At 43.0% G+C, this 57638-nt stretch overlaps 3 protein-coding genes across 6 annotated transcripts; 1 reads left to right on the top strand and 2 right to left on the bottom strand.

The window, feature by feature from the left end:
- Nucleotides 1-13556: 13556 nt before the first annotated feature.
- Nucleotides 13557-17467, top strand: LOC129505022 (membrane-spanning 4-domains subfamily A member 4A-like). Of its 3 annotated transcripts, none has more exons than XM_055317951.1 (7): nt 13557-13705; nt 14178-14337; nt 14780-14908; nt 15126-15182; nt 15553-15684; nt 16459-16557; nt 17240-17467. In XM_055317951.1, the coding sequence occupies exons 1-7, from the start codon at nt 13698-13700 to the stop codon at nt 17321-17323; spliced, it is 669 nt and encodes a 222-aa protein (XP_055173926.1). In that variant the 5' UTR covers nt 13557-13697; the 3' UTR covers nt 17324-17467. The 3 variants fall into 3 exon arrangements, with proteins under 3 accessions (XP_055173926.1, XP_055173925.1, XP_055173924.1); XM_055317950.1 differs by having other exon boundaries at nt 14175-14337; XM_055317949.1 differs by having other exon boundaries at nt 14078-14337.
- An 8517-nt stretch (nt 17468-25984) lies between these two features.
- Nucleotides 25985-33685, bottom strand: LOC129505033 (high affinity immunoglobulin epsilon receptor subunit beta-like). Of its 2 annotated transcripts, none has more exons than XM_055317961.1 (7): nt 33569-33685; nt 30983-31139; nt 30430-30561; nt 29758-29814; nt 28951-29094; nt 27956-28057; nt 25985-26308 (listed from the first exon to the last, which is right to left on the bottom strand). In XM_055317961.1, the coding sequence occupies exons 2-7, from the start codon at nt 31136-31138 to the stop codon at nt 26183-26185; spliced, it is 717 nt and encodes a 238-aa protein (XP_055173936.1). In that variant the 5' UTR covers nt 31139; nt 33569-33685; the 3' UTR covers nt 25985-26182. The 2 variants fall into 2 exon arrangements, with proteins under 2 accessions (XP_055173936.1, XP_055173937.1); XM_055317962.1 differs by lacking the exon at nt 25985-26308 and adding an exon at nt 27512-27647.
- Nucleotides 33686-39307: 5622 nt separating this feature from the next.
- LOC129504963 (membrane-spanning 4-domains subfamily A member 6D-like) lies at nt 39308-49700 on the bottom strand. The gene is made up of 7 exons (XM_055317869.1): nt 49609-49700; nt 47962-48121; nt 46523-46657; nt 45128-45184; nt 42563-42775; nt 40558-40659; nt 39308-39734 (listed from the first exon to the last, which is right to left on the bottom strand). Exons 1-7 carry the CDS (start codon nt 49683-49685, stop codon nt 39639-39641), a joined length of 840 nt encoding a protein of 279 aa, XP_055173844.1. The 5' UTR covers nt 49686-49700; the 3' UTR covers nt 39308-39638.
- Nucleotides 49701-57638: the final 7938 nt, after the last annotated feature.

The raw sequence follows: 57638 nt of genomic DNA, 5'->3' as shown, positions 1-57638 counted from the left end.
TTTTGATGGTTTTGAAGATTATACTAGCTGTTTTATAGAATGTTTCTCAATGTGGAGTTGTGTGAAGTCTCATCATGATAGAATGAGGGTATGATTGGGACAGGGATAGGGGAGAAGAAGGATGAGGTTTTTCTATTGTGTCTTTTGGGTGGTGCATGATTTTGATTCATTACTGATGATGTTCTGAAATTTCCTTTATTTATTTATTTATTTACTTACTTATTTATTTATTTTTAAAGATTTTATTTATTTATTCATGAGAGACACACACTCATAGAAAGAGAGAGGCAGAGACACAGGCAGAGGGAGAAGCAGGCTCCATGCAGGGAGCCCAATGTGGGACTCGATCCCAGGTCTCCAGGATCATGCTCTGGCTCAAAGGCAGGCACCAAACTGATGAACCATCCAGGTGTCCCTGAAATTTCCTTTAATGTTAATTTTAATATTTGATTTGATGATATTTATCAAAGAACAGGAAATTTAAAACATGGTGTGTAACCTTTTATGCATGGATGCTTTCAAATGTTATGACAACAAATCTGTTGCAGGGATTTAGATATGAAAACAGGTGGGTTTGGCAGAACTCCCTAAAAACAGAAAATGTTCATACTCAAATGGAATATTCCTTCCAAAGCAATAGTAATTTCCCTCATCTAGAAATATTGTTGGTTTCTATTCACACGTCACCAGAAAAAAAAAAAAGCTGAATTAGAGTGGGTTCTTGATCAGAAACAACCATTAAAATATTTATAAAAAACATTTGTGAAGGCATTCCTGTGTCCTCCTGATCCACCTGTTCAGATAATACTAGAGGTATATCTGCAACCAGAACACAGACCAAGACCTTGAGAAAAAAATCAGGTCTACACAGAGAAGAGTCCCCAAGTTTGAAAAACTGTCTGAGACAATTTCTCTTTAGAATCTAATTGAGAGACAACTGGCTTGTTACTGAGTTGATTACAACTGCTTCCACAAAGAAAGAGTAGAAATATTTGATTTCAGACAATTGAACAGAGAGGAAGCAGCACAAAAAAGCTCATTCACATTCCCACCAACAGTGCGAGAGTGAATGGAGCTGGAGGGTATGATGGTGAGTGAACTAAGTCAATCAGAGAAGGGCAAACATTATATGGTCTCATTCATTTGGGAAATATAAAAGTAGTGAAAGTGAATAAAGGAGAAAGGAGAGGAAATGTGTGGGAAATATCAGTGAGGGAGACAGAACAGGAGAGACTCCTGACTCTGGGAAATGAACAAGGGGTAGTTGAAGGGGAAGTCGGCGTGGGTTGGGGTGACTGGGTGACGGGCACTGAGGGGGTACTTGATGGGATGAGCACTGGGTGTTCTGCTATATGTTGGCAAATTGAACTCCAATTTAAAAAAATAATTAAAAAAAATAAAAATTAAAAAAAGAAAAGCTCATTCATAATATGAAGTGGTATATTCAAGAGCACACTGTGATCAGGTTGTTTCCTAACACTGGCAAGGGAGGAGTCCCTGAGAGCCTCCGTGGACACCGCAGAGGTAGTCTGAGTCCTAAGATTCGTATTAATGGCAAAGCAGGTCACGTAGTTTATTGATGGGAATTCCTGGATTAATGACTACGCTGCTGTCTGGAAGACAATAAAATCTGCATGGAATTAGAGTATTTCAGAGGTGATAGTAACAAACTTAGAAGTGGAACAAGAGTCTGGCTCATGCCTCAGAGTGTAATATTAACACACATGTGTGTTGGTGGAGAGGATGTTAGCAGGCAGGCTTTTTAGATGATCAGCAATATTGGCCCTAGATGGTCAATGAAAATCATCCCATTTGATGAACTCATTTGATGATGAACTCAATTATAGAAATTTGTAGAAATTTGTACGAAGAATTAATTTGGTTCATATAGGTGCCTTCCCACAAAGAAAATATAACAAAACAACAAAAGCAGCTTCTGGCTCAGAAGATTAGAATATAAGGCTTGATGCCTTAGTTCAATACGAAATTCATTAAAATGAGAGGGCTATGGGTGCTCGGTCAAGCGCCAATAGCCAGAGAGATGATACGTTCCCCTCCAGTGTAACAGAAGGCAAGTGCACTGTGTTGGACCCCTCCTGGTAGTCCAGGAGAGCTAAGAATGGCTGATTACCAGGACTAACGTCTATTCTACCCTTGACTCTCCATCTTATAAAAGGAGCACCTTGATAACATAGAATTAATGAGTGGGAACAATGAATTCTTGATCAGTTTCAATACACTATACTGACGCGGGTTGGGTGTATATTATAATGTTACCTATGGAAAAGAATTGGGAAGGCAGTTTAGTGTTATAGTGACCAAGGATACCTCTCATCAACCTCAGAGCAACGCTCTCCTCTGAAATTTGAATGAACAGCTGGAAACATCTGTTACGCAAAATGTTTTTCTTCTTACTTTTGCAGAGAGATTTTCATGGTTGGGAGAGGATCTTGTTTTCAACTCCAGGAGGAGTAAAATATAACATGGCCTCCCTAGAACATCAGGAAAGATAAGACCGGAGACAAATGACAGGTCATTGCCAGCCATGATTTCCTCTCTCAGGTTCATTGAGCATTCTTTACCTATAGATTCTTCTCCAGAAGAATAATTGGGGACTTTGAGAAGATTGTAAAGGATTATGGTGTTGATGAGGCCAAAATGGAGTTCTAAAGGATCAACAGAGTATTCCTAAGACAATGTAACTTTCATAAGGAAAATTCCCTATATTATTTTCACATCATGATTCTTTTGTGGACAAGTTGGTTTCTGATTCTCAAAATGTGAATTTTTCTATTACTGATATTTTCCCTCACATAACCCATTACTGACTCCTTGGACAACTGGTAGACAAAGGGAAGAAAATATGTGTCAGGCTTTGGGGAATCAAGATTTGTAGGTTGTGATAAAGGTCTGAATGTTTCAAAATAAAAGATAAAAGGCTATCTCAGAGAGAGTCCACATCTTAACCCATCTTAACACCTTATCTGGAGGAAGTAGAGACTAGAGGGTGCCTGTGAGTGTGTTGAATAATTATTTCTTTACACAACAGAGAAACACAGTTTTGAAGAAAAAAATCTAGCACAAACGGGAAAAATATCCAGCTACCTCAATGTATAGTACCCCAAAGAGCCCAGTGTACTGCTTGCAGGGAAAGCTCTGTGATGGAACCTAACACTGATGCCTTACAGAGCTACCGTCCTATGGCCCTGGTGAAATGGAGTGATGTTTATGGGTCAAGGCATGAATCCCTCTCCTGCTGTCCTACACATAGGGCAAATCTTCTCCATGTGCTTGTGTTAGAAAATAAGTTTGGTCCCGGGTCAATTTCCAGGGCTTATCCAAATTCTCTCTTTTGAGCTGCGGTTTTGAAATTTGTACAATATGGGATACATTTTAGGAAGAGATTATTTATTTGATTGAGGATTAAGAAAGCTAACCCCTTTCTGAAACATTTCCAATTTTGTAGAGAACACTAATGTTACTATCTTGCTGCAGATTTAATATTGCAAGTTTAAAGCTGCAAAGAATTCTTCTAGACTGTGTTTTTAAAAAGATCTCAGTTATTTATTTCCTATTACCATTAAGCCTTTTCCATAAAAATAATAGAAAACTGGCCAAGATACTTGCCTCATAGTTGTTTAGGTAGCCAATATAAGCATTGCAGGGATCATCATCCTGAGACAAGTATGAATCTCAGGGGTGCTTGCGTTGGTTAGCTAATGTGCAGCTTTCCCTTTACAGTCTTCCAAATTACAAAAATGGTTAGTTTGGAATTCTTATGCTGATTTAAGATATTTCATCTAAGATGGAGGCCAAATTCAAGAATTAGTTTCTCTCTATTTTCAATACTCTTGTTGTAGAAGAAGATTGTTCTAATAATTGTGTTTGGCAATTGTGGAATTACCGCAAGAGAATGAAAAGAATATGAACTTTACATTTAGAAAACTCTGGTCAAGTTCTACAAAAGGGAACAGTGAAATCTTATCTTACACGTCTTACACGCTTCAATCTTTAATTGTGAGGAGTTCTAAATACTAAAATCAAGGCAATTTGAAGGCTGCAAATAGGGGTGTTTTCAGGAGAGAATGATGATGACCTGGTACAGAAAAGTACATTTTCTTCAATTTTTTTTGAGAATACAAACATAAAGGAAGAATTAAAAAAAAAAAAACCACTGAGCACACATTTGGACGTGTAGCAGCTTACCAGCAAGGGTAGGAGGAAAGGCAGAATATAGGATACAACTGGTCTCACCTTCCAGGACAGCAACCTGCCAGATATCCTGAGGAAACAGCAGGTAACAAAGAGGATTAACTTCAAACGGAATGTATAGGCTTACAGTTTTATCAGTCTAAGGAAGGAAAAATTCTTCCTCTACACTTTGGGTTCTTCCAGCTAGACTAAGAATGCCCATGAGACAGATCAACAGGAGGGAAAAGGTCCAGAGTTTTACCGCATGTACATGGAGGCCCGATAATAAAATTGAGTCTCAAAGAAATGACCAAGGCAGGCAGTTTTTACACTTTTTAGACCAACAGACAATAAATCTGTGAGGAATTGACAGGACAAAGAAAACTTAACTTTGTGAGCTTCAATTAGTAAGGAATTCTAAACAGAATTTGGACTGGGGTAGTAAATTAGTAAAAAGTAACAAGTTTTGTTTATACCACCCTCTTGGCTCCAAATTGTCTATCTCTGGTGATAAAGACATCTCATCCTTCCTGGTATGAGAGGGTACCTTTCACATGGGAGATTTATTTCCTGCTTTCAGGCACAACAGAGAGGTGTCTGGTGAGGTGCCCTCCTTGAACACACTCTTAAGTAACTTTTGTTTAAAATAATATGTTGGGGCACTTGGGTGGCACAGTTGGCTAAAGCATCCAAATCTTGATTTCAGCTCAGGTCATAATCTCAGGGTCATGAGATTGAGCCCCCTGCTGGGCTCTGTGCTGAGCATGGGGCCTACATGTGATTCTCTCTCTATTTCTCCCCTCCCCTTACCGTTGTGCCTCTCTAAATAAGTAAATAAATAAATACATAAATAAAACAATATGTCAAAGTGCTGTATTGGGGGCAGCCTACTCTTGGTCCCTATACTAGCTGCGAGGTGGTGCACTGTAGATAAACTCACTGACGAGTGGTATACTCTAGGTGAAGATGCTTATCATGGTGGTAAGGACATTGGCAGAACAGTTATTTTTGCCTTAACTGGCAAGCAACAGCCTTAAGAACTGACAGTCTTTGTTTATCAATCAGATTAATGGGAACTGTAGGGGTTCAGAACTAGTCCCCTCAAGACGTCCGCTCTGGCATGCAGACTCTTTGAAGCTGAAAACAAGTAAGGCTCAAACCACTAAGGAAGTAACTTTGACTTATTCTTAACTGCCTACAAATATTTAGCTAGAGAGCTGCTCCAGGAAGAGAGCTCCCAGCGCAGACAGCTGCAGTGTAAGTGTGCCATGGGCAGGGCTGGAAGGCACAGAGAAATTTAGCAGCCTGTTTGTTGAAATCCCTCTATGTCTCATTGCTTCAGTGTGGCCCAGCAAACTTTTTTTTTTTAACCAAGCATTTACTCCTCATCCTCCTGTGAATTCCTTTCCTTACCTTTGGAGCTGAGACTCCATACCCCTCTCCTAAAGTTTAGAATGGTATATGTACTTCATTCTGCCCGACTGCCTTTGGAGTTTCCATGTGTCTGTGGATTTCCTGTACATATGTAATTACATTTGATTTTCTCCTATTAATCTGTTTCACATCAATTTAATTTGTAGACCAGCGAGAAGAATCTTGGAGGGTAGAGAAAAGTTTTCCTCCCATCAGGGCTTTGTAGTTGCATGATTTGTTTCCTTCCTTTCAACATGAATGGAGAACTTTTCCTATCACATTTGGGAAAAACTGCCACTTATCTAGTTGACAAAGGAGCTACATTATTTACTTCTTAATCCTGCCATTTTTTTCACTAGATCCTTGGAATACAGAGATTTATTTAGCACAGTTCCCTAAAACCCATAGACTTTGCTGCTTTCCTAAACAACTTCTGCCATTTAGGCCCCTGAACAACCTTAACAACTCTATCCTTGTTAGGTCTTATTAGGCCAAGATATTCTTTGTAACTGGAATATCACCATTTTCCATGGTTCAGATGTATGTCTTCCTTCTGACATTGGATCTCCCAGCTCTAGAGTCTATATTGCTTATATCAGTTTTGTCTGATCTACCAGAAAAGTCCTTATTATATTATGCCTTGCAAGAAATACTGATGCAGACTATTGAAGCCTTAAGTTACCATGATCCTAAAAACCAGCCCACCACCAACAAAATCTGATTCCTTCAGTAACCCCAAACAAGAAGCCACATCTGGTTTGTAATGAATTGTACAGGATCTGAAACAAAGAAGATTGAATGCATGTCAGATAAGCCTGTTTAATAGCCCTGACCACTGGCAAAGACACTTCATGGATAAAACAGCTCTTGTTCAGGATCTTATAGCTGCTCTGAATAAGATTATCTCTTGGATTTTGATAAATGATTTCCAGCCAGAAAATTATTCTTGCTTCCTATTTCTTCAGATTCTATTTATTTCATAGTGGTAGAGCTTTCTCTACTTCCATTGCCAGTCCTGTATGTGAAAAGTTTGCTTTCACTTGGGAAAAGCAAAACTCCATGTAGGCAGCCATACCTCAGGGCATCTGCACATACTTCTCAGGTTATAAATCAAGAACTATAATTCAAGGTAAATTCTACTCTTTTTCAATGTATGGATTATTTAATCCTTTGCTCATCCCCTAGAAAATTGTCACTAGAAGATTCTCTTCATCAAAAACTTACTCTGATTCCAAATAGACGCCTTTTCTAATATTAGACTTATTTGGGACATGACATCTTTAAGACAATCAGATATCAACAGACCATTTTCTCAACAAATTCCAGGAAAGCGGATACAGTTTTAGGATGGTGGCAGGATATTGTCATCTGTAAGTTCCACATTTCTCTGAAATAGCCTCGAGTATTCCCTGAGCAAAATTGAGGTACTCGAACTTTTACCCTAAGACTCCCCTCCTGATGCTACTTCTCTGCCTAAAGGAATAGACTTCCCTTGCTAAGCCACCACTCTGTGGCTTCAGGACTATTTTAATGGTGAATAAAATACTTAGAATTTTCCTTGTTGCTAAATGGAAATAGACTTCTCTCTTCCCCACTCCCACCTCTTTTTATTTTTTTTAATTTTTTTAATAAATTAATTTTTATTGGTGTTCAATTTACCAACATACAGAATAACACCCAGTGCTCATCCTGTCAAGTGTTCCCCTCAGTGCCCGTCACCCATTCACTCCCACCCCCCACCCTCCTCCCCTTCCACCACCCCTAGTTCGTTTCCCAGAGTTAGGAGTCTTTATGTTCTGTGTCCCTTTCTGATATTTCCCACACATTTCTTCGCCCTTCCTTTATATTCCCTTTCACTATTTTTTTTAAAAGCGTGCCCTTGAGAAACCTAGTGTTTGTGAATCCTTCCCATATTCCTTTGATATGTATGTAAAAGGTTTTTGGCTAAGTAGATCTCTTGCCAGCATTACAACTCAGGAATATTTTTTTAAGAGCTCAGAGCTGTCTCTTTGAAATGTAAACAATAAGAAAGCATCCATCTTCCCTTGTCACTGTGGAAGTTTGGCTTAGTACCTTGCTCCAAACTGTAACCATCTGCTTATCATAGAGATCCCAGATGTTTTATTATTCCCTCACACAAAGACAGCTAGCACAGATGGCTATTCCCATGGCTAGATAAATTTAGGCTGAAATATAAAAGGACGTATGTGCTATCAAGTGGTCTGCCTTGAGGTCAATTGCCATTATACTTGGGAACATGTATCTAAAGGATTTTATCTGTTTAGCTGTCTAAAAATCTCTTTTCTGGATTAGCTATGACTTGTTGGGGAAATACAATTGAAAACATAGTCAATCGGAGAAGGACCAACATTATATGGTCTCATTCATTTGGGGAATATAAAAAATAGTGACAGGGAATAAAGGGGAAAGGAGAGAAAATGTGTGGGAAATATCAGAAAGGGAGACAGAACATGAGAGACTCCTAACCCTGGGAAATGAACTAGGGGTGGTAGAAGGGGAGGTGGGCGGGGGTGGGGGTGACTGGGTGACGGGCACTGAGGGGGGCACTTGACCGGATGAGCACTGGGTGTTATTCTATATGTTGGCAAATTGAACACCAATAAAAAATAAATTTACAAAAAAAGAAAAAAAAAGAAAGAAAACATAATCTGCTCCCAACCCAGAAAATCTCTCCACAAAGGAAAAAAGAGAAACAAACCATTCCATCATTGAATAACCATTAAATCAGAAGGTGATGTGATTAATAAATTTCCCCTGAATTCCTGTCAATCTCATAAGTCATGTCACATTTGCATGACAGTGTAGGCCCTACAACAATGTTTACATCTTCCCAAATAATGTTTCTCAGATGCAAGATACAAAGACAGACACAGTCATCATCTTGTCCATTAGGAGGCAGTTTTGCAACCTAGCGAGAGCTGCCTAGTGGAGCTGGATCTTACCACCACAGAAATTGGGAGATAGGGGCACTGTCTTGATGACTCTATCTCAAAGAAAGGATCCCAGGCCCTTGAGAAGGGCGTTCCTGAGTCTTAAAATTGTCAAGAGACATATTAAGCTCTCCTCTCTTTATTTTTTTAAGATTTTATTTATTTATTTGAGGGGGGGGGGAAGGAGAGGGAGAGGTAGCATGAAGGGGTGAGGGTAGGGGCAGAGGGACAGGGAGAAGTAGACTCCCCACTACAGGGATGGGTGGCTGGACCTCAAGACCCCAGGATCATGACCTGAGCCAAAGGCAGAGTCTTAACTGTCTGAGCCGCCCAGGTGCCCCTGGGTTAAGCTTTCCAAGATGATGCTAGAAGATTGGGTACAGTGACGCAGAGGAGATCCTGCAAGACCAGCCAAGAAGGTCCTTGGTTTCTTGAAGGATCAAAATCAAATGTGAGCCAGCAGGAAGTGAGAGCAGAGTTTACGGAGAACGTAGAGAGAGCAGATATAGACGGAGTGTCTGGGAGACTTGGAAGGAAAAGGAGAACGAGGTTCAGGGTCTGAGGGTTTTACTGAGGATGAAGGTCTGGTGTATGTGTCCTCTCAGGCATCCAGGAACTGGTTAGAACAAAGGCAAGGGGACAGGTCATCCCACAGAGCCAGGGGGTCTTGGCATCGAGATGTCTGGTGCCAGTGGTCTAGGACTCGTATGACGGCTTTGTCCGATCATTCTCACTTGATCTTTCCTTAGATGATCCAATCTAGGGAAATCATCAGCTCCTTGTCCCTTACAAGAAGGAACCCACGTTAGTTACATTGTGAGGCACGTATAGAGTGGGCTGGAGGTGCAGGTCCTGGCAGGAATAGAAGCAGGAAAAGGAGCAAAAAGCAGATTTTTATGGAGTCCTTTAGTTTTCCTGTCTCAGAAAGACGTACCTACCTTTCAGTGAGGTGGAGGAAGAACTTACTAGTTTTCTAAAGTAAATATTCCAAGAAAGGGAGGGCGAGGGAAGTCTTTTCTCTCATTTTCAATGGGGCGAATTAATCCTTCTATTTTTAGCTTGTATTTGCTTTAACAGATGTGCTTGGCATCCTGGCTTATGCTTATTCAAAGTAACATTGAAACACGTGTGAAGGGGAGTGGGAGGCACGGGCTTCCAGTTCTGGCCGAGACACGGGAGTGGAAGGCACAGCGTCTGGAGTATGGTCAATGGGGTGTGAGGAGCACGTATAGGGACAGGCTAGCTACGCTCGGGCAGGCCACTCCCAACGTGAGCCACAGTGGCACACTGATTATTTTGAATCAAAACAACCTGGTAAACAGTTTTCGCCAAGACACTGAGACCCTCCTCGCCCTCTGGAAGCAGGAAACAAATCTCCCATATGGAAAAATACCCACCCTGTCCTAAGAAGTGAAGAGACACCCTTATCACCTGAGAAAGGGCCTTCTTTAAAGGTGAGAAAACTGTAGTAATAAACCCTGTTACATTTTACTAATCTACTATCTCAGCCCATATTCTGCTTAGAATTCCTTACTCATTAAAGCTCCTAAATACTTTTCTTTCTCCTGTAAATTCCTCCCAAATGGATAACATCCTGGTCTAAATATATAAAAACTGCCTGCCTTGGTCATTGCTTTGGGCCTCAATTTCGTTGTTGGACCTCTTGCACCCATGATGAAACTGGTTTTTTTCCCCCTCCTGTTCATCTATGTCATGTAATTTGAATTCCTAGCCCAGCTTTGAAGGTCAGAGGAAGAATTCTCCTTCCTCTGCAACAGGCAGATGTGTTTCATCACTACGCTCTGCTCCTGAAGGTAATACAACATTGTGTGCCAACTTTACATCGACTTTTTAAAAAGGGCAAAATTCGGGGCTATTGTAGATTTGGCAATACAACTGTAAAGAAATTTGGTAGCATGAAAAAAGAAGTAGAACTGTTTTCTATCTTTTCCACATTTTGCGAAAAGGTTCCTGACTTGACCAGATTCAAAATGTTCTTCATTATCAAAAATCTTCTCTTGAATCAGATACTTGTCTCAGAAAACACATGTTCAGCTTTATTAGAAACCACTAATCAGTTTTTAAGAGAAGTGGTACAGTTTTGTGATAAAAAGGCAAGAACAGAGAAAGAGTGAGCAGACATGATGGGAACGGGATGGTGGTTCTGATGTGGGTCTGATGTGGAGTCACTGAGCACAATGGTTAAGAAAGGATTCTTGAGACATTTTTGGTGCAAAAAGATGCCTAATAATTATATATAATTATTATAATAATTATATCACAAGGACAGGACCCGTGGGCAGAAAGAGGGGCGCTGGAATTGTGAGGTGTAACTGATTATATATTATATATATATTTATATAAATATTATATATATTTTTATGCTGGGAGGGAGTAAAGATAACAGAAGTCTCTAAAGGAATTTCCCGGTGTTAAAGAAGACTTACAGGACCCTGGAGGTCTGGCTGTTGTCAAGATAAGGTTTTGTGGTTTTGTTTGTTAGGTCTCTAGCAGAGCATTAACATTAGGGCCGCTGTGAGTTCCTTGAGGAATGGTCACAGTCCGTGTGTCTCAGGTATTTATCAGTGGGCCACAAGTTGTAAGGAAATTTAATTTTACCTGCATTTCTCTTGTCTTGGTTCTCCTCATCGGGATGACTCCCCACCCACCTTGATCTGAGTGGGACTTGGGAAAGACAGACCAAAGCTGCCTGACAGGGAGCACAAGGTATAAGAAATTAGTTGAGGATCCCATTACCCGGTTATTGTTAGTGATCCGGCTTCAGGATTCACCTCTAAAAAAAGAGGAGGTGATAGGTTTGGCTTTTTCTGGGTAGCCTTCTGCCGCCGTGACCTCCCGAGAAGATTTTTATTTACTCAAAATCAAAATCACCTACTACTGAAGACCTGTATGTGTAAGGGATCCTTGGGTGGCTCAGCGGTTGAGCGTCTGCCTTGGGACCAGGCCGTGACCCCAGCGTCCTGGGATCGAGTCCCTCATTGGGCTCCCTGCATGGAGCCTGCTTCTCCCTCTGCCTGTCTCTCTCTCTCTCTCTCTCTCTCTCTCTCTCTCTCTCAAATCAATCAATCAATCAATCAATCAATAATTTTTTTAAAGGAGCTGTCTGTGTAGCAAAGAACTGTGACCAAGGGGATAGGAAGTCCCAAGAGAACAGTGTGTAAGAATTAAGATACTTTCTAGAAATAACAGGGGAAGCCTGGCAGATCATTACTCACATCGCTTCTTTATATGACAATAAGGGGACATATTACTAATTCTAAATACTACCGAGTAGAAAGGAATGTTTCGGCACATGACTGACCCCTAAGTGGAAGCAAATTTTTGAGCTTCAGACTTTGTGACTTAGCCTGTCACTGTGGGTAAAGGCATGGAGCCTCCAGAGTTGCCCTCAGAGGACAGTTCTTATGCACTGGTGTAGTGTCAGCCCTGACAGTTCTTTGTTTTTGTAACGCAAGTGTCTGACACCTTAAGTTTTGATTTTGAGAGACATTCATTTCAAGGAGGCAACCACCTCCAAGAGAGCCATCTAGAATAAACACACTGCCAGCCACGTGGTGAAGAGTCAGACCATCTCTGCCACCGACTCCTTAGGAGTAGAGCCCTGTCTTGGTTTCCCTCATTGATCATTTGGGCCACTTGTTTTTTTCTCTTCCTAGTATTCTAAATTCCTGCTCTTTTAAATTCACCAGTAAAGAGTCCCCCAAACCCTAGGTCCTCACCCTCGTTCCCAATAAAAACAGACCCCTAGGCCCCTGCTCTCTCCTTCTCTCCCACCCTTGACCTTGCTGCGTGACCCCAGTGTGCTGTGTAATTCCCAGGTCTTTCCTAATGATTGCTGCTGCAGGGCATATCGCAGTCCTGATAACCACAAGGGTTGGTCCAGCCCTAACACTGGTTTGGAAAGGGAAGATATCTGTGGGAGGTTCACTGGGCCCAGGTGAGTGTCCCCAGGGATTTGTAGGTGATTGCCCTAGTAGTTGGGCTGAGATTGCACAAAACCCTAGAACTGCATAGTGATAACAAGATTCACACTGAGGTGGAGGCATTTGTCAATACTAGACTCAGAACAACACACCTTGCCTGAGAAAGTTGGGTTCTTATGGGATTGCTGTGTGGGTTATAGCCTAGAAACAAAACTGTCCTCCATGGCACCTTATCATATTGGAAAGGACTTGCTAGCCCACATGAGGACAGTAGAAAGAGCACTTCCTCAGGGGAGGAGATACCACTGGAAATCAGCCTACATGGACCACGTGGCTTTAGGAGAATCGACCAAATATTTAATCCAACACATAGCTATCATCCTCCTTGGACTTTTACTCTTATAGAGGAGATACTGCTGGATATTGTTGTAAAGTTGATGTATTTGAGAATCAGTGTGCCAGCCTGTAAGAGGACCAACTAAGGGGCAGAAGGGATGAATTTGTGAGAGATTCAACCTGCGTAAATGACCACTCTTCTTCACAGGCACGTATGCCATGGATAACTAGGAAATATTCCTTTGTGGGCATCTGGCTAGAAGTGGACAGAACTGGGCAGAAGGACACCACCACTCTTATTTAGTGAGGTGTAAGTGTACCATGGGCTACGAGTCCAGGAAAGTCACATAGATTATGCTAAAAATTTCCTCTACAACTAGAAAGTTTAATATGGAAAGTGTATCGCATAGTTTAACATGGTATGTCATCAAGTCAACTTCATTGATCATATAAGATAACATAAAATAGCATTAATTTAAAAAAGGGCCTCAGCGAAGCTTTGATTTATGAAAATTCATAAAATCAGGATACTGTGGGCCCAGAAAGGTGAGGGTCTGGTACTCACAGACTGTGGGGAGGAGCCAGTGTTGAGAACACGCACAGCGCTTTGGTACAGTCTATAGTGTGTGAGAAGTGGAGTTAGGTTATTATCTTCAGGATACGTTACCAAGATTAAGACATCACAGATACTCATTTGGCAAGTAGAATGAGATAAGTCACAGGAAACAAATGGCCAAACCAGGACGCTGGAGAATGTTTTCTTCACACACTGTACATCAGAGCAGACCATCGTCTTTGAATATCGTAAATTAGAGACCACACACCAGAAGGGAAAATAACCCACTTGTGGTGTTCTGAGGAGATGCAAAGGTAGGAAGAAACCTTTTCTCATCTTAGCCCCATGCTTTGACTCTGAGAAAGAATCTAGGTGGGAGGCATACAAGTGCCCAGACTATGGGGCTCTCTGTAGGTTGAGTTAGAGGAAATTTGTGAATGGAAAAATCTTGCTTGAAATTTTGCTATAAATGGGAATTGCTTTTGCTTGGGGAAGATGAGGGACAAAGGTAAATATTGGGTTTCAATCTGACAGGGCTAGACTCTCTAAGATCAATAACTGTGTACACATTGCTGAGGACAGGCAGCTTTAATTCAGTCTAGATTTATCTGCTTGGCTAGGTATGGGAAAAATCTGGATTATGCCCTAATCGAAACATGGAAGTAAAATATGATACATTTCCCAAGGATACAAAATTTGCTGCACTGGATTTTGCTATTGAACAAGGTAGACATTTCGATGTGGATCTATGCTGACAAGTGTTTTCTTTCCTGGTGTCAACAGCAGCAAAGGAACATTTGAGGCAGAGACAGCCCGGGACTACACAATAAATCTTCCTGAGAGTGAGCATATACCCCAACTGCGTGAACCAAGTACCTGGGTCTTGCCCTCCCAGCAGCAGAAGAGTCTGTTGCTCTTCCTGAAGGGTCAGCCCCAGGTCCTAGGGGTGAGTGGGCCCAAGATCAGAGCACAGTCTGTGGGGAGAGGAACCATTCCTGAGATGAGACTGGGATTTCCTCATGACACCCCAATGACACCCCAATTCTCTAGATCATTGACTATGGTTGTGGACTAAATGGAGCCATCCCGAACTAAACTAACCTTACAGATTCAGGAAATGCAAAGACATGTTGTGAAGCTGTCCACCACTGGAATAAAAAGGAATTATCTCTACTTAGGTAGAAATTACGTGAAAAAAAAATGTTTTAGACGAATGTCAATGTCCTGCATTGGACAAGGAAAAAGACGTAATCAGTAGACTGTTATTTTCCTGGGAGATCTTCTCAAGCTTGGGGTCTCGGAGGTGGGAAAGAAGTCAATGTGCCCTGGTCTATGAGAGAACCTTCCTCCTGAGAAGCTGCCCCACAATGATGTCTTTCACCCTCCAGGTGGCTGAGATCCTGATTGGGCTGGTAATGCTGTGCCTGGGCGTGACAATCAGTCCTTTTCCACGTGACTATGAAGGTGGACACTCCATGACCACTAAAATGGGCTATCACCTGTGGGGATCCCTCTCTGTGAGTATTCGTGGTTGTTTCAGTGTTGGCAGTTTTTCAGGTGTCTGTGATACTTCATCCTTCTCTCTCGAAAAGCCATGAACTGCTGTTTAGGTCCTAAGCTCGGGTGGACGGTGTAGACCATTTTGGCAGGGGAGTGGGGGAAGCCAGGAGGATGTTGGAAGGATGGAAGTGCAGGTGCAAGCCCTGAGTGGGCCGTCTCTCTCTCCTTGATCAGTTCTTCATATCTGGAGTGGTGTCCATCGCCGCTGGAAGAAAGGTAACCAAGTGTCTGGTAAGTGTGTCGTTCTGGAGGCTCAGATAGGTCTAGTGGAACAGGGAGTTACTCAGCTACGAGGCTGAGGCGCATAGGACCTGCCGGTTGTCTAAGGAAGGGCCTGTTGGAGGGCGTCCTTAGAAGCACGGCGCTTGGGAAGGGTGCAGGGCTTAGCCCTGTGTCTGCGTGTTGCATGTGCAGCGAGCTCCCTGTGCTACAGCCAAAGCCTCAACTACGCCAGGTCCCCCCCTTCTTTGTCAGACTGGGGAAGACCCCGAGTAAATTCCCAAATTCAACTCGGAGGACCTGAATGTGCCCCTCACTGGTGAGGCTCACCCGGGAGGAAGACAAGAAGAGTCTACAACAACTTCCCTCCCTCCCTCTTCAGATCCAAGGCAGCCTGGGGATGAACACGCTCAGTGCTACCGTAGCAGGCATTGGCACAAGTATGATAATTGCTGAAGAAATATACATGTATGAAAGCGCCATGTGGAGGTCTCCCTATGAAACTGTATTTACGGTGAGTACGGCCTGGTCCCGTAGCGGAAACCCTTACACTGGTTTTGTCTGAACTTTCCTCTGTAAACTCTCAGCGTGGACCTGAGCACACCCGTGGGTCATGTAGATGCTGGACACCGTCCTGAAATGAAGGGCTCTAGGCCTTTGCGTCTTGCCAGGAGCCCTGAGGAAAAAGTTAGCTTTTTGATACGATTCACGTCTGAAGGCCCCGATGGGTGGTAGGTGAGCGGGAAATTCCGTAAGAGCTCAGTTCTCTGAGGGGCACTTGTCTCATGATTTTAAAAACTACCTGAGAAGAAACAGGTGGGCCTGGCCCTCCGGGGGCCCAGGGTGAGGGACTCTGGACGCCAGCTGGAGAGACCGGGCGCGGGCGTGTGCTTGGGAGGCCCGACCACTGGGGAGAGGTCAGGGGGTCAGGGGGCTAACCCCCAAGGGAGATGGGCCAAGCCGGGGGGCCGCACAGTCCTGGCAGGTGGGGAGCAGCTGGGCAAACAAGCAACAAAGGTCAGCGTGGCCGCACCTGGCTCACCTGACACTCGGGGCCTGTGTGTAGACGGGGAGAATTCTAGTAACCCACTTTCCAGCTGTTTATTTGGTATATTCATATTGGGAGAAAATTCAGGACTCCCTGCGAGGTGGAGAGGGGCTCGTGTTGGTGACTAGATGAACTGGCACCAGGTGTGAGCTTGGCCACAGCCTCCACCCCGTGGTTTGCTCTGACAGCACCTGCGTGGCTGTCCTCCACGACGTGTGGCCATCTACATCTGATTCGCAGGGGCTGCTGACGGGGATGCTGCTCCTCTCCCTGGGGGGAGGCTGCACCGCCTTGGCCCTTGCTGTCTCTGCCTGTAGGGCCGCCTGCTCCGTCAGCAAGGTGAGCGCACTGGCTCCCTAGGTTGTTGTTCTTGTTTGGTTTCTCCCTCTCCCTCTCTCTCTGACTGTGTGTGTCTTTGTGTGTGTGTGTGTGTGTGTGTGTGTGTGTGTGTGTCCTCTATTCTTTTTTGGGACAGATTAGGAAGAGAAAGGGCAAAATGCTGTTTCATATATAAATCTTCTTTTTAAAGATTATCTATCTATCTATCTTTATTTATTCATTCATTCATTCATAAGAGACACAGAGAGAGGCAGAGGCAGAAGGAGGGAGGCAAAGGGAGAAGCAGGCTCCCTGCGGAGCCGATGGGGGACTCGATCCCGGGACCCTGGAGTCATGCCTTGAGAAGCGGGCTCCACTGCTGAGCCACCAGGCGCCCCTCACATATGAATCTTCATCATCTTTGAAGGAGGTGGCCCAGGTGGAGAGGGAGGGAAATGGCCAACCACACTTGGCCAAAGAACTGTCCCTAGACGCTGCAGAGTCCCTTTGTCTGGTAGAAAGGTCATTTCTGTCACTGATGAAGAGGTGTGAGGAAAAGAGAGTTAAAGCAAGACCCACCAGGTACCAGGTATCAGGCCTCAGAAAGAAGCCACTGAGAGAAATCTCACTCCTCAGAGTGTGGGATGGGACCCCCGCGCCCCACCACGGACTACAAGAATCTAATGCTCTGGTCTCTCCACAGGTGGTGGTTTTCTTACCAAACGATGACGGCAGCCCCTCAGAAGTGTCTCTGGAACACGTGTACGATGAGGTCACGTTCCAGTAGACCCCGGTGGTTGGGTATTTCCAGTCGGTTTGACCTGTGTGTTCTCCCTCGTTGGGCTGTTGACCACACACGGCTAACCCTGCGCGGGCACGCCCGTCTGACTGTCCTTAGGTTCCTATACTTGTGGTTCATATGTGACAAAACACAGGATATTAAACACTTCTTTGATTTGCTGATGAGATTATTGGTTTGATTCCCCATCATACCATTTATCGACTTTTCAAGGAGTCATGAAATCGTCATTTAAGGTCCCCAAGTGTGCGTAAATAGGAATAGGTTGTTCGGTTCGGATTTTCTTGGTCAGTCTGTGTTGTGCCCAAACTTTCACAGGAGAGAAAGAAATCCACGCCAGTTAGTTCTCATTCCTCATTTTTTGGTTCTTCCTCTCTGGCTGAAGATACAGGACGTTTCTACTACAATGAATTCTTTAGTCGGTGTCAAGCAAGGCATCACCTGTATTTTCTTCCTGGTTTCCTCGATGACACTCACACAGGCATTTTGGTATTCAGAATAACAGCCCCACAAAGCCATTTAGACCCCGATTCCTAGAGCCACTGAACATATTACATGGCAAATGGGAGTCAGACATTGCAAAAAGAATGAAGACGGCTAATCCTGGGTTGTCTCTCAGGCCCAATATAATCATATGGGTTCTTAAAAGTAGAGAACTTTTCCTGGCTGTGGTCATGAAGGTGATGTGACCATGAAAGAAGCATCGGAGATGAGATGTGAAAGACGCCTGATCCACCATTGCTGACTTCAAAGGGGCTGGAGCCAGGGAATGTGATTATATTGGGCTCAAGACAATTCAAGAGAATCTTCCTATTTTATTTTATTTATTTTATTTTATTTATTTTATTTTATATTTATTATTTTTTTTAGAGAAGGTGGGAGGTGAGGGGGGGTGGAGCAAAGAGAGAGAGAATTATAAGCAGGCTCCATGCCCAGCTTGTAGCCCAGCATGGGGCTCGACCTCACGACCCTGAGATCATAACCTACACCAAAATCTAGAATCAGATGCTTAACTGACTGAGCCACCCCGGTGTGCCTTCCCTATTTTAGAGTCAGATGTAAACAATCCTTTAAGAAGCAATCGTCACTTGTCCTGTTTGAGGAGCCACTGGCTTTTCTTCCAGTTAATAAATGATAGATGATACAGATGTAGACCCGGGGGGAAACCATAATCCTTTAAATCAACGATGCCAGACCAATAATCTTAAGTGATCTTAAAGGGGAGAAAAGGTAAAATTGGACTCATAATTCACATCATAATAAAGGCAATTCTACAAGAATAATGGATTAATTTAGAAAAGAAAGTCATTACAAGTCTAGAAGGCAGTGTAGAACGACCTATTACTACCTTGAGGCATAGAAAATTTTCTCAAACAAGATGCATAAAACTTGCCTGAAAGTATGCTTTTTACAGTTGGTACAAAATTAATTTCTCAGTTAAGAAGAAATATAAAGACAGCAAAAAATCAAGAAGTAACTTTCTAAGTTATAATTGCAATACACAAAACATCAACAGGATTAATGTATGGAAACTTTCTTTTTTAAGATTTTATTATTTATTTGAGAGAGAGAAAGCGAGAGCATGGGCAGGGGTGGGCAGGGATGGGCAGAGGGAGAGGGAGAAGCAGAGTCCCTGCTGAGCAGGGAGCCTGATTCAGGGCTAGATCCCAGGACCCTGGGACCATGACCTGAGCCGAAGACATATGCTAAACTGACTGGGCCACCCAGGTGCCCTGAATGTGCAGAGTCTTTACAGACTACAATGAGTCAATTTTTAAAAAAAGACATAGAAAAGGGCAAAAAATATTAACAGGGACTTCACAGAGGAGGACACGCAGATAACCAGAAAGCACAAGAAAACCCACCTTATCAGTTTTCAGGGAAACGTAAATTAGGTCCAGAGCGGGGTATAACTTCCTGCCGACTATAGAACCTAATAACACCAGCTGTTGGCTAAGATGTACATCAATGTGAACATTTACTCTCATTTTGAAGGAGGCATGTGATTTAAAAGAACACTTTGGAAAACAATTTCAAGCTCTCTCATAAGTTACATACCATATTTTCCTAAGAACCAGTTCTTGTGCTCTTAGGTATAGACCTACTATGCCCAATAGACTACAGGTGCACTAGGACTCAGGCACCAAAACGTTTGGTGGGGTTTTAAAAAATATTTTATTTATTTATTTGAGAGAGAGTGAGAGAGAACAAGCTGGAGGGAGAGCGAGAGAGAACGTGAAGCACACTCCACACTGAGCACAGAGTCCGATGCTGGACTTAATCTCACGGAAACAAGATCATGACCCGAGCTAAAACTAGCTTAATTGAGCCACACAGGCGCTCCACAGAAAGGTATCTTAAAGCAAGGAAAGGGACACCTGAGTGGCTCAGTCGTTGAGCATCTACCTTAGGCTCAGGGTGTGGTCCCAGGATCGAGTCTCACATTGGTCTCCCTGCAGGGAGCCTGCTTCTCCCTCTGCCTGTGTCTCTGCCTCTCCCTCTGTGTCTCTCATAAATAAATAAATAAATAAATAAATAAATAAATAAATAAATAAATAAAATCTTTAAAAGTAATAAAGCAAGGATAATGATAGCAAGCAATTGAAACAATGCACACACCCATCTATCATCTATAGCATGGTGGGTAAAATACACACACGCATTTTCAGAGACAGAGAAGAGTATGTATATCCTTAGGAACATTATTAAGCAACAACTCCATGTGACAACCTCGATGAGTCCATTATGACATGAGGAAGGGCCCGAAGTGGACCAAGGAGGGACATGTCAGTCAGAGGAAGAGGAACAGGGGTATGGCCTATCACCATTGGGAGATGCTCAGACCAAGGAGAGAGGGGACTCTGATTATTTTTGAAAATGAATAATTAGGCCTAAAAGATAATTAACATTTGAGATTTCTTCATTATTTTTCTTTTTGGTTTTGTTTCCATTTTCTTCACGTGGTCCAGTTATAAGAATCTTTAAAAAAAAATCCACCCGCCCATGATCTTTATGAGAATGAATGTGGGTATTTGCAAGTATCACCTCCTTAAATGTTTCAGTTCACATTTCATTGACATAAAGGGAATTCTCTATTTCCTGGGATAAGCTGGTGTTATTTTGTGAAGAATAGTCCATGGACAGATACCCCCACAATAGAGTCAGGCTTGAATGACTACATAAGAGTGGCCTACAACAGATCTTATCTTTGCTAAGCCCGAATTCCCCATCTATAGAACAGGGGTAACTATTAGTGTGTGTGGTGTGCCTGGGGGGTTTCTTTCTCCTCTTAGGATGTTTCCTTCCATGGGGAGGGAGCTCCACCAGAGCAACACTTCTGGCCTCTTTCTTGTCCATCACTTCCTACTTCCGCAGAAAGGAAGAAATGGTGTGGTGGTAATTTGGGCGGAGGAACCAGGCACAATGTAGAGTGTCATTGCTCCCTCTGGAAGAGTGGACTGGCTGCAGAGCTTAGAAATGTAGTACATGGGCCCAGCCTTGCCATGACTGCATGACTGTGTTGTTCTGAGACACACTCCTGGAAAATCTAGAAGCCGCCAATTATAAGCCACTTCTGCCAATATCAGATTTACTGATCTCCTGTTTTACTTTATCATTTTCTAAGAGGTTAGAAACATGATGAAGACAGATAAATAATATTTCCTGGGTGTCCCTCAAATCTCAAAACTTGGCACTTAAGTCAGGACCCCTAAAAAGAGAATAAAATTAATACTTTGGTCACAGAATAATGCACACAGATAAAGGGGCATGGAGGATGGACTTACCCTTTTGCTGCTCTATAGAGGGGTTTTACAGGGTTTCTACCTTTCTGTTTAGCTTGTAATAGCATGGTCCTGGGGTGAATAGTTGTACCCATAAAGTATAAAAGAACCAATAGGAGATTTTTGTGACTATTTCTGTATATATCTTATTTTTTTAGAAGATTTTATCCATTTATTCATGAGAGACACAGAGAGAAAGAGAGAGGGAGAGAGAGAGAGACAGGGGGATAAGCAAGCTCCATGCAGGGAGCTCGATGTGGGACTCAGTCCCAGGACCCTGGGGTCACGTCCTGGGCCAAAGGCAGATGCTCAACCACTGACCCACCCAGGTGCCCCTGTATCTATATATCTAACAAGAGAGGAGAGAGATTTATTTTAAAGAATTGGCTCACATAATTATGGAGGACAGCAAGTCCAAAATCTGCAGGGTAGGCCCACAGCTTGGTGACCCAGCCCAGGAAAGAGATGATGTTGCATTTTGAGTCCACAGGCAGTCTGCTTGCAGAATTCCCTCTTTCTCTTGGGAAGTCAGTCTTTTTTCTATTAAGGCTTTCAACTCCTTGGACTAGGCCCACCCACATTATGGAGGATAACTGGCTTAACTCAAGTCCCCCAATATTAATGTTAATCTCATCTAAAAAATACCTTCACAGGGAATCCAAAGATTCTAAAAGAATGGTTTGAACAAATATTTGGGTACTGTGGCCCAGCCAAGTTGACACAACATTAACCATCACAGTAACTATCACATGTGGAAGGAATTTCTTAGTAAAGAAACGAGTGGGGTAAGCATCCAACCCTTGGTTTCAGCTCAGCTCACTACCTCAGGGTCATGAGATGGAGCCCAAGTTCAGCTCTTCACTCAGTGTAGAGTCTTCCTAAGATTTTTCTCTCCCTCTGCCTCTGCCCCTCCTGCTCATGCTCTCTCTCTCTATCTCCCAAATAAATAAATGAAAAGAAGAAGAAGAAGAAGAAGAAGAAGAAGAAGAAGAAGAAGAAGAAGAAGAAGAAGGACAGCAACAGCAACTAGCCAGACAGGAATCCAAAGCCCTAAGAATGACAGCTGATGCAAATTGGAGGTTTGAGATAGAAAGGAAGAGGTTGAAATGGTAAAACCAAGGAATTTATACTAGGAGGAATGAGAGGGACAGATCTGAGCAATGCCTGGTGCACTTTTATGCTGGTTTGGTGCAGTGATGTCAGAGTCTTACTTCTGTGTGTGAGAGAGTGGACATGACTTCAGATGCTTGGACTCTCCCAGAAGGAGGAAGGGCTATTACAGGTGTTTCCCACCCTTGAATATACATGAATTAGAGTAGGAGGTGATGGCAAATACACCTTTTTGTTGTTGTTCCTGCTGCTGTTAAGCTCAGAGCTCTCCGACAGCGAGGAACCCCAGCTGGAACAGATGAAGTAGATCATCTGAGAACCCTGAGAGAGCCTAGTGTTTAAGACAGGTACATTGACAGGATAGAGCTGTGTCCTTTGATGACAGGAGTGAGTTTGTGTTGAGAGTGGGAGGGAAGGGTGCCAGTGGGTAATTTTGCAACCAGAATTACAGGTGGCAGAGGGAACCAGCTCTTGCCCGGAGTCTGTTTGGTTTTCCATTCTGGACACAGAGTTTGACTACACTTTAGCATCTGCTGCAGGTGGTTCTCTGCTGTGACCACATTTGTAACATTACTGACAATGAGGCATGCCAGGTCTGGCACAAGGACTCTCCTGGTGGCCTCCATATAGTTTACTACACGTGTGGATAGGGTTTTGAGGGATGACAGAGACAGACTGAAGAAGTCAGGGTCACCAGATCACACCAGTGGGGAGAGCTGCTCTGGCCAGGGGCCCCCAGTGTGAATAGTTACATACCTGAGAAATGAATTTCCATTACACGTGAGGTGTTAGACTTCCATGCATCTGTTTCAGGGCCTATCCTCATCACATCAGTTTCTGCTTCCTGAAGACTTTGTGCGAGGCACTTAACATCTCTGGGTTTCATGTGCCCAATTGGTAAAAGCATTGTTTATAGGCACTGTCCTCAAATAAGAGGTGTAAGGATTAAATAATTTAATAATTTACAGTGCTTTGGAAGAATCTTGGCCTGTACTAATATTATTGATAATATTAATTATCATCTCTTAAGGAATACTCACTTGATCTCCAGAATGCTAGAAATGGCCCTTTGTTTTTTTGGTTTGTTTGTTTTTGTTTTCTCTAGTAATTTTTATTTTGAAACATTTTCTTATTTTAGAAAATTAATTTTTAAAATGAACTGTAACTCACTGGAGCCTCTGATTAATGGTGTGTGTTACTTTTAATTGAGTTGCCACTCTATCTTTTAAACTCTATAAAAGATCAGATTTCTTGAGGACCAAGGCTGAAAATCGGTCCTAGTTTGAAGAACACTCAAAGATAGAAGATATCTAAGATTAGTACGGCCTGTTCACTTGATTGTGAAATGGCCCGTAGCTGAAGGATGGCATGAGAGATGGCTCGTGAGAGTTAAACAATCTTATGTATCCATCTGATACTCCTAATCAGATTAGGCCCTAAAGGGGAACCTTCCAGGATACTTCATCTTCACTAAAAAACACGGAAGATTTGAAAACAGTGTGTGTCATCTATCCATTGCAGGGCTGGAGAGACAATCAAGCTAAATTCCACTTCTCACTCTCTTGGAGAGTCAGTAATGTGCTTAGCAGAGACCCACACAGTGAATAGTCTTGGGGCAGAGATAGTTCCTCTCTGCTGTATGGAAATTTGTAGAATAGCTGTTCTTCCTCTAACATGAAATGAACCTGGGGAACTAAAGCTAGGTATGATAAGACTTCACCCTCTAGATCAGGGACTGGGTGGCTTACAACCTGATATAACCTCTACCCTGGAAAGCTAGAAACATTAAGACTGAGCAATCTGGGTCTAGTAGTAGGAAGACCTGGAGCCTGAAACCATACTTTTTGAGATTTTCCAAGCAGATTAGAATACTGTTTCACATGCCAGGAAAGAGCATGTTCTTAGTTTTACAAGTGACAAGGGGTGAGTCACGAATTTGTGTAAAGAAAGCATGGATTCTCGTGAGAGTAACGGTGGCTAGGAAAATTGTCTGAAGACCTGGGTCTTCCTCATCTAGCCATCTAGCCATCTTCTGGCCTCTGCCTTCTGAAGGAGTTGTCTTCAGTCCTGTTCATAATGTCTTTAAAAAAATGAAACTCTTAAAAAAAATGAAACTCTTTATTGAGGTATAACTGGCATATAAAACACTGTAGTTCTTTTGAAATTACAATTTGAAAAGTTTTGACTTAAGGGGCACCTGGGTGGCTCAGTCAGGTCATGATTCTAGGTCCTAGGATCAAGTCCCACACCTGGCTCTCTGATCAGCAGGGAGTCTGATTTTGCCTCTCCCTCTGCCTCTCCCCTCCACTCATGCTCTCTTTCTCTCTCAAATAAATAAAAATCTTAACAAAAAGAAAAGTTTTTTCAGATATATAATAATGAGCCACCATCACATTCAAGAAAATGAACATAAATGTCACTCCCCAAAAGTTCCCTGACCCTCCTTGCCTTCATCCCCATTCCCATACACCATTGACCTGCTTTTTATTGCTCTAAATTAGTTTGCCATTTGGAACTTCATAAAAATGGAATCATGTGGCCTGTACTTTTTCTGTCTTCTCCTTTCACTTGGCATACTACACTGGAGTCATCCATGTCACATTGTCTATGGACAGTTCCTTCCTTTTTATTGCTTGGTGGTAGTATTCCACTGTCTGGGTATGTCCAATCTGTTTATTCATTTACTTGTTAACAGACACTGGAAGTGTTTCCACGTGAGGACTATCACAAATTCAGCCGCTATTAACATTTGTGTACAAGCCCTTGTATTAACAGATACCTTGGTTTCTCCTGGGTATTTACCCAAGAGAGGACCATTGGCTGATCAGTATGTGTTTGAATTTTTAAGGAACTTCCACAGTGTTTTCCAGCGTGATTGGATCATTTCACATCCCCACCAGCTGTGTGGGGGGGTTTCTATTCTCCATGTTCTTGCTAATACTGGTTTTGATCAACCTTTTTCACTTTAGCCATTCTAATAGGAGTGTATAGAGAAATCCCAGTATGGTTTTAATGTGAATTTCCTAACAAATAATGATATTGAGTGTCTGGTCATGGACTTATTTGTAATCTCTGTGTCTTCTCTGCTCAATTATTTTGCACATGTATTACTTGGATTGTTTGCTATTTTGCTACTGAGTTTTTAGAGTTCTTTACATATTCTGGCTATATGACTATTGCCAAATATATGCTTTATAAATATTTTCTCCCAGTCAGTGGCTTCTATTTTTTTTAATATACACTGAAATCCTAATATCCAAACCTACCATTGAGAAACCAAACCCTAGATAGTGACTTATTAAAAAAAATTAAAAACACTGTGACACATCATCACCAAGAAGAAAGCAACATTACTTTTTAAAAAATCATTGAGTGGTAGGGTGACTAACTTGGCATTCAGATAATAATGAAGTTGCATTTGATTTTTATCATGTTATACATTAGAGTGTGGTAATACGCACTTTGTAACCTTCTATATTTTCCCAAGTTCACCTTGACATGAGAAGGAGGAGCTGGTACATTCAACAGTCAAAGGAACTTAGATTGGCCCCAATGCCAGATGGTATGCCACTACTTATCCAAACTATTTGTACAAAATTTTTTTACTTGTATAAACTGTCAACCAAGAAGGAAGTACAGTTTCTAGGAAGAAGCAAGTGGGTAATAACAAATTCCTCTGTGAGACCTAAGAACTAAAATTTGCTGAAAAGTGGTAATAGGTCATCCAAATGAAGAGAGATCTATTAATCTACGGAGTGTTAATACTAGGATTTATTGGTCAACTATAAAGTAAAGCACACATATCTGCTAATTGTGTGTGTGTGTGTGTGAAATTGCATAATGAAAACATAGGGAGGACGGTATTTGTAGGAGATTCCTATAAAAAAAATCTGTCTTTGATTGATATCATGGATCCAAGATGCATTCATGTGGTAAAGAATGTTATGACGGTGTCTCATGGATCAGAGTGAACAGGATCTATATCTTGCAGCACTAAGTCTTCATAAGTTTGAGGTTGAGTCAATAAGTCTTGATAAGGATCTTCAGAATGTGTTCTGATCAAGCAACTCAGTGCAGAAACCTAGAAATATGACATCATAGCATCTACAATTATTTCAACTAAATTTTCAATGATTTTTGTCTGATCATGTCAGCTTCTCTCTGCAATGCTCTATGTAGCCCCCTGATTCTCAGCTAGTGGTGCTCTTACATGCACCCCCTCCCCCCACCATGCACCTCTGGGGAGATTTAGCAATGTCTGAAGACATTTTGGTTGTCAGAATGAGGGGTGGGGGAAATCGTTGATATCTAGTGGATAGTTGCTAATAAACATCCTACCAGGCACAGATCATACCCTGCACAACAATTAATTATTCAAATTACTCATTACAAAATGTCATTATGTAAATAGTGTCGAAGCTGAGACACCCTGGCCAGCAAATGTTTTCATGACAGCCTAGGGAGAGAGAAGGCAATTCCAGCCATGTCTGGAACCACTCTAAAAAACTTCTTTCAGTGATCTTTTTAGACATTTATGTACCAACAATCCATGCCAGCATCACCAGGCATTTGAGGAGTAAGAAAAGGGTCATTCCGTAAAGAATAAAATGTTATCCATGAACACCTGGGTGGCTCAGTCAGTTAAGTGTCTGCCTTTGGCTCAGGTCATGGTCCCGGGGCCCTGGGATGGAGCCCCACCTCAGGCTCCCTGCTCAGTGGGGAGTCTCCCTCTGCTGCTCTCCCACTCATGCTCTCCCTCAAATAAGTAAATAAAATCTTTAAAAAAATGCTATCCATGAACACAGTGAGGTATGTCCCTCTCCTTTGTCCTACGGACATGCAAACAGAAATATCAGTATGATAAATTTGGGGTGTAGTGAGGCCAACCATTTATGAGGGCTTCACAGAATCTACATGGCATGTGGCTCTGTGGGAGACTACATAAACACACGAGTATGCATGTGTGCATGAGCACGTGAACATGTCAGGGTGTATATGATTGATGGGATGACATGGACAATTATGAGGTGCAGAAGTAATATTGAAATTACAGTTATGTGTTCCTAAAACTATTGTATTTCTTATTTGATTGCTACTTTTCTCATTAAGTGTTTACTTTATCCATCAGACTTTCACTAGTTGAAGACATGGCTAAGGACACTGTTTCCTTACCTCACAACACATTAAATACAATACATGTTCAGTATATTTTATTTTATTTTTTTAAAGATTTTATTTATTTATTCATGAGAGACACAGAGAGAGAGAGAGAGAGTGGCAGAGACGCAGGCAGAGGGAGAAGCAGGCTCCATGCAGGGAGCCCAATGCAGAACTCGATCCCGGGACCCCAGGGTCACGTCCTGGGCCCAAGGCAGGTGCTAAACTGCTGAGCCCCCCAGGGATCCTGTGTTCAGTATATTCTAGATGAATGGATAAGAAATTGAATGTGTAATGGAATTAGGGAAACTGACTGTGTAACTCACTAGGAATGAAATGTATCTACAAGGGAATAGGTGGAGACAGAATGGCTGGTGAGTGTAACACAGGGCCCCTGTCCTCTAAACCCACCCGCTCCCACACCTTCCCATTAAGAGAGTTTGGGGCTGTTTTGTTGTGGTGGTTTTGCCAACTCTGTATTCAACCAGAGATTGGAATGGACAATTAGCCTAGGATTCTCTGAGGTGCTTCAAATGCTTCCCCACCTTCCCAGTAAAACAAGGCTACTCACCAGGCTGATCTCACTGCCATTCGTGGTGTAAGTGAGCCCACAGAGTGAGAAGGAAATGAAGATCTGCGCACAAGTCGCTATCATTTGAAGGATCACAATACTCTATGGAAGAGAAGAAGAGCAAGAATTTAGATTTCACCAACCAGCTTCAGCCTGTGAGTGACATTCCCATCCTGGCTGCCCAGGGACGAGGGTTGGCGGATATTTTGCAGAACGATGCACTTCCTACCCAAGGTCTGCACATTCTGTTCAGACAGAAGATTGCATCTGACCCAAGCCCTGCTTCCCTGAGCTCCCATATGTAAACTCCTACAGAAACAAATATGAATTATGGGAATTCTAAGTGGTGAGGCTCTGCAGAAGAACTCCCTTCACATGCTAGAACTAGTTACTCCTGCTACCATTTTGCCACATGTCGTAGACAAACACTAACTGTGAACACACCAGAGTCTCTCTCTCTCTCTCTCTCTCTCTCTCTCACTCACTCTCACACACACACACACACACGTACACATAATCACACATCAAGTGATTCAACTTTACTCACAGAAAGGATGGGTTTACCAAAATTATTGATCTTTTAAATTAACATTAAAAGGACACAGACCAGCTCCCAAATTTTGTATGATTTTAATTATAATTTACATTTTTAATTTAACTCATTTGAACCCACAAGCTGATTCTCAACTCATGTTCCAGATCAAGTTTCTATTCTTTGGGCAGACTGTTCATAGATCAGTGTACCCAGAAAAGAGAGAGAATTTGAAATGATAAGAGTATGTGTTTTTCGAACAACATGCACACCTAATTCTGCAGTTCTAAAACCAGGGGTTTGTTTTGTTTTGTTTTTAACAAAATTCATGATGACATTTGTTTGTTTCTCTTTTCCCCTATTTTCAACACTTAGAAACTTCATGGTAGACTTCAGGCCCTGGAAACTAATGTAACTGAAAACAAGCATCGCATGTGAAAATACCCAACAAAATAGTACTTACGGTTATATAAGATTTAACCAATGAACACTCACGTAACTCTGAGCATTCAAATAAGAATACATCAATTAAATTCACGAAGAGAAGAATTAGCCCAGTGCTTGAAAGTAGCGTGCTGATAATGTGAGCTCCCATACTGACTCCAATCTGCAAGAGAATAGTGCATGTAATAGAAATACTCAGGGCCATTGGTATTTGCACCTACATCTTCTGTAAGGTGCTTGAGGCACACCTTGGCTCCCTGGGCTAGTGCAGGCCATCCTTCACAGGCAATTCCATTTCCTTCGTCACCAAAGCCATTTGCTGGCAATCCGCCCCACCTCATGGGAGAGAAGAAAATAACTGGTCCCCCCGAAATGAAAGTCCATGGACGGAGCCAACACGATGGGGATTATATTTGTTCCAATATCGCTTGCAGGGGGGATCTTTACTATGTCCACCCTGAATTAGCAGCTCCCTGATACACACCCACAACATGTACCATCCCTCCCTTTCAGCCTTGCAAAACGTATCTCTTCAACCACTGCAACAGGATCTATATGTAAAGACTTCCTTACTTTGATTCTTACCAGGAGATTTTTTTTAAAAATGTTTGTGAACATTCAGACAGTTGGATTTTTCCTCTTCAAAAAGCTAAGCACATACTTCATGTTCTAAAGAAGTAATAGATCGTTGAAAAATAAGTTGCAAGATAGTCAACGAAATAGACTGAAATATCTAAATTCTGTGTTGCTTTGGCTTTGTGCACAGAGTCAGAGTCGACTGTTCTTATTAACTTGTTAATTGAGCAAAACGGAAAAGGATACTCACCAGAAATTTTGTTTGTTTTTTCGTACATGAGATGGTCAAAGATCCAGATACAATGAACTGTTCATAAGATAGGGAAGACGTTAATGGGGAGCTGTTTCCCATCCGCATCAGCCACCTCCACCCTGGATGATCTAACCTGGACCCTCACCTTTCCCAGTCGATACACATATTCTGACAGAGTATTCCTAAAGAACAAACAATTGAATCGAAACCAGTTGAATCTGAGTCTATTTTGGGAAAATGGGAATATTGATGTGGAAAGAAGGGGAGGCAAGAGCTCGAGATGACATTAATTGTGACAAAGCTGGATGGGAAGAATGACCCTTCCCTACACACCCCCATCCTAATCTGTCCAAACATCCTAAAGATTCATTTGCTTTCTAAAGCATCCCTGGACCATCTCAGTGAAGAATGATTCCTCCCTTCAGAGAAGGGAGCATGGGACTCAAGAGCATTTTTAAGTTTTGACAAGTACTTGTGATTGGTCCTGAGGCTATTTTTGTCACCTTCTCTCCTACAAATTCCCTACCTACTTGGCACAGCGCCTCTACTAAAGAGTCTCAGCTATTATCTATAAAAAGAGAGGATAAACTAATTAAAGGTATTTTCCGTTATTTATAATTTCTAAATAACTTCTTTGATATCCAAAGTAGTTCCAACAGATATACTCACAGATGCTGCACCCCAGAATGGGTAGCCAATATAAAAGCAGAATAAGAGACCTCTGTGATTAGAGTGCCAGTAAAAAAAAATCTCAATGATTCCAAACAAGAAGCATTTCAGGCCAATCATGATCTGAGCTACCTGGAGGAAGAAAACATAGAAGATTGGGGTGAAGTAGAAACTCTACATTAGAGTCTTCTTTCCCTCAATTGCAAGATGACATATGAATCACACTTGATCTTTCCCATCTTGATTGGCTCTTAAAAATAATCCCTGGAGGAGTGAAATCCAAAGAAATTCTGTCGGTTTGCCAAGCTCTGTGAATGGACATTACCTCACGGGGATATTATTTTTGGGAAAAACATTCCATTTGATGTCTGGGAGCCCGGAACACCTTCACACCAAAACATCTGACCTAAAGGTACTCCCAGATATATTTTCCTCTCTCATTTATCCCCTAATCTTATGAACTGGCATAAAATAATTCATCCCAAATAAAATTATAGACCACTTACTTTTCCATACTCACCCCCAAATATCTACAGGACTAAAGATAACTTACACCCAGGGAATGCAGATTCTTTTTAAGGAAATCGTGCAGCTTGCTGGGTCGATGCCGAACAGAATCAGATGCATCTGCTTGTCCCACCTGCGTGCTTTGAATTTCATTTGTTGAAATGCCCTCCACAAACTCATCCATACCAACAACACTGCTCATTCTGCAAAAGACCACATGCAGTCAGAAGTCTTCGGTAAGCCCCATGACTCTCAGCGCGCAAAATACTGCAAACGTTTCTGGGAGGCATTTCAAAGAAGGCAGCCTCGTGCTTCCTGGTCCTGAGAGGGTTTTATTTCAGAGGAATACAAGACACTGGCAGATTGTGTGCACCTGTAAAGCGTGTTACTCTGGCTCTCAAAAAAATCTATCTGAAGGGAGATGATAGGCAACCCTTAAGTGAGGCCTGGGAGGGTGGGTTCTGAGGTCCCGCAGGATGGAAGAGTGGAATGTGGGGTTCTGGAGCAGAGTAGTGGGAGACAGGCAGGGACAGGTAAGTGGGTGCCCCTGGGGTGGGAAGTTTCGTTATCGCTTCCAGGAATCAAAGGAAGGGAGAGCATGTGTGCCAGTGGTGAGGGGGCGGGGAGGAGGGAGGGACAGGATCTTAAGCAGGCTCCTCGCCCAGCACAGAGCGGCCAGAGGGCGGTGGTCCCTCTCAGCACCCTGAGATCATGACCTGAGCCAAAATCAAGTCAGATGCTTCACTGGCTGAGATACCCAGGCACCCCCAAACTAGACCATTTTTATGTACTTAACATAATAAATCCATTATAAGATTTTGAAAAATAGAGAAAAATTCACATGGTTATACTAGCCGCACACAGCTAGCAACATTTGTCTTCATTCCATCCCAGTATTTCTTGATATATATAAATGGTTTTGAGAGCTTAATTATGGTTTAGGCACATGTTTATCTCTAATCTTTTTCACTTAGGATTATATCTTTTTTTAAAAGATTTAGTTAGTTAGTTAGTTAGTTAGTTAGTTAGTTAGTTAGTTAGCTATGAGAGACACAGAGAGAGGCAGAGACCCTGGCAGAGGGGAAGCAGGCTCCATGCAGGGAACCTGACGTGGGACTCGATCCCGGGTCTCTAGGATCATGCCCTGGGCCGAAAGCAGCACTAAACTGCTGAGCCCACACTTAGGATTATATCTTAAAAATCTCTCCAAGGGATCCCTGTGTGGCTTAGCGGTTGGGCGCCTGCCTCCAGCTCAGGTCGTGATCCCAGGACCCAGGATTGCAGTCCCACATCGGGCTCCCTGCATGGAGCCTGCTTCTCCCGCTGCCTGTGTCTCTGTCTCTCTCTCTTTCAGTCTGTCTCTCATGAATAAATAAATAAATCTTTTAAAAAAATCTCTCCAAGTGTCTTCTAATCATCACTCGTATATTTGCACAATATCTGATAAAAAGGCTAATGGTATAATTTATCAAGCACTCCCAAGATGCCATATATTTAAGTGACATTTTTGTTATTGTAAATAAATATCCATTTAATGTTTACATTTATAAAATTTCCTTTTGTGGGATTAGTGTATCAAAACTTAAGGATTATATAATATGTGTTACACACCCCAAAATTCATGCCAAAAAGGCTTTCTCTGTTTTCATTGTCACTAGAAATACTTGGATTATTAGGTTACAACACCCTCACTGAAACACTTCTGTTCTAAAGATTAAATCAAATAGTTACAAAATATTTGAAGCTAAATATGAAAAGTAGTAGCAAATCTTTTTCTGACGCTGACATCCTGGTAATATAAGATTTTCTTTATCTTTTTCTTTGTTTCTTTAGCATCCAGTTCATTGCTTGGCATGTAATGAGAGAATAACCTTTACTTTTTAAATGAACGAATGATAAACAATTAAAGGAAGATTAGAATTGATTGCTGAAATTCTAAAACAAAAACAGGTAATATTTTTATGGGTAAAATATGAATTTTGTTGCAAAGGATGTCTAGGGTGACACATTACTCTAGAAACTTTCTAAATTACTCTTGACTCCATAGCGTACATTTGCCTCTGTGAAAACCTTTCTCTCAGTTTATTTCAGAGTTTAAGAAAAGGGCATATTTAGCTTCCAGGGAAGAAGATAATCTTACTTTTCAACACTCCAATTTTAAAACAGGACACTGCCCTAACCTGTGTTTGAGTGCATATGCATGTGGTAAAATTTTTACATGGAAAAGAAGGGAAAAATAAAGATGATCTCTGAGCGCGGGAGGGAAGAAAGGGGGCCAGCAGCTCAGGGCTGGGACTTCAGCTCTGTCTACAAAGATTTATTTATTTGTGTCTTGTAACATGAACCAAATGAGGCAGAAATCTGCCTGTTGACTCTGGGCAGGAGGTGAGGTGTTCGTAACAGCATTGCTCTTACCAAACAAATAATAATAAGAAAATACCGACACAGAACACCTGCCTCATCGGCAGAGAAGGAATTTTCTGCTCCCTGCTCGCCTCCCCAGATCCTCACTCTCTCAGCTTGGATCTGCTCCCAATCCAAGGATTATTGTACATGCCGGACCCAGACTCAAGCACAGAATCATTGCCAATTTCCACCGGAGTGTATAAACCCGAAAATGCGCTGTGCCTACCTTGGGGTCTATCGTGGGCCGCTGGGGGTTCAGGTAGCACGCTATCCTGGTTTGCAACCTCGTGTTTCATCTCTTCCACACTCGCCCCCTGCCCTCGGCTGGGGAGGACGATGGTTACCGTAGAACTGCTACTCTAGGCGTCTTTAATTCCACTTCAGCTTACGTAGAAGGCCAGTAGAGATAAGCTGGCCCTAATATTATTGGAAGATGATCAAAATCTACCACACTCAGAAACAGAGATATTTTAACAGCTTCCTGACCTCTTCTGATGGTACATATTCCATCATATTTGTCTTCACCTGATTCTTTTATTTAGACTCAAACTCCCTGAAGTCTGTTTGTATTAATACTTCTATTCTGGTTCTAGTGATGTTCTCAAGGTGTCCCCATCAAAGGAGATCACTTCAAACCCTGGCCTCTTTCCTGTACCACATGCTTTTCTCTCCTTGCTGAGACTACACGTTTGAAGGATGAAAATGATTCCTTTCCTTTATCTCAGACATCAGAGAGAGGTAGAGTGAATGGCACTCAGAATTTCTTTTTCCAGTCCTTACATGACACAAAGATCTACTTATTATCTGTATTTTAGAATTAAAAAAAAAAAAAGGAAAGCTGAGCATTGATCCAAGACCACACGAGCAGTAATTAGTCCAATGAAGTCTGTCGAAATGCCTGGTTGTGTTGTCAGGTTTAATTTCAAGAAGCCTGAACAGCCTGGGCTGCTCCACAGGAGTCCCTGCAAGGACTGACCCTTAGTCCAGGCGTGAACACATGGATTCCACGCATTGTAACTGCGGATCTGAGGAGTTTCTGGGTGGTTTGTGCCAGCTTGTCAGCATTCTTTATTGGTAACAGCGTGACTAGTGATTTGCCTGTGGCTTCAGGGACATCACGGAATGTGTGCTTCTGGGGCTAGGTACATAGCAGGCCCGCACGACAAGCCGCCCATGAGAAGTCCAGCCACCGCCACAACCTGGGGCTTCCTGGCCCTGAGGTATTTTGTTGGGATTTCCTATCAAAAACAGGTCAGGCTCCCTGTGGGGAGCCCGGTGTGGAACTCGATCCTAAGACTCAGGATCATGCCTTGAGGTAAAGGTAGATGCTCAACCACTGAGCCACTCAGGTGCCCCCATGACTGATTTTCATAATGTGTATCTTCTCTCTCATTTTATTTCAATTTTGCTGGTATTTTAAAAGAATCAACTTTTAGTTTCATTGAGCTTTCTTTATTATTTTTCTGTTCCTTGATTTTTTCTTCTTTATTTATTTATTTTCATTTAATTAATTATTTATTTATTATTAATTGATTTATTTATTGTTCCTTGATTTTTTCACTCTAGCCTTAATTATTTCCTTATTTCTGCTTACTTTGGATTTTTTTCCTCTTCTTTTTTTTCTAGTTTCATAGGAGGGGGCTTTGATTTGAGACATTTTTGTTTCTGATATAAGCACTTAAAGCTATACATTTTCCTCTAGATCTGGTATTAGCCGTCTCTCATATATTTTGATGCATTTTGTGTTTTATTCAACTTAAATTTTTTTCCCAATTTCCTTTTTTTTATTTCTTCAACCCATTGTCAATTGAGAAGTGAGTGATTTAAATTTACAGTTATGTAGGGGATTCTATAATATTGTTCTCCTATTGATTTCTCATTTAATTCCACTTTGTTCAGGGAAATTGTTTTATTTCAATCTTTTAAAACTTATGGTCTGCTTTTCAGTACTAGCATATGATTGGCATTTGTTTCCTATCACTCCAGAACACATACATTATTACCAATTTCCTGTTTTAACACAATCCAAATGGATTATCTCATAGTTTCCTTGGGTCCAGAGTTGAGCATGGTGGGATTGGGTGCCCCACCCAGGGTCTCATGTGCCTGACATCAGGTATGGGCCAGGGCTGCTAATCATCTTGGACATGGGGTTATCTTCTAAGCTCATTCAGGGTGTTGAGAGAGTTTAGTTCCTAATGATGTTGGGAATGAGGTGCCATGTTCTGGCTGGCTGTCAACTGGAAGCCTCTAGGAGGCCATCCACCACCATCCATGGCCACGTGGCCCTCTCTACAACATGGCAGCTTTGACTTCTAGACCTAGATATAAGGGGCTTGTGTGATTAGGTCACGGCTGTTGGGATAGTCTCCCCTTGATTAACCCCAAATCAACTCCTAGTAATATTACTTATATCCTCAAAAGTCCTTTTGCCATAAACCATAATTTTGGGAGTGATATTTCATGATACTCACTAGTTTCACTCAAAACCTGTTCCCAAGGCAGCCCCAGTGGCCCAGCAGTTTAGTGTTACCTTCGGCCTGGAGATGTAGCGTCACATCTCCAGGTGTGATCCTGGAGACCTGGGATCGAGTCCCAGGTCGGGCTCCCTGCATGGAGCCTGCTTCTCCCTCTGCCTGTGTCTCTGCCCTGCCCCCCTCTCTCTGTGTCTGTCATGAATAAATAAATAAAATCTTAAAAAAAAAACCTATTCCCAAAATGGGAGGAGAGTTTTATACTGTAATATAATATGACACAATATATATAATTACATATTATATTAATATTATAATTTATTAATTTGTATTATATTGCATTATTATGTTAAGATTATATATATAGGGGATCCCTGGGTGGCGCAGTGGTTTGGCGCCTGCCTTTGGCCCAGGGCGCGATCCTGGAGACCCGGGATCGAATCCCACATCGGGCTTCCGGTGCATGGAGCCTGCTTCTCCCTCTGCCTGTGTCTCTGCCTCTCTCTCTCTCTGTGACTATCATAAATAAATAAAAATTTTAAAAAAAGATTATATATATATGTATATAAATGCATCAGGATAAGTAGGTTAATAGTGTTCAAATCTTTTATTTTCTTCTTGATTTTCTGTCTAGTTTTTCTTCCAGTGCTTGAGGATAAAATATGGAAACCCAATTTTGCTGAATTCTTTCAATCCTAGCAGTTTTTGCTTCCTATGATTGAAAGGGTCTGCTGTTAAGTACACATTTATTTACAATTGTTTCTGCCTGTCTGTTGACATTTTTATCATTATGACACATCCCTCTTTCTCTGTAATAATGTCTCATATTAAATATATTTTATTTCATATGAATACAGCCACTCCAGCTCCCTACGGTTATGGTTTGTGTCTTTTTGAAGATGCAAACGATAATAATTTCTGAAAGATGCATTGTACTCCTGACTGCTGACATATGCAGACAAAGTTTTCAGATGTGATTCTGTAGTGTCCAGTTAGCAACCCTCAGGGAGATTCTCCAGGGAAACTGACTTCTTATCCCCACCTGCCTTTTGATTTGGGGCGGGGGGGGGGTTGAGAAGGGGGGAAGTGTTTCTCTTTATCACCACTATATGTCAGTAGAGTCTCCTGTGCAGAAGCTCTGAAAAAGGCCCTTTCTTCTAAAATCTTCCTTTGTAGCAAAGGGGAGAGAAAATAACTGTGGTGGAAGATTCTTGTTTGGAGCACTATACAGATTCACTTGAGGAAAGGAAGGATTTTATGAGATGAAGCAGTTTTGAAATCCCAGGGGTGGATTGAGATTAAAATTGATTAGAGGATCAAGTTGGTGTAGGGGAGAAGGGGAGGTGGAAGAAAATAGAAATAAAACTCAAGGTAACTGAGCATCTTCAATGTGCCAGATATAATGGTGAGCTTTACACACGCATTTTCAATGTAGCATCGCATCTCCAGGTGGACGCCAGTCTCATTGCCCTCACGCTAGAGGGGTACTGCTACTTAAAGGACATGGATGCAGCTTGGTGGTTATGTTGAACAGAGGATGAGAACTGACCTTGAGTGTTGTTGCCTAAAGGGCTGGCCGCCTTTTCTGAGAAAGGAGTCAAAGCTAAGAGAGGCCCTGGAGGAGCTCCAGGTACTAGAGATTTATTATATTGGTTGCTCATGATGGAAGTGGTGGTGTGGTGTGGTGAAGATATGGGGGAGCACACCTACTGTGAGTGGAAGGAGGGTGGCCTATGGGGTTGACAGCCCCACTGGTAGCATGTCCACTGAGGAGGTGGCACCCTCAAAGGAGGGAATTTCTCTTTCCTACTCACACACTCACCTATATCCTCTACATTCTTACAGGCAGAGAAGGGCGTTCTTCCTTTGGTGCTCAGATAGCACTTAGTGCCTTGTATGGTGCTTCTCTATCTCTATTGTCATCTGTTTTCCTCCTTTGATTATGAATTCCCTGAAGCCAAGGAGTATTTCTTACTCACTTCTGTAATCCTGGCATCCAACCTGGTGTCTGGTACCCCCAAAGTGCTCGTAAATGTAGAACAACCATAATAAGCCAATAAATAAGAGGAATGGTGTCCATATGTGTGTGTAAGGAGGGAGAGCAGAAGAACGAGAGAAGACAATGAGGAGAGAGTTTGAAGAAAAAGCTAAAAGCAAAAACCAACATTCTACTCTCAGAATGAAGAATAGACTAGGGAAACTGAGCGCCAGATACGACACAGTGGGTCAAGGCAGGGAAAATATGAGAAAAATCTTCCAAAGAAACGGGGCTCATATAAAATTAGGAGGAGTCTTTCTAAACCAGCCTGTGTGTGTGTGTGTGTGTGTGTGTGTGTGTGTGTGTGTGTTGAGGCTTAACATTTACCCAGGAACAATTGTTCTTTCTTTCTTTGAAATCAGGAAAAAATATGAACTGGCTGTCTCTTGATAAGTATTCCAGTTAGCCTTTGTTTGCTTATTTGTTTTGTTTGAATGCTTGCTGAGGGAGAAGGGAGTTCAAATCTAGTTTTATATCTATCATTGCTGACTTACTCTCTACTTAAAAGGACAAGTAAAAAAAAGAGTTTCTAAAAACATGTAATGATGATTTTGTGATATTTGTAATAAGTATATACTTAGTCTTCCTTCTAATTCCTGGCACAGATCTGCGGAATCTCCTGATAGAGCTGTAAAGATGCAAATTTTTGTGTTAATGAATTGACTTTCAGAAAGCCCTCGGGGAACCTAAGATTGGGGTTAGGGAATGTTCCCAGGCAGAGAAACCAACCTTGTGATTAGAGGATGGGGACTTTCAGTACCCCTCCCCATGCCAACCTCTGGAAAGGAGACAGGGGCTAAAAATTGGGTGTAATTACCAATGGCCAAAGATTTAATCAATCCTGGGCATGTAGCAAAGCCTCCCTAAAATGCCAAAAGGGCAGTATTGGGATAGCTTCCTGGTAAACGCTGGGAGATTCGGGGAGAGAGGTGCTCCACACCCCTTCCCATTTCTTGCCCTCTGTTTCTCTTCCACATGGCGATTCTAGAGTTATATCCTTTTATAATTAACTGGTATTCTAGGAAGTGAAACATTTCTCTGAGTTCTGTGAGCCACTCTAGGAAATTCATTGAACCAAGGAGGGGGTCTTGGGAACCTCCATCTATAGCCAGTGGGTCAGGAGCTCAGGTGATAACCTGGACCTGCTACTGGCATCTGAAGTGGGAAGAGAGTGGTAGGGATGGTCTAGTAGAACTGAGCCCTTGACCTGTGGGGTTTGATGCTATCCTCAGGTGGAGAGATGGTATCAGCATTGAGTTAATTAATAGCTTGGTGGTGTTGAGAAACTACACATCATAGTAATCCAATAAAGATTTTATCTTGAAGCCAGTTCCTAAGGCAGCTCCTGGGACTTAATTGTAGGGGGCTTGTCTGCATGCCACAATGAGTAAAATCATGTGATACACTAGTGTCTACCACAAAAGAGTCTGAACACCACCTTTAATTGGTTAAGTCCGTTTTTCACTTAAGGGGGACATGAAAGAGTTTTCTCCTTGACTTCCCCAGGACCCCTGAATCACACCATTGTGTCTAGTTTCTTGGGAAATGTCCATTTGTCAGTCTAGTCCATGGTAATTCACGCATCTGTGCTTTGCCTCATGGCAAATCAAGAGACCGTCCTTGAACACACAATTCAGTAACATCAGAACAAATATATATTTTTTTGATATTCATTACATAAAAGCCTACATTTCAGAGAATTCAGGCTTTGCTTTCTTGAGTTGGGTTTCTTTGGTTGGTTTTGATATTTTATCATAAATACAAACTTCTGATGAATATTTCCCCTAAGAAGTCAATAGTTTTTCATATCCAGGGTCAGAAAATGCCTTGATGGGTATGCCGGATTCATTCTTGTTACCCTGAGGCAGGAAAAGCACACTCTAAAAGAAACAAAAGATATTAGTTCTTTATATCCATGTTCTTCATATGTTTGTTCTTCAGACTTCGCTCAGGTTTAGCTTCATATATATACATTTTATCTCAATGCCATTTCCTCCATCTTTGCATATGTACATATATGTAGCACACAAGAGGAGGATAGCATGTCGCTAAATTCTTTAAAGAAGTGCTGCTCATCAGCTCAGTATTTATCGTGCTTTCTGTACCAAAATGCTAGATAAACCAAGGCTTTTTAATTTAGTGAAATAAAGCCATGGGTCCATGGTGGTGGTAGGGTGCTGTGCCATGGAATTTGAAACAACAGTTTTTTTAAAAAGTATCTTTCAGGTGAAAAAAGAATTTTAAGATCACAGGAAGGTGAAACCAGAGCATAGGACATTTACAGAGTCCAGTCATGTGTGCAAATGCCCTTGACCAAGTCAAGGTTGTTAGACAGCCTAGGGCTGTGGTAGGAAGTGTTCTTGTCTGGAAAACACACAAACCGGGTCCTAGGGATCTGATCACAAACTCATCCTCAATGGCAGGCAAGCCATTCAACTTCCAGGTTTCTTCACTTACAAAATAGAAAGATTGAACCCGTCCACTTGTCAGGTTCAACCAGCCCATTTGCTTAGGCCTCAGCCGGTCAAACTGCCAACTGCTTTCCTCATCTGTCTTCCATCCCCACCCAGCCGCCTGCCATGTGTATCTCATGACTCACAACCCCCACCCTCTGCCACCCTTTCAGATGCTCAACACAGCCCAGAACCGGAGATCCCCCTGGCAGGACTCGGGGGGGGTGGGGGGGGTGGCCAGCACACTCACCCCAGTGAAGTCTGAGCGAGCCTGTTTCCACCAAACCACGGCAGCGAGCCAGGCCAGGCACAACTCCAGCACCGTGCAAATCAGCATCACAGACAGAGTTCCCTGAAATTCAGGACATACAAGGTGGGCGGTGCTTGAGTCAGCCCAAGCCATCATGCCTCGCTCAGTGGTGCCTGCAGAGGTGAAGACCACCTGCACCATCAGGGGATGATGAAGGAAGAAGAGTGAGACAGCGCTGCTCCTTCCCAGCCTAGCAGTTGGCTTCACTGGATCCCTCTGCTTATCTGTCCCCTCGAGAGGGAGGCTGAGCAAGAAGTACGGCAGCTACGCATAATCCATTTTGTACATTGTTTCTTATCCCACAGAGACACGGTGACGTCCGATGCCACTGTTCCCTCAGTGGGTGGTGCAATAACGTCCAGGACTGACAAGACAGCTTCCACCCCAGCCTCTCCTCTACCACTTAGTAGCTGTGTGAGCTGGAAATCTCCACATTTATCAGATGCGCACAATGATAATTGCTCTGAGGTAGTTGAGAGTCAATCAGGTTTTGACACGATGGGTGCAAGCCTTTTGAAAAATTCAATATTAGCACCCCCTTTGGATGGGCTTTCTTACCCTTTCTTGATGTCCGTGAGAGTTAGCAAGAACAATCGAGGCAATAAACAAAGCACACACAAAGGTGCCGCCATTGCTGACAACCCAAACAACCCAACAAAGATCCTGCACCTAGAGACCAGGCCCTACCACTTCGGTCCCAAGGCATCCTTCACGCAGACCTGGCAGCCTGATAGAACAGGAGAGAACACGTGATCGCACAAACCTCTAAGTCTCTCTACCTACAGTCCCGGAGGAAATACAGCTCGTTCACATTATCTGGAGATCATCCCGCAAGCACGTCCAGGATCATCCCTTTGTGTATAAAGCAAAGTCATTCCTCATGAATTCGTACTTTATCCATTACACAAAACCCTCCCGGGCCTCTCTCCAGGATTTTCCCAAGGTGCAGCTGCCTCCCCTCCCACGTGTTGGTTTATGCTAATTACTATCAACCTCATTTGCATGCACCGTTCCTCACTTTAATATGGTGAGCCTGGAGAAAAGCCCCTGGGCCCAGCTCCAAAAGGAATGGTGAGCAAGTGGGTCTTGACCAGCTCTGTCTGCATCTGGCCACCCTCCCCCTGTGGCCTTGACATAACTCACTTTGTGGTTGCGAGAGAAGAGACATTCTGTAACCTCTTTATTCTTATGTTGCTTGGGTCCCTCCCCATGTTTTCTGACCATATGCAAACCCTTAATGCTCCAACTTAAGGCATTAATATCTGTGAGCCAAACCTCATTGCTTTCTTTTCGTCAATGATGGCGATTGTAATCAGTTCCCATTCTCCATATTCCTACACTTCTCATCTCCCAGTTTAATAAATCCCACCTCTAAGTATCACAACCAACAATGATGTTGCCTTCTCACCCGATGAGAAGAAGAAGCGTCCTTTTCATCACTGGGGTCACTGGAAGGAGGAGAAGCCCTCACCTGTGAGGCCCTATTTCTTCCTCCCCTCTTCTTAGTGCTGGGCCCGATGTCTGCTGACACTGAGTTAACACCTCAGCACACATACTGTCCGTGTTTCCTGACCATTTGGGTCTTCCTGCTATGATCGTCTTTCTTAATTTACCTTCCTTCCGTATGCCAAGATTTTTGGTGGAACAAACATACTTTATGCCTCTAACAACAGAATTACTTTGATTATTAAGAAACTCTATCAGCAGTAAGTTTTAGTTTTTCATTATCAACTTGATTTGACATTTACTCTACCATTTCATCTCACCAGTGATGTAACCCCAGAGTCTAGCCCTTGTTTCTGTCATGCCTATTGTTCGTATAGCCCTGGCCTTCCCCCTGATGCCTGAAACAAAGAATTCAACAGATTTTCAAAAGAAGGGAGAAAAATGGTCGAGGATTTCAGAAACCTCAGAAGATTGGAACAGGTCACCTAAAGATACTTACGGCCAGAGTGCCTTTGGTCATGAAGCATTCCTCCTTAACTTCAGGGTGCATAAAATGGGAGAAATATTTATAGTGTTCATGTACTTCCTTATTGTCGTCCAAATCACAATTCCAAAAGGCAGGATCCAAAGCAGCCAGGTTGACAGAGAGGAGAACAAAACCCAGGAGAGCACATAGAAAGCTCAAAATGTTTGCAGCCACGGTGCTCTGAGCCTGCAAGACAATGGCTGAGTGAGCATCGCTCCCCATGAGCAACACAGACGCTCACCCCTTTTCCTGAGCTGTGTCCCTCAGGGGCTCGAGCGTTGGTAGACTTCAACCAGTGTGTCTCCCCCGGTCTCAGCAACATCCCTGAGCCTGGAAGCTCAGTCTCGGCTAAGTGAATGAATGGAGTTTTTCTCCCTCGGCAGGACTTTCTGCCCAGGCAAGACTTCAGTAGGCAGCAGAAAACATTGCTCTTCTAAATTCCTTCCCTGGGACCAACAGCAGGGCTTCATGTGGCCATGCCTGCAGGATCCCCCAAAAAAAAACATGACCAACGGCGGATAGGATTTCTCTTTCTCCCAAATCATTCAGAAGCCCATTGTGGAAGTCATTGGCCACACAGGAGGGGCTACTACTTGCACAGGGTCTCTTAAATTCTCATCCCCCACCAAAGATGAGTGTGGGGATATAGTTCTGAGGCTTAGGTGAGCACTGGTGTGGGCAGGATCTGGATGGTCCCAGCCAGGGGCCCCCTGTGAGTGTGGCCAGAGTTCTAACATCAGGCCCAAGGATGGTAATATGCATGAGCTGTGGGGGGAGGTAGAAGATGAGCCTGGATGTCAGGAAACGGAGGTCCTAGTGTGATCTTGGTCTGAGATCCTCTCTGTTTTCTGAAGTGTTCACTTCTTCAGTTTCATTTCTGTCTCTGGGTTTCATTTCTATATTTAAGAGGTGAATGAGAGCAATAAATACACTGGTATCAAAAATGTGTTCCCTTCTACCCCAACTCACAGAAGGGGGAAGAACTAGGGTTATCCTGAAAGTTGTATTTATGGGTAATTGTGGTCCAGGGCATACTCAAGAGCCATAAATAAGAATATTACTGAAAAAAAAAAGAATACTACATACTTCCATCTAGGTTCCTCCTCCTGTACTGGCTCAGCAGTTGGACTTGGGGGCGGGGGGGCTGTGGAGAATCAGCAGGGCATTCCCTGCTGACCCCCGATCCCTAAAACAATGACTCAAGTAGGGGCTCCTAGGTCTCTTGATAATCACAACAGTCATGATTCCAGAGGATATATTTCTTAGAGTGATTTAGGTTTGTTCTGGGACAGTCTTCTTCCCCAGCCTCCAAAAGGGCTGGGTGATGTGAGAATACAGTAGAATTGACGACAGGCTAGATGACTCTGCTGAGCCCGAGTGTAGCCACATTCCATATCCTTGAGTTCGGTGCCCTAGTCACTCTGGTATTGTTCTTCTCTGGGTAAAAGCTTCATATGCTTGCCCCAAAAATCTAGAGGTAGGGGGCTCCTGGGTGACTCAGCAGTTGAGTGCCTGCCTTTGGATCAGGTCGTGATCCCAGGATCCTGGGGTGGAGCCCTGCATCAGGTTCCCTGCTCAGCAGGGAGCCTGCTTCTCCCTCTCCCTCTACCGCTCCCCCTGCTTGTACTCTCTCCTCTCTCTGTCAAATAAATAAAATTTTAAAAAAGAAATTCAGTTTCTCAATTTCACTAGCCACATTTCAAAGTATCAGTTGCAACAAGTAACAAAACGGGCAGCATGACTATTGCATCTCCATCATCACAGGAAGTTCTACTGGACAGTGCCGACCTAGTAGTTTGGAGGCTAGGTGAGGGTTCCCAATGATCAATCTCCAAATTCTGGTGAAAAAGGGAGATAAATTGGCATTGTCTTGACCGGTTGCTCTAACATCCTCATGCCTTCGGGAAATTCTTAAGAGCAGAGCTTCCAAAATGTGTTTCTGGGCTGCTGTGTTACATGGCCTTCTCACACATGACCCCCAACATCAAACTACTTGTGGGATCTAAGATTGAGTGAAGACTTAGTGAAACTTTACAGAGTAGATCCTTTCTCCCTAGAATCCAGCTTTCCTTTCCCTGCCCTCCCAATTATGGTTTTTCTTAGAAGAGTTAAATGCAGGTAAAGCTGTCTCCTTAGCCAACATTTTGACTGGGTTCTCTCAGGGCTTTGGACAGATGGGCTTGCACAGTGAATCCACAACTAACAGACCTCTTCATAACACTGTCACTTTCTTTGTCATTGAAGGCCATTACCATTAAAAAGACATTCTGGGGAGACAGACGTTTTCTAGAATAGTTTCCTGAGCACCTGTCTAGGACATAATACAACACCCTGAATGAAGAGTGTGATTTAAGGTACAGTGGTTAGAGGAGTGTGCACTGGGCTGGAACATGTATGAGCCGGGCTCAACTCCTGACTCTGCCGAACATCTGCTCTCAAACTGAGTTTCCAAGTGTGTAAGGTAGAGACATTGACCTTGAGAGTTCTCCCTCAATTTCATTTCGATCCATGAGTTGTGGGTTTTGATTCTGTACTCACCAAAGGCTTAGTTGACTTTTTCTCCATGACGATTGATAGAATTCCAGAAATGACAAACTACTCAGAAAGGAGAGACAATGGCAAGGTTAGTTTCTACATAAGGTGTAGCCACAATGTTATTAGCAGGGTGTTTATGGAAAACTTCTATGGAAACAGTCCTGGGAAACCAAAGACCAACAATATAAGACCCAATTAATTACACGAAGCTCCCCCCACCCCTCCAGGCCACAGGGTTTTCAGAAAAGCATGATAATGTAGATATAAGTAGGAATCTATCCCAAGTAAACAAAATGAGGGTCTTAAGAGCCAGGAAAGAAGGTGTTTTTTAAACAGAGAAGAGAGTTTTTGAGTCAGACATCATATAGAGAAAAGTACAAAAGTAATGGTAAGGAAAAAGGAAGGAAAGGGGGCAGCTAACATATACAGGAGGACAGAGACACCACTTTAAGTGGGTGGCTCCTCAGGGTGGACTGGCAGCTGAGATCAGAGAAAAGACGAGCCTGAATGCAGAGAACCATTAAAGCTGTGTTCTGGAAATCAAAGATACTATTTTACAATATTCATAATCTGATAGGTTTGGGACAGCAAAGTCACAGAAAATTCTTTAACAATGGGAAAAAAAATGGACCACGCAGGGAGAAGAGAAGAAGAGATAAAGTTGTAGAATCCACAGCCCCAGCATTAAGCTTTAGGTCTGTCTAACTAAATCCTGGGTCCTCAAAATTGGACAAGGTACCTCTAGCGATGTGGGCTGTGCTTCATGACTTTCTCTCAAAGAGTAGAGTACGGCGGAAGGAAGAAGTGACCTTATGGTGCAGGCACCTGCTGCCTCTCCCTCGGCCACAAGGACAAGGCAAATGTCGTCTGTGAGAAATCGTGCTGATGGCAAATGTTCTTGGTAGATACCTCACCTCTGTCCCTCCCACCTGAAAATCCATCACAACTAGTCTGAACACGGGGAACAATACCAGATGAACCCAAATTTAGGGGCATTCTAAAATTCAAAGCATCCTGACCAGTGCTACTCAAGCCTACCAACATCCTCAAGGGCAAGTCTGAGAAAGCGTAGGGGAGCCGGAGGAGACACAATGACTAGGTGTCATGTACTATCTTTCATGGGATCTTGGAACCGATAGCAGGACAGACTTGGGAAATGCTTGAGGTGATGAGATGAAAAGTAAGATTTTCAAAGGAAATAATTATTTGAGCTAACCAAGAAATAGATTTAGAATCAGGCAAAGTCTTCCCTGCCACCCCATCAACCCCCTGGACTGAACACACACAGGGAAACCTCTTCGACCGTGCAGCAGAAATACACTGAGCTGCCAGCTGCAGAGCCTGCACTATGGCATCTTCTCCAGCACCCACCCCATCCTCCTAAGGATCTCTACTCACACACAAGGCTCCTATGAATGGGTAAGAAGTCTTCAACAGGACGGAAAGCACTGCGGTAAAGTGTGGAGAGGAGGGAGCGAATGCCAAAATAATTCCCAAGATCAACAGCATCGCTCCACACAGGATCTGAATGGTCTGTTGGAAGTAGGATTAAAGTCAGCATTTGGAAATTTGGAAAAGCCTGCATCTTTGTCTCTCCCAGGGTGCTTCACTTATCACCCTCTGCTGGACCCAGCAACGGATACAGACATTGTAAAAGCTCCGGAGTGAGAGCTCTGCAAAGAGCTGGAGGAGATGCTGCTGAGCCTCGGGAAGCTGCTGTCTCGGGCCGCCTGACCAGTGTCTGGCAAGCCCTCAGGCATCTCTGCCTCTCTGGCCCTTGTCTGCTCGTGCTGGTTGCTCCCAGCCCCATGCTAGACCTTTTAATCTGGCTCTCTGGGTCCGTTGCTACCAACTCTCCTTCTACATCTTATGGGAACAGGTGACATTTGAGAGCCCTCACACGCACTCTTAGCCCTGGTGGTGTGCAGGTGCCTCCTTACATACCCAGACCCGGCTGGACACAACAGAGAGCCAGCCCTCTGGCCAGCTCTTTGACCCCGATAGCTGAGGATCTTGGCTTCCAAGTGGCCACGTTTTCCTCCTTGACATCCACCTCAGATATTTATGGCCCTGCTAACACTTACCAAGCCAAAGTTTCCAAACATTATGTCCCACAAGGCTCCTAATAACCCACAGGATCACACATACAAGGCAAAGTAACCACTCCCACCAGGTTCTGCAAACTTAGGTCTTAGAAGTGTGGGGGCAATTCCAGGAGGCAGGCTCTATAGTTCCCTTCCAGTCCCAGATATATCACTACTTGCCCTCCTCCCTTTGCTCCAAGGAGCTTCTTTAATAAATCATTCATGAGAGGAGAGAAGCCAGCAAAAGGAAAATATCTCTGTTCTCAGAAAGGAAGTTTATTTCCTATAATTCGCAGTGAGAGAAAAAATTCCCTTAAAAAAAATAGATTCTTAAGCATGCAATTGGTGAACACAGAGAAAAAAAAGTACCTAAAATATGAAATTATTTACCAACATTACTTTTGTAAAAAAAATATATACAGATGTACAGCTTTTTGTATGCCAATTATTCCTCAAGAAAGTGTCTTTTTTTAAAATAGGAAAATGTTGAGAAGTGTGCTATTGCAAACAGGCAGAAACATCGCCCAAAAGTCAATTGCTCAGATTCAGAATAGGAGAAAAACACTTTAAACATCATGCGTTGTCTGGGGAACATTCAAATGACTCTCCAAGTGGCTTCCACTGGTCTGCCCTTCAACCCAGATTTCCTCTGGCAAAACCTAAGAGCCTCCAGACTCATGATGTAGACCACATGAGTTGTCTTTCCTACGCCCCCTCCCCATCCCATTCCAGCATATTTTGAATTGGACTTACCCCAAAAACTTTGACCTCTGCCTTTAGACGTTTCTCTAGGCTGTCTTGCCTCTGCTTGGTAGGTTTGGGTTCCCCTGTTTGGGGGAAATTGATGCCATTTGGTGTCAGAACTATGATGGTCTCACTGGCCATGGGTTGTGAAATGATGGTGCCACCGATACTGGAAGAGAAAATAAATTCAGCTCTAAAAAAGTTTGGAGTTCCCAGGTCTCCGCAAACCGGAAGCCAGTATTTTCCCATCAGTCCTGACTTGACCTATCCATTAGGGAAGGAAGCTGATAGCATGGAACTGTGAAAACCACAAAAATCTAGTATCATGAATATTGACCACAGTTGGCACATTCCATTCGTTCTAGACAAGACGCCTATCACAGGGAAGCAGCAGCACTGATCTTGAGAGGTCTCGCTGTCCAGTGCCAAACGGTCACACAAAACTTGCAATATGTAGAAATCTCTTTCCTCTTGTTCTACCCACAATAACTGAATTGCCAAATATTCAATGGATTTCACCCTCAAACTTTCCTGCGGTTCTTTTGGTCAATGTCTTCCTATTCAGGTTCTGCAGATCTCATGTTCTATTCATTTTTTTAGTTCAATAAGAATACATACTAGGATTAATCTTAGGTATTTTTTATTGTATTTTACTGGACATTATCCTGTAATGCCTTTTACTTTTTTTTTTTACTTTTTTTGTAGTACAGTTTGTTACATTTATTAAAAATTTAATAAAATGCATGTGCCTATCTATTCTTTTATTTTTTTTAAGTAAGCTCTATATCTAATATGGACTTTGAACTCATGACTCTGATTCCAAGAGTCACATGTTCTACTGAGCCAGCCAGGTGCCTCCATCCCACAACACCTTTAATCTTACAACAACACTCTACATTAGTTAGTGCTTTAGATAGCAACACCATATTTAGTTAGAGAAACTCTGGACCAAAAAGTTTATTATGAGTGGAAATAAAACCACTTTGTCTATATGCATGGGAAAGAGTTAATGTTGACGAAGTATTTGCAGTTATAATGATTCCTTGGGCAGTGTCACACACCCGGGGAGCGGTAGAGCCAGGGTTGGGCCCCAGCTCTCTCTGAGTCTGGAGCCTCTGCACTATTCATTAGAGCATGTGACCTCTTTGTCCATCCTCCCGGCATCAGACCCTGTGCCTGCGTTGAGTCAGTCTGGAGAAGCAGCAGCATGCAGAAGTATGGCAACAGGATCTGGAGTCATGAAACCCAGGTTCAAGGCTGGAGTCCTCTGGTTGCCCACCTCAAGGACCCAGTTACCTGCGGTGTTGGCGGTATTCACCATAGTAGCGGCAAGCTCAGCTTGGATTTCTGTTTTGCAGCACCAGTCTCAGCCCAGGAGCGCCTGCTTTGCGCAGGGCCCAAGAGCATCCGAAGAGGCAGGAGCTGTGCTCCCATTAATCACATGGCCTCAGGTAAAGGGCTCACCGAGATCACACAGAAAACAGCAGAAAGAATTAAACCAGATACTCCTTCCCTCTGTTCACTCAATTTCCAAAATACTCTGGTCCCCCTTCACTTCTTTCCAGAAGCTTCCAGTCAAAGATCCCCTCTCAGGGAAGCAGAGCAGAGCAGTCCCAGAGAGTGGAACTTTGAAAACAGTCTCTCAGCACTGCCTACCTGTACCTGTGGATCAGCACATGGGTTCCCGCTGCGTGCTCACAGACGCCCAGGAGACTGTAAGTCTGGGCTCTCATGCACTCCTGTAGAATATTTTACTTGTCTTCATCTTTGGAAAGTCACCAGCCCTTCCTTAGTCAAGAGTTTACACACAGGATGTGATACTAAACAGATTGTAGATTTGTGAAATGTGCCTGCACTTGCTTTTTTCCCCACAAACTCCTACATCTTCAGAAAAGTCACAAGTAGAGCCACCTAATGACTGGAAGTATCCCAGGGCGCGCTCTGTGTGCATTGCCTACCTGTTTGATGCTCAAACAGTGGGGTGCAGTCCTGTCCTGGGCTTTGACAAAGCAGGAGCTCAGCCCCATTAGGGACAGCCACAGCCTCTTCCTCTGCGGTGGAATGTGCTAGTCACCAGTGAAATCTATAGCCCAAGCAAAGATTCTCTCCACACTCTGTCTTCTCCTCTCTACTGTTATTCCTGCAAATGATTCCAGAGGAGTTGCAAGGATTGCATGGCACAACACACATAAGGAGCCTGGTACCGTACCGAGTCTGAACTCTCTAACCCAGCTTGGAGGGAAAGGCCTAGGAGAGCAGTCAATACCTGTGTCAGTAAATTGACAGCTCTTCTCACGTAGAAACACTAATGACATTTTGGATTGGATAATTCCTCGTGGCAGTGCAAGGAGGTCCCATCCTGGGCACCACAGGATGTTTAACAGGATCTCTGGTCCCTACTCCCTAGAGGTCAGGAGCACAGCTCACCCCAGATGTGATCAGTAAACACGGTGCCAGATACTGACGATGTCCCCTGATGGAGAGCTGATGAATCTCCTCTTTGACAACCACTGATCTGAGAGAAACTTTTTTTCTGTGACTGCTGCATAAAGGCAAGCATGTAAGAAATGAAGCATTATGGTCCTTAAACTCATTGATTTCTCTGGTTTTTATTTTTAATCATGGTAAAAAAAAAACATACACACACACATATAATTTACCACCTTAGCCATTTTTAAGTGTATAGTTCAGTGGTGTTAAGGATATTCACCTATTCACCTTGTCCTGCAACAGAGCTCTAGAATATTTCCTTTCTTTTTCTTTTTTCTTTCTTCTTCTTTTTTTTTTTTTTTTTTTTTTTTTTTTTTTGTAAAATGAGAGATCTATAGCCAATGAATGGCCACTCCCCGTTTCCTCCATTCTCAGCCCCTGGCAACCATCACTGTGGCTGTTTCTGTGAATCTGACTACATGTGACATGTCCCATGCATAGAACTCCATCATGTTTGTCCTTTTCTGACTGGTATATTTCATGTAGCAGAATGTCCTCGAGGTTCATCCAGGCTGTCACATGTGATAGGATCTCCTTCTTGTTGAAGCCTGAATAATATTCCATTGTCTACATGTCACTTTCGGTTTATCCATTCATCTGTCAATGGGAATTTGAGTGGTTTCCTTGACTACTGTGAGTAATGCTGCCATAAATGTGAGTGTCGCATCTTTTTGAATTAAGATAATTCGTAGCTCTCCTTTTCCTTAGAGCCAGTTTCCAAACATTTATTTTGGTTTGGTTGTGCCATGCTTTCCTGTTTCTCTCTATGCCTTGGGATCTTTTGTTGACTTGGGGAATTTGGAAAAAAAAAAAAAAGTCACCTCCTCCAGTCTTTCGAACTGGCTTCCTAAAGGGGAAGACCTTTGTCAATCAGCATAGCTCAAGGTTCTGGGGACCTTTCCAACCTTTTCTCAGGATGTGTGTGAGACATGTACATAAACTTCCCAGTTAGGGAGGTTTCCTTGCTTCTTCTCTGGACCCATGCTCTTTCTTCCCCTGATGTCTGCATGCTGTGCTACAGTCACTCTGGTACTGTGACAAGCCACAGCACTTGCTTTCCTCTTAGATACCCCCAATTTCACATCACAACTGTGCAGCTTCCCTCAGCACTCCAGATCCGGTGAGACAGAAACTGATCCCTCTGGCAACCCCTTGAAAATCCTGAATGCTGGACACATGTTCTGTGCCTCCATTCTTCTTTTCCTCCTGAGCAGAGAGCTGGAGTTGGGAGTTTTCTCCTGACTAGGGTGGGAGAAGTGTCACATGTTTTCCCACCCACTTAGATGCATGTCTTCTTGGTTTTGTGCTTGCCTAGGGTGTTGTGACCTCTTAACTGGTTTCCAGAGGGCTCACAAGACAGTTTGGTCCATGGAGTGTTAATTTGCTGTTTCCATGGGAGAAGGGGGGGCTGGGCCTCCCTATTTTGCCATCTTGCTGATGTTACTAAAGTTAATTTCTTGTTATAAGACTTCGTTCTGCTGAGAGGTGGAAAGTCTCCCTTCTACTTGTGGCAGGGCCTGCAAGCAGGTCTTTATCTAGTTGAGTTGGGGAGTAATTTTGGTGTTCACCTATCAAAGAGGGTCATTGTTCCAATGATCGACTTGGAAATTAAGAAGTCCCAAACTCAAAAGAAACAGTCAACAAAACTCAAAGACAACCTACAGAATGGGAGAAGATATTTGCAAATGACCTATCAGATAAAGGGCTAGTTTCCAAGATCTATAAAGAACTTATTAAACTCAACACCAAGGAAACAAACAATCCAATCATGAAATGGGTAAAAGACATGAACAGAAATCTCACAGAGGAAGACATAGACATGGCCAACATGCACATGAGAAAATGCTCCACATCACTGGCCATCAGGGAAATGCATATCAAAACCACAATGAGATCCCACCTCACCCCAGTGAGAATGGGGAAAATTAACAAGGCAGGAAACCACAAATGCTGGAGAGGATGCGGAGAAAGGGGAACCCTCCTGGACTGTTGGTGGGAATGTGACCTGGTGCAGCCACTCTGGAAAACTGTGTGGAGGTTCCTCAAAGAGTTACAAATAGATCTGCCCTAAGACCCAGCAATTGCACTGCTGGGGATTTACCCCAAAGATGCAGATGCAGTGAAACGCCGGGACACCTGCACCCCGATGTTTCTAGCAGCAATGTTCACAGTAGCCAAACTGTGGAGGGAGCCTCGGTGTCCATCGACAGATGATGGATAAAGAAGATGTGGTCTCTGTATACAGTGGGATATTGCTCAGCCATTAGAAACGACAAATACCCACCATTTGCTTTGATGTGGATGGAACTGGAGGGTATTATGCTCAGTGAAGTAAGTCAGTCGGAGAAGGACAAACATTATATGGTCTCATTCATTTGGGGAATATGAAAAATAGTCAAAGGGAATAAAGGGGAAAGGAGAGACAATGAGTGGGAAATATCAGAGAGGGAGACAGGACACGAGAGACTCCTAACTCTGGGAAACGAACTAGGGGTGGTGGAAGAGTAGGTGGGCGGGGGGTGGGGGTGACTGGGTGACGGGCACTGAGGGGGGCACTTGATGGGAAGAGCACTGGGTGTTATGCTATATGTTGGCAAATTGAACGCCAATTAAAAAAAATAAAAAGAAGGCCCAAACTCTTTGGACTCAACACCACCATCTGAGTCTTTGTTGTTTTAGCCAGGTCCTATCTGCATCTCAGCTTTTGTCACTGACTCCCTGCCCCCTCTCTTCTTCAGAACCACAAGAATCTTCTCAAGTTCCCAAGGACATCTGTTCTCTTAATTATCATGGTTACTTCCTTCCATTCCTGTTTCCTCTTGCACCTAAACACAGGAACCCTTCTCTTTCTGAAGCACCTATCATAGCTTCTTTAGTGCGATCTGATTGTTTGGAATTTTGGAAAACAAAAGCTGTAAACTCGTAGGCAAAATCTCCTTTTCCTTCCTCTATTTAGGTATTCCTGTACTTCCCCCACCATTTCCTCAATTAATAGGTTATCTCAAGGAAAAAGCTAAGAAAGTTCCAAATGTTTGGGCTGGGGAAGAAAAACAAACATTATCTTGCAAGAATTGCAGTCTTGCTCACAGTCTGTGCATACATTGCTGTTGCGCAACAGGAAATCTGCAGCTGAAAACAAGGCCTGACCACCTGCTCCACCCTTCAAGGGTTTTGGAGAAGCAAAGGCTAGAACCAAGCCCAAGCTGGTTTATGTCAGAGCCTGAGATGCTCCTACATATGTGAGTAGTTTTTTCCCATAATGGAGAAGAAGCCTGCAGTGGGCAGCAAGAGAGGGAAAAGTTGTCCTCCAAATAGGAATAAGGGGGCTGAAGTATGTGGGATCTATGTGACCTGAAGAAATAGACCCCTGAGTCTGATCTCAGTGGGCATTGGGAGGTTTCTAATAGGAAAATCCTTGTTTTTATAGCTAAGGAATAGCCCAGATCAATTGCTTTCTATTTCTGTCCCATATATACGAAAGTCTGTTGCATTTCTGTACACTAATAATGAAGTAGCAGAAAGAGAAATTAAGAAAACAATCCCAGGGCAGCCCGGGTGGCTCAGTGGTTTAGTGCCGCCTACAGCCCAGGGCGCGATCCGGGAGACCCGGGATGGAGTCCCACGTCGGGCTCCCTGCATGGAGCCTGCTTCTCCCTCTGCCTGTGTCTCTGCCTCTCTCTCTCTCTCTTGTGTGTCTCTCATGAATAAATAAATAAAATCTTTTAAAAAAAGAAGAAAACAATCCCACTGTTTACAATTACAACAAAAATAATGAAATAATTGGGAATAACCTTAACCAGGGAGGTGAAAGACTCATACCCCGAAAACAATAAAATATTTGTGAAAGAATTTGATATGACACACACCAATGGAAAGATATACCATGCCCACGGGTTGGGAGAAGACATTGTTAAAATTTCCATACCACCCAAAGTAATATACAGATATAATGTAATCCCTTTCAAAATACCAACAGCACATTTTACAGAACTAGAACAAATAATTTTAAAATTTTCATGAAACTACAGAAGACCCTGAATAGTTAAAGCAATCTTGAAAACGAAGAACAAAGCTGGAGGTATCTCAATTCCAGATTTCAAGATATACCACAAAATAGTAATCAAAACAGAGGGGCACGGGCACAAGAACAGACACACAGATCAATAGGACAGATTACAGAGCCCAGGAATAAACCCATACTTATATGGTCAATTAATCTTCAATAAAGGAGACAAGCATATGCAATGGGAAAAGGTCTCTTCAACAAATATTGCTGGGAAAACTGGACAGCAGCATGCAAGAGAATGAGCCCAAACCACTTTCTTACATCATACACAAAAACAAGCTCAACATGGATTGAAGACCTAAGTGGGAGACCTGAAACCATAAAAATCCTAGAAGAGAGCACAGGCAGTAATCACTCTGACATCAGCCATAAAATGTTTTTCTAGATAGGTCTCCTGGGGTAAAGGAATTAAAAGCAAAAATAATCTATTAGAACTACATCAAAATAAAATGCTTCTGCACAGCAAAGGAAACTGTCAACAAAACCAAAAGACAGTCTACTGAATGGGAGAAGATATTTGCAAATGACATATCCAATAAAGGGTTAGTATCCAAAATATATAAAGAACTCCTACAACTCAACACCAAAACCCAAAATCGTCTTATTAAACAATGGGCAGAAGACATGAGCAGAGATTTCTCTAAAGAAGACTTATGGGCCAGCAGACACATGAGAAGATGCTCAATGTCACTAATCATCAGGGAAATGCAATTCAAAACCACAAAGAGCTATCTCCTCACACCTAACGTCAAACACACAAGAGGTGAGTGAGGACACACAAGTGTTGGTGAGGATGTGCAGTAAAGGGAATCCTCGAGTACTGCTGGTGGGAATGCAAAGTGGTTGCAGCTACCGTGGAAGACGGAACAGAGATTCCTCAAAAAATTAAAAGTGGAACTACCGTTATGACCCAGTAATTCCACTGCTGGATATTTATCCAAAAGAAACAAAACACTAGTGTGAAAAAATATATGAACCCAAATGATCTCGGCAGCATTATTCGCAATAGCCAAGTTATGGGAGCAGCCCAAGTGTCCATAGAAAGATGCATGGATAAAGAAGGTATGGTGTATAATACAATGGAATATTGGCTACAAAAAAGAATGGGATAGTGTGTCCTGCACTTACTATTGGTATTTTGTGTTATGGCTTACAGCCAAAAACATTTTGAAATATCTCTCTTCAAATTATTAATGTGCGCCTACTGATAAAGAGATTGTAGTTTTATGGTCATGCGAAGCTTTATGGCTCCCTGAATGAGTCAATATCTGCTTTTAACTTCCTAGCTTGGGGAAAACATTGCTTTACCTGGGATCTACAGATGGTTTAAACTGTGCCATGTCAACCTAACACAAGATCTAGGCTCATTTTCTCATGAAGTAATAAACACTGGACCTAATTAGGATTAATTTATTTAAAAGAGTTTGCTACCGTTGTGTCTTCCCAAGAATGATACAACATTTTTAGTTTGATCTCAGAATTTCTGAGGAACTACACACTGGATGATTATATTAAGAAATTTGGGGAAATAATAATGGTAGTAAGTTATATAGGAGAACGATATTCCTAGGAGGTAGGTTCTGGGTATTTAGGGACCGAATATCATGATGTCAAGTACTAACTTCCAAATGATTCAGCTGTATGTGTGTGTATGTGTGTGTGGTGTGTGTATCTGTAAAGTGGTTCTGATCACCACTCCAATGTGTATGTGTGGTGGGGTGGGTTTCCTACACACTAGGCATTTCTTGCACACCTGCAGGTGTCCCTCAATTCAACTCCATTCTGACACTATCAACTTGGATACAGCATCAGATTCCACAGGAGAAGGGCTCAGTCCTACAAAACCACTCCTCGCCCCCAACATACAACTTCAAATGCTAGTCACAGTCCCAGGTTGTTATGTGCCTCAGACTCACTCCCTATAGATTTGGAGGTGTGCACAACTCCCTTGGGTTTGATTAATTAAACTCAAAAGCATGTTACAAAATGACTCTTGATAATGTGAGGGTTGGGGCATTGACTCCTGCACAGTTGAAAACTGATGTATGACTTTCGGCTCTGCAAAGACTTAACTAATAATTGCCTACTGTTGGCCAGAAGCCTTACCAAGAATGAAAGGAGTGGACTAACACATATTTTCTATGTGTATTTTATATTGTATTCTTACAATAAATGAGGTAGAGAAAAGAAAATGTTATTAAGAAAACAAGAGTATGGGGGATCCCTGGGTGGCACAGCAGTTTGGCACCTGCCTTTGGCCCAGGGCACGATCCTGGAGACCCGGGATCGAGTCCCACGTCGGGCCCCCGGTGCATGGAGCCTGCTTCTCCCTCTGCCTGCGTCTCTGCCTCTCTCTCTCTCTCTCTCTCTCTCTCTCTGTGTGTGTGTGTGTGACTATCATAAATAAAAAATAAATTAAAAAAAAGAAAACAAGAGTATGTATTGTAAAAAAAAGAATCCACATATGTGGTGCGTGGGTGGCTGTCAGTTGAGCACGTGACTCTTGGTTTTGGCTCCGATCATGATCTCAGGATGCTGGGATTGAGCCCAATATCGGGCTCCACACTCAGCATGGAGTCTGCTGTCCTCCCTCTGCTCCTCCCCCTGCTTGCACTCTCTCTGTCTCTATCAAATACATAAATAAATCTTTGAAAAAAATCGTTTTTAAGTGGACCCATGAGGTTCAAGGCTGCATTGCTCAAGGGGAAACTGTTCTTATTAATTTATCAGTTTGGGATCCCTGGGTGGCGCAGCGGTTTGGCGCCTGCCTTTGGCCCAGGGCGCGATCCTGGAGACCCGGGATCGAATCCCACGTCGGGCTCCCGGTGCATGGAGCCTGCTTCTCCCTCTGCCTATGTCTCTGCCTCTCTCTCTCTCTCTCTCTCTCTCTCTCTTTCTCTCTCTCTGTGACTATCATAAATAAATTTAAAAAAATAAAACTTTAAAAAATAATAATAATAATTTATCAGTTTATCACATAAGGACATGACTCAGAAACAGGCAGATGGAAGAAAGGCATAGGGCAAGGGGAGGGGAAAGGGCGCAGGGTTCCATGTCCTCTCTGAGCATGTCACTTTCCCCAAACCCGGGTGTTCACCAACCAGGAACCTATCCTAACCCTTTCCTTCTG

This window comes from Nyctereutes procyonoides, unplaced genomic scaffold (genome assembly GCF_905146905.1).
Source record: "Nyctereutes procyonoides isolate TBG_1078 unplaced genomic scaffold, NYPRO_anot_genome, whole genome shotgun sequence".
Classification (NCBI taxonomy): Eukaryota; Metazoa; Chordata; class Mammalia; order Carnivora; family Canidae; genus Nyctereutes; species Nyctereutes procyonoides.
The sequence above is the reverse complement of the archived record's forward strand: the minus strand, read 5'-3'. Positions and strand labels throughout refer to the sequence as shown.

Excerpts from the sequence above, each read along its gene's own strand:
- LOC129505022 (XM_055317949.1), top strand. The coding sequence starts at position 14,140 with ATGCTGACAAGTGTTTTCTTTCCTGGTGTCAACAGCAGCAAAGGAACA. Across the intron at positions 14,909-15,125 it reads ACCTGTGGGGATCCCTCTCT|TTCTTCATATCTGGAGTGGT; the intron begins GTGAGTATTCGT and ends CTCCTTGATCAG. Across the intron at positions 16,558-17,239 it reads CCGCCTGCTCCGTCAGCAAG|GTGGTGGTTTTCTTACCAAA; the intron begins GTGAGCGCACTG and ends GTCTCTCCACAG.
- LOC129505033 (XM_055317961.1), bottom strand. The coding sequence starts at position 31,138 with ATGAGCAGTGTTGTTGGTATGGATGAGTTTGTGGAGGGCATTTCAACA. Across the intron at positions 29,815-30,429 it reads CATTCTGGGGTGCAGCATCT|TTCATTGTATCTGGATCTTT; the intron begins GTGAGTATATCT and ends TCTTATGAACAG. Across the intron at positions 28,058-28,950 it reads TGGTTAAATCTTATATAACC|AGTATTGTGATCCTTCAAAT; the intron begins GTAAGTACTATT and ends TCTCTTCCATAG.
- LOC129504963 (XM_055317869.1), bottom strand. The coding sequence starts at position 49,685 with ATGAGAGCCCAGACTTACAGTCTCCTGGGCGTCTGTGAGCACGCAGCG. Across the intron at positions 48,122-49,608 it reads GTGCTGATCCACAGGTACAG|TATCGGTGGCACCATCATTT; the intron begins GTAGGCAGTGCT and ends TTTCTCTTCCAG. Across the intron at positions 45,185-46,522 it reads CATTCATAGGAGCCTTGTGT|TTTGTCATTTCTGGAATTCT; the intron begins GTGAGTAGAGAT and ends CTTTCTGAGTAG.